The 60,991-nt window shown below is 43.4% G+C and overlaps 2 protein-coding genes across 2 annotated transcripts; both read right to left on the bottom strand.

Moving 5' to 3' along the window:
- Positions 1-575: 575 nt before the first annotated feature.
- Positions 576-17,333, bottom strand: LOC148665506 (antigen WC1.1-like). Its single transcript, XM_088630942.1, has 11 exons — positions 17,222-17,333; positions 16,732-17,064; positions 13,509-13,811; positions 12,280-12,615; positions 11,001-11,189; positions 10,547-10,645; positions 10,028-10,099; positions 3,950-4,036; positions 3,471-3,561; positions 3,228-3,295; positions 576-966 (listed from the first exon to the last, which is right to left on the bottom strand). The coding sequence occupies exons 1-11, from the start codon at positions 17,331-17,333 to the stop codon at positions 791-793; spliced, it is 1,866 nt and encodes a 621-aa protein (XP_088487068.1). The 3' UTR covers positions 576-790.
- Positions 17,334-18,334: 1,001 nt separating this feature from the next.
- LOC148665505 (scavenger receptor cysteine-rich type 1 protein M130-like) lies at positions 18,335-21,181 on the bottom strand. Its single transcript, XM_088630941.1, has 3 exons — positions 21,172-21,181; positions 19,633-19,944; positions 18,335-18,789 (listed from the first exon to the last, which is right to left on the bottom strand). The coding sequence occupies exons 1-3, from the start codon at positions 21,179-21,181 to the stop codon at positions 18,464-18,466; spliced, it is 648 nt and encodes a 215-aa protein (XP_088487067.1). The 3' UTR covers positions 18,335-18,463.
- Between the last annotated feature and the right edge of the window lie 39,810 nt (positions 21,182-60,991).

Below are 60,991 nucleotides of genomic sequence, written 5' to 3'. Positions count from 1 at the left end.
ACCGGAAACCGAACTGTTGTTTCCCAGTTATGGTGCTGAAAACCATTGTAATTTCAGGGCTAAAAACTCAAATCTCTCTACTCTGAGGTACAGGATAAAGTGAATGTTAATATGTCTCTAATGCTCTCTACTGGTCAGTCTAGGTGTTATAGAATCTATGTCACTTTTAGTTTGAGGGATGCTGTGTTTTACATGGAGCAGTTCCTGATTGCAGGACAAGGAGTCTTTTGATTTGTAGGGAAATGTAAATAACAGCCAGGTTGTCTCTTTGATGATGTTGTATCTGGCTTTATCTACAGTGTCCTTTTGTTCCTTGTGTGGATTAAGTCATATGTATGAATTTATGATTAAAGTATTCTCTTCTTCTGAGGTTTATTTTTATCATCGTGATGTACAAATACTCTCTTAATCTCACACATAAGAAATTACAACTGAATGGTTTTAAAAAGTTTATTTTTAAAAACAAAACTTTAAGAAAATGCATACAAATTTCTCCCCAACAGAAATGTTAGATTCAGAATTCTACATCAGTGAATAGTTTTATTTCTGAAACATATCAAATTGTAGGAAAACAGAGACCTTGAAGATACCATATCTGCTCAGTCTGTGTTATAAAACCTAAACTGCACTTCCTGTAGACAAAGTCATTGAGGACAGTGAAATGCAGGCTACAGACATCATCAGTATATAGAAAGAGTGGAGTGAAGTGGCCTCAGGTCACAGACAGTCTCAGACAGTCTCAGTGCTCAGAGCTGCTTTAAGACTGTGACTTGGTGAAGCTCTTCTGTGTCTAGACCTGGAGGAGGAGCTTCTCCCAGACAGCCCTGTTAGTCTCACAGCACCCATCCTCTCCCTGAGACTCGTCCCCAACATCATCATAGTCAGTCCCATCGGGGGCAGCTGCTCCTTCATCAGTGGGCAGTGTGGGCAGGACCTTGTCCAATCCAGGGCCAGTGTGGGGGACACCTGACAGAGAGACACAGACTCAGGGACAGGCAGTGGACAGGAATAACTCTCCAAGCTGATATTTTTGGTTTAGGAATTCATTAAGATAGGAGCCATGAATTTTTAATCATGTGTATAGTATGCAATTTTAAAATTGTATGTTATTTTAAAATGTATAAGAATTGTTTATAAACAATGGTAGAAATATATAGTATCACAAAATTAATGTTTTAATTAAGAAGATCACTTTATTAGCCAAGTACAATTTCTTGAGACACACAAATATGGAGAGAAGCATGGGATCAGAGCACAGGATCAGCCATTTATATGGTGCTTCTAGAGTAGCTGGGGTTAAGGGCCTTGCTCAAGGACCCTAGTAAAGTAGGATTCCTCTGGTAGCTATGGGATTTGAACCAGCAACCTTCCAACCAAAGGCACAGATCCTTAGCCACAGCCCCACTGCTCTATCCAAAAAAATGGTCCTTGACAAATATGGTTTATCAAATGAGTCAGTTATTAAAATAATATTGTTACAAACAAGGGTTATGAAAATGGTTAATATCAGAAATGTCTGAGTAGATAAATTAATAATTAAAGTAGTCTTTACAAGCCCCCAACTTGTAAAAAGTTTGCCAAGAATATACCCAAACGTTTGGTATAGATAGAGGCAGATGAGTTCTTTATTCTATGGCACAACTTTGGAAAAAAATATTTCAGGCACAATGAGTTAAATATTTGTTACAAATGACAAAACACACTAAACAACACGCAGCGTAAACATACAGCACACATGCACAGATGTACAAGGTGTTTTAGAGATCTACGTTCTAACCACCCAGAAAAATACCAAACTACAACGAAGTATTCAATTTTGTGAACACCTACACACACCAAAAGAAGAGATACAGCTGCTTTTTTATACCACACAAAATGCGACCTATAGTTTATGGTCTCTCTTTGTGAACTATTATTATTATTATTATTATTATTATTATTATTATTATTATTATTATTTTTATTATTATTATCATTGAAGGTTCCAGTCTTTCTGTCTCTCAGATTCCCATTGTTGCTGTAGTCTCTCCTCTTCTCCCTCAGTGATTTTCTAACAGTCTTGATGCGGGAGCTTTTACTATTTTGTTGATATTGGGTTAACACTGGGTTCCCTGGCAGGGAGAGGCTGTTTTAACCCAGGGAATCTCAAAACAATCAATTAAAGTTTCTAGAAACCACAGAATGGCAAGCTCTCTTAATGAGGTTCAAATCCTAAACTCCAATCTAGATTTTCCGGCTGATCTGGACAAGGATTTCTTGCCTTCTGTTTTTCCTGTACTATTGATTGACACTAACCTGGAACATAATTAACTAAGGTAAACCAAGGTGAACTGATCACTGAATCTTGCACCCCTTCATCTCAGTAAAGATATCCTTGCTTTGAAGCCCCTGAGAATGGCAAATGTTGACACTAGCCAGGTGTATCTAGATTTTTAAAAACACTTCCATAGTCACATCAGTATAATGAATTAACATTTTAATTTGTTGTAACAATCGGAAACTGTAACAGTAAATTGCAAGAGTACTTGCTGACTTTTATGAACCAATCTAAATAAAAAATATACAATTTACTGATAGAACCATGACATGCAGAACAAACAACAAGCATATAGAACATATCTGAGGAGTGATCTGCTGTGATAGAAATGGCTGTTAGTGGAGTAAGGGTTTGAATATACAGAATAGTTGTTACAATATTGTAGTCAAAAGCCTAGAATAGGAATTTCTTCAAATAAAATTGTATCTTTTTAAGAAGAATTAATGATTCAGTGCAGATTTCACCTATGCTTATGACGTTCCAATGCTCTAAAACCACAGTGAGGAAATCCTTTGACAGTATATTCTGGACTTATTAATTCTCCCTGAAGTCAGAGAGCACAATTCCTGGTCTTGGGGAATCCGAAGCTTAGTTCTGTTCAGAGCTCAATCTCTCAGAATTGATCAGCTACTGATCAATTTAAATCATCTGATTGGCTGGGTGTGACAGAAGTTGGGTTTCAATGAGACTCTGATCTATGAGGTGTAACCTTGCACCAGTAAAGTCTCTCAGCCTGTATTGGCTAATATTGATCCCTGCAGTACAGAGCAGTGTACCCATTGCTACTGCAAAACATCTGAAGCCCCCTTGTCTTGGATGAGAGTGGCACAGAGATGGATTACTGGGGGTTATCTTCCCATCCTTGAACTACCTCACCCACACTGAGCCCCCTGGCTGTAGCCCCTTTTACCTGAAGTGGGGTCTCCCTCACTGTCCCCCACATCACTATATCCAGAGGGTGTCTCATCAGAGAGGAGTCTCCCATTGAACAGAAGAGCAGGTCAGTAATGGCTCTGTCATTGTGACACAGACTGGCCTGTCAGATACCTCTTCTCTTCCAGTTAGTGTTTATTTGCAGATATAAAATTAGGTAACTAGAGTAATTTCTAAAGACAAAGTCTACTGCGGGCTCAGGATTATTATTTATAATAACTCACCTAACACAGTGTCTGGACTCTGGGGCGCAGTGATGGCATCATCATAGTATTCTGAAGCCTCTTCTTTCACAGAGGACATCAGCTCTCCTGAAGCACACACAGAGCCCAGCTTCACTGTCACTCATCAGAACATTGACTCATCTAAAGCAGAGGACTGCTGAAGCTCATCAAAACACACTGACTAACTAAACATCATGTTACAATGAAAACACCAGACTGTTAAGTATAGGATATTGGGGAACCTGATTTCATCTCCTATTCATTTCTGTCATAAATTTTAAAATTAATCCTAGATTTTGAACTAAAATGTTGATGGACAACAGGAAACTGCCATATGGATGTATTTGGACAGGGAGAGCAGTGATGTGAGCCCTATAATGCAGACTCAGTGTGATCTGCTATGCAGTGTACAGAGAGAGGGGAGAGAGTCAGAGTTGCTGGGTTTGGTGCAGGGGACTGGACTGAAATAACCCACCTGACAAGGAATCTGGACTCTGAGGTACAGTTACAGCATTATCATAGTACTCTGGGGCCTCTTCTGTCACAGGGGACATCAGCTCTCCTGAACCACAAAGAGCACAGCTTCACTGTCACACAGCAGAGCACTGATTCTTCTATAGCACAGGACTGCTGGGTCCCCTCAGAACACACTGATTAACTGAACATCACACTGGAACTATAACTCCAGGCTCTAAGTACAGGAGAACAGAGAACCTGACGTATAGTCCTATTCACTTCTGTAATAAATTTAAAACAGTTCCTAGATTTTCAACTAAGATGTTGAAGGACAACAGGGCAGAGAAAGGTTGGCTGTATTTGATCAGAGAGAGTAGTGATGTGGACACTATGAGAAACTGAAGAGGAGCTGGACTTGGCAGCACAGTGACCCAGACTGATTCACTGAAATTACACAGAGAGAGAGAGTCAGATCCATGTGACTGGTGCAGAATAAAACAGACTCTATTTGGAGGCTGAGATCAAAGAGAGGGTAGAGAGAGTCAGACTCACTGAGATCGGTGCAGGGTTTCCCCATGGGACTGGACTGAAATAACCCACCTGACAAGGCATCTGGGCTTTGAGGTACAGCATCATCATAGTCCTCTGAGATCTCATCTTTCTGAGAGGTTATCAAGCCCCCTAAACCACACAGAAAAACAGATAATGTACACTTCAGGATTCTGACTTTCTTTAACTTACTTTAAACACAGAGCTGCAAAGTTATTGTAAAATGTGACTTTGAATAGTTGGTGGTAAATAGTTAAGCCAAAACTCTATGGTTTCTGATTTAACATCTGACCTGAAAGGCAGCTTTTACAGCAAACTGTTTCCCAGTCATCATTCTGGACCTGAGCATTTCCTTTTCTATCAAAACCAATTAAAGCACCACCTTATCTACCACCCCAAAATTGACCAGGACTAGTTTTGCTCAGCCTCTGGGATCTGTCGAGATAAGGGTAGCGTGAGTCAACACTGAAGAGCAGACTTATAAGCTATCAAACATATACAGATGCAGCCATTCAAAATGGGTGAGGTATTTCGCGGCATACCCCGGTGGGCGTGTCACAGTATCACGCGGTATCACGCATTTCACGTGTGTCACGTGACTAACTATCCGGCGTCGCCTTGTAAAACCGCCAGGGGGAGCTTAACCTCTCATGTACAGCATTTGAGCCTTTAATTTTGAACTGTGTATTACAGCATGTTAATCATCAGTCATTAAAATGTTGGTATATATTATGAAAGCAAGATTGCTCAGTTGGACAGAAGTACACAACCTACCTTTATCAGAAATATTTATGCATCAAAGCCTTTACTGAAGATATTACTAATAGTATTAATAATGGATGACTTTGGACAAGCTGTATACTCAAAGTATAATTTCTTTAGCACATTTGTACAAGCACTTGGAATCTGTCCAAGCCATACTTTGTCAGGCATTTTGTTTTACTTCAACGGGGCATAAAAACTTCCTTGCTTTTAACAGGGCGTTTCATAATTTCTAGCTACGAAAATGATTTAAAATGCGACACCTATCATTCAACTAGAGCTTAAAATATCACAAGGAAAAATACACACCGGTATTCCATTTCTCCCTAAACATTGTAAGCTTCGAAGTCTTTAACTAACGTGATACCGGAGTCAACAAGCATACTTTTAGAATTTGATTAAAAGGGAATATAATATGGAATCGCGTATCTAAAGAATTTAATAACGGTATGATTATATCCGTGTACTGCGGCAGGACTGTGTAAGGCTGTTTCGCCTACCTGAACATGCGAGCTGTCTTGTAGCCTACTGGTCTAGGTGCGTGACTTCCAACTGGTAGGTTGTGTGTTCGAATCCAGCTGGTGCTGGACTTTTATTTTAACAAACATTTCTTCGAAAAAATAGGTAAGCGATATTATGGACAATCAATTGACTTTTATATTTCAAAATATCGCAACATGATCGATATTTGCGATATTTTGAATATATCTTCCCTTCTGACAGTGGTTCCTGCTTCTATTGTGTGTGTGTGTGCAACAGTAAATTGTTATAGAGAAATGGAGGCGGGACAGTATGCGTTACAATATAAACATTTATATTGATTTAAATCGTGTTCTGATTTAAATCGCAAACGCGTGTTTAATTATGTGTTTTTTAATCATGATCAGGCTAATGCATTTCTACATTTTCTGTATGAACCAGCTTAGAGGTTCATACAGAAAGACAGCTTGTGTTTAAATTGAGTGTAAGGTAATTTATGCTTCTAAAGTCATGGTCAGTATTGTTGTACTGTGCTGTACTGTGTCACATTATTTTATAGCGTTTTTATTGCGTTATTAAATCCGGTGGCGCTGTGTTAGTTTCCTGACTCACATTATTTAAACTGCGACACTGATCATTCATCTCTAAATAAACTTTATTTTATATAGCATTTTAAGCGAATAGGTAATTAGATTGCTCATAAACCTAATCACTTTTTCTTCATAAACACAGCGTGATTGCTCTTTGAAAATGCTTTTCCTTTATTTTTAAAGTAGGCTCAGATTTCAACTATAGATCGTATTATTATAAACTTTCTTGGAAAAATGTATTTTATGTAAACCATGTTTGCTATTAATTCATTTAGGGCTAAAATACGTTCATTGTCTTCTAATCGAGTCGAGTTGACATTGGAAGCCTGCCACACCCGGACCGTTAACGCATTAGCACGTCAAAGCCCATTGAGCCAGTATTGGCTTTAGTATCCCCCCCTTCTCCCCTCAATTCAATTCAATTCAAGGTGTTTTATTTACATGACAGATGGGTACAAGCAGTGTTGGGTACTGTATGTATATTGTAACGCTTACGGCAGACAGGCACTGTGTAGGAGCCGACGCACCAGAGCAGCGCCTGCAATTTTTATATTTATAACTTAGTTTTTAAAATTAGTCAAGCAATACGAAGCATCTCCTTTTACTTAGTGCCTGAGCATACTGCAACGCGTGTGAAGCCCATAAACGATATTAATTTTGGAACTTAAACATACAGTATATGGCTGGTCTCGGTACTTTAAAGAAAACATACACACCAGTATTCCATTTCTCCCTAAACATTTTAAGCATCGAAGTCTTTAACTAACGCGATACCGGAGTCAACAAGCATACTTTTAGAATTTGATTAAAAGGGAATATAATATGGAATCGCGTATCTACAGAATTTAAAGACCAGACAATCGCAAACTCGTTTTCAATAAAATTATTTTATTCATTCAGCAGTTTGTGAGAGGGACATCCAGCAGGGAGAGACACACACACCGGTTTTCATTGACAACATTGTTTTTTTTTCAATTCCTCTTGTCTAACAGGAATGTTTTGTTTGTGGACAGACTGTTAGACAAGAGGAAAAGACTGCCTCCTCCTACGAAGCATTTCGTTGATCCGATCACGAATTCTTTTCCAGTCGTACGCAGCAAGGGTTGAGAATCTCCGATTCACCATCGTACTAATGGTTTCCCGGAGATTGGGTTAAAAAAAACAAAAAACATACTAACAACTGTGCCATCCTACTCCTTAGTTAATACATTTTATTATTCATAAACAGTTAACATTGTTAGCAAAATATTTTGAATTATATTTAACCCTATTTTTTCTTTAGTTTTGTATTTAACTTATTATATGATAGTCAGACTTAATGTATATTTGAACAATGAAAATATATTTTTACAAGATTTTACATTAAGCACTTAAAATTAATATGGTTAATAATAGTAAACTGTAACATGCTGTAACAAGATCGGTTACAAGAAGAAAATGCTTTCAGAGAAAATGTTTCAACCAAACTTATTCCCACACACCCCGCCCCCACTACCATTAGAATATACACAAACATTTTAGCGTTTCATTCTGAGCAGAAGACTCTCACACCTGAAGAGTGCTGGCTGTGACGAATTAAACCGGTTTTACAGGTTTCAATCACAGACCATGTGACATGGGACTCAGTAAACTACAGTAACACCGTATTTGATAACGCTTTAAAAACGCTATAAAATAATGTGACTTGGCACAGAACAAGTTTACAACACAGTACAAAGATAAATGCTGACCATGACTTTAGAAGCATAAATTGCCTTACACTCAATTTAAACACAAGCTGTCTTTAGCCCTCTAAGCTGGTTCATACAGAAATGTAGAGATCTAGGCTCAGAACACACAGCTTCATTAGCGAATACATATGCAGGACAACTGGAGAAGACGTTTTACAGAGGATGGATTTTTAGAAACATCCCATCAGACATCCCATCATATTCACAACGTGAAATCTAGAAAATAATATTACGTAACCAAAATCCGCAATATGGAAACAGAACCTGTGTAATTGTTGATAGATGATGTACTCGTAACATTTTTTCAAGACGAACTACAACATTTAAAAAATGACTTGTATGTACTTGATATCTCTAATCAATCCACGGGTCCCAGCACAAAACGAAAGTAAAACGCATACCGTTTCTCGCTTCTTATTGCTCAAAAGTAATTTGACCGTATGAAATGCATAATATAAACCTAGAAACATATACGTGAGCAGTACTTAAGCACTGTAGTATCGGTGTTAAGACATACCTCTCAAATACTGTAAATCAAGTTAAAAATATCTCAAGACCGATTCTGGTCGTAATGAAACCATGCAAGGGAGTTTTTATGTCCGTTGCAGTTCTTTTGCAACATGAATATAATTATATCGTTATTAATTTCTTGAGATACGCGATTCCATATTATATTCCCTTTTAATCAAATTCTAAAAGTATGCTTGTTGACTCCGGTATCACGTTAGTTAAAGACTTCGAAGCTTACAATGTTTAGGGAGAAATGGAATACCGGTGTGTATTTTTTTCTTTAAAGTACCGAGACCAGCCATATACTGTATGTTTATGTTAAGATTTCCCTTCAGTGGTAAAATTAGATATGAATATTCAATACTTAAACGGGCACAGTTAAGACATTAAATATACATGTACATATTGTATACAGTACAGTTTGCATACGGTAATATGTTTATGTTACGCGATTAAAAAATAAATAAATAAAACTGGAAGGTCCAGCACCACCATTATGTTTATATGGTTGTTTTTGTTGGTTGGTTGTTATTATGGTTATTAATAATTCGATCTATAGTTGTAATCTGAGCCTAAATAAAAAGAAAAAGCAAGTGATTAGGTTTATGAGCAATCTAATTACTTATTCGTTTAAAACGCTATATAAAATAAAGTTTATTATTAATTTGCTGGACAGAGCGGTGAACATTATTATGCATAAGACAAAGATAACGATCCTGATCAGTTTAGAAATCTGTGTACGCTGTAAGGTTTTTACTTCTTAAACTTTTAAAATACACGTTTTGAATGGAAAGAATCCTCTTCCTGGTATAGCACGCCAGCACGTCTTTTTTCTCCAATCAGAGGGGTGTCAGATGGTGTCAGCCAATCACCATTCTGCGTTGGGTAGCAACGGGTGACTGTTCTCAGGCGGAAGATGTAAACAGCTTAATGTTCGTGTTAAATATTTTTTTTTAATTAAAATTCATTCTATACAGCAATCGCATATTTGGGTACCGTTTCATAAAACTTTCATGCTTAAAATGTTTAGGGAGAAATGGAAGACTGGTGTGTATTTTTTCTTTAAACTACCAAGACCAGCCATACACAGTACAGTTTACATACATACAGTAATGTTTTAAATTAATATCGTTTATGACCTTCAGATGCGTTATGCTCCTCTTCTTTTTATGCTCAGCTACTAAAATTTCCCTTTAGTGGTAAAATCCATATAAATATTCAAAACTAAGCGGATTAAAATGTGCACAGTAAAGACATTAAATGATTCAATCTTTGCACTACCAACCAATGCACCACGAGTGCCCCTGTCGGTCATTTTGGCCAGCCAATCACTTGCCCTGCGGTATGCTCCGGTGCCCCGCGGTGGCTTGTGGGTAGGTTACCGTACCGCGGGTTTTTACCGCGCATTTTGAATGGCTGCATCTGTATGGTTACATTTTTAAGATTCAGGAGTCTCCTTGCTCCATCTTCCCTCACCTGGTACTGGGTCTCCCTCACTGTCCTCCACATCATCGTATCCAGAGGGCAACTCATCCAAGAGGAATCTCCCTGTGAACAGGAGGACAGATCAATAATACCTGCAGTCAGTCAGCAGCCTCATTGTCCTCTACTGGAAGAGAAGCCACAGTGTGTGTTTGTGTAAAGAAAACTCTACAAGTTTAAAAGTAAAACATACTTTTTTTATAAGACAGCACAGGGACAGGGATGTGATGATTTTCTTAACCTAACTTAACACACATCTTGAGAAAGAAAACTACTGTCTGAAACCAGTTGAGTGGGATTTTCTACTGGGAGAGAATCCAGGGTATTAACAGTAACACATAGTTTATGTTTATAAGGTAGATCTGGAACTGAGCTGTGTTGATTTTCTTCATTTTGACACAAGTTGAGAAAGAAAACTCTACAGGTGTAAAACCTATTTGGTGAGATTTCCTACACATGTAAGTCTTCAGATCTTCCTCAGAGGGTGGAGACTAATCACTTATGAAGACTCACTTCTCCTGGAGGCGCTGTAGGTTCCATCTCTGGACAGTTTGCACTCTATTTCCTCGTAGACGGCATCATGACAGGGGGCCAGTGCTCCCTTAGATAGGGCTATGTGAAGAAACAGACACTCAGGGCTATTATGCAGGGAGAGGCGCACAATAAATCAGTTCCCTTCTGAAGTATTTTATATTTGACCTTTTGCGCATTTAAAGGTTTTAAACAAATCAGCAAAGTTGCATCTGTTTTTGAGGAGAATCTGTTCTAAAATTCTACTAGATTTCTTTACCCAGTTAAAACTGGTTCTATCCAATACTGTATACCAAGAAGGAACTTCTACTTTGAAACACCTTGGCTCATCACCATCAGTTTTGTCTTTGAAGTTCCATATAGAAATCTCAGCTCTGTGTGATTGACAGTAATGACCACTAGAGGTCACTATGTGGATGGTGAGTTTCCTCCCTACCTTTCCTAAGCTTCCTGTTCTGGATCAGCTGCCCCACTAACAGGGCCAGTGCCACGAAGAGCAGAGCTCCCAGCAGCAGGAGGACCAGAGGCGAGATGGACAGGCCTCCCAACGGCTGTGTCTGGGGTGTTGTCCTGGTGCTGCCTGAGAGAGAGGGAGACAGGGGGTGAACAGGGATCAGGAGATGTTCTCTAGAGCTCATACAGGCTTTGACACATAAAATGTCCTTCTCCCTGCGTTTCCCTTCAGGAGGTGGAAGGGAACCCAATGTTAACCCAATATCAACAAAATAGTAAAAGCTCCCACATCAAGACTGTTAGAAAATCACTGAGGGAGAAGAGGAGAGACTACAGCAACAATGGGAATCTGAGAAAGACTGGAGCCTTCAATGATAGTAATAATAATAATAATAATAATTATAATAAACTTTATTTTATATAGCGCCTTTAAAGGTGGCTTCTCAAAGCGTTTAACAGAATGACAACAACAATAAATAAAAAGAATACACAAGATAAAACACAATTACAATATACAGAGGAGACCGTGGATGGTGGTACTAAGAAAAGCAGAGGGGTGAAGAATGGATCCCAGTTAAGTAAAGGCTTTTCTGAAGAAGGGGGTTTGAGTCTGGATTTAAAGGAGTTTAGAGAAGAGTTCCAGAGCTTGGGGGCATAACAGGAGAAGTAGTTCAGATGGGTGGCTGGGTCAGCATGCGTAGGCTGCAAAGGAACAAGAAACAAGTTTATTCCATGCTGAAAAAAAGAAGAAAGTAAACACAATGTTTTGACCGTGGAGCCTTCTTCAGGTGTGAGCAGGTGTGACACCTCACACCTGAAGAAGGCCGAAACGTTGTGTTTTCTTTCTTCTTTTTTCAGCATGGAATAAACCTATTACTTGTTCCATAACAAGAGAAGGCCCTGTCACCCAAACAATGTGACAATGATGAGGAGCATTCTTATTCTACTAGCGCTGTTGTCGGACTGGCTATAGAAACCCTCATCATCTTGCTTTTAGTTGCAAAGTAAGTCAAACCCACAGCTGTCTATAGCTGTCTGAATGAATAAAATACCTCTACTTGAATCCCTAGAGGGAAAATCATAATTTCAGAGGTAAAAGCCATCATGTCCTGATTCAGATACTAATGTTGTTTACACAAACCAAAAACCTGTGACTGATGATCTTCGCTTATTCAGTCAGAGTGTAACTAGTGATGGAAGATATATACAGTAAAATCAGTGTATCTTCTCCAGGGATCTGATATCTTCTTTATCTACAGTACTAAGACTCCTCTCACCTGTACAGATAACCCCTGCATCCTCCTTGTGCACACAGTCGCTCTGATTCAGTCCAGAGTGACAGCAGTCCCACAGGTGGAGCTCACTGCTTGTACAGTTCACCTCATCCAGCCAGATGGTGCCGTTCCCTCTTCCAAATGAGGAGTTTCCTATTGCACTCACTGCATCCCCACAGCCCAGCTGTCTGCAGATCACCTGGGCATCCTGCAGGTCCCAGGAGTCATCACAGACTGTCCCCCAGGAGCCCTCGTACCGCAGCTCCACCCTGCCTGAGCAGTTTGTGTCTCCTGCCAGTCGTAGAGCCAGGGGGACTGAAAGAGAACAGGGAGGTTAGAGGATCGGTTCGGCTCAGAGGTTCTGGATGAGAAGTTAGTGGCAGATTTGGAGTGCATGACATCACCAGTTCATATTACTGAAAACAAATGAGACCTTAAATAATGTCTGTTATTGTTGAGTGTCCTCAACTGTCCTCAACTCAGTGACTAGATGAGAGAAGTGAAGGTACTGAGTGTCCTTAGCTTAGTGACTCTAGAAGAGAGCAGTGAGGTTACTGAGTGTCCTCAGCTCAGTGACTAGAAGAGAGAAGTGAGGTTCTGAGTGTCCTCAGGCTACTGACTCTGTGTGACTGGCAGTTGTACACAGTGAGCTCACCTGGACAGTACTGTTGAGGTTTCTCTTCCTGTGGTGATGGCTTGAGAGCATTGTCTCTCTTTGGACCTATCAAGAAATGTTCATTTTTCAAAAAGTCTCATATAATTAATGATGCCCTAAAATTGACCGAATTGAGGAAATGTATCCTAATTAAGGTAAATTATTTTGTCTGCTGTTTTACAACATGGTTGTGACGATATTCTGGTCAGTATCCAGAGGTCAACTCATCCTGCAATATCCTGCAGATGTGACTCAGCTCCAGTGTCCACTGTGTGCAGTGATTAAAGAGAACATTATTGACACTGTAGTTCAGGTGGGTAGCTGTGTCAGCATGCGTAGGCAGCATGCCCACACCTGAAGAAGGCTCCACGGCCGAAACGTTGTGTTTTCTCTTTTCTTTTTTTCAGGATGGAATAAACCTATTACTTGTTCCATTATTGATACAGTTGTTGCACTCATTATTTCCTGTAGGTGTCTCTCAGGAATAGAGACATACTGTATGTAATTTATAGAATCTGATTTCCATTGCTTCTACTGCTAATAATAATGAAGTGAACCTTACCAGAACAGGTGATCTCAGTGCCTTCAGTGCTCCAGCACTCATTCTGACCCCAGGGTGAAGAGGGACACTGCCACAGTGTGGAATCGTGCTTTCGACAGTGAATGTTATCCAGCCACCGGGGGGCAGCATTCAGCCTGGACACTGTCTCTTTAAAGTTACCCTGGTCTCCACAGCCCAACTGAGTACAGATTACTTTAGCTGTGGTGTCTGTCATGTTGTTGGCACAGATGCTGCCCCAGGTGCCATTGTAGTAAACCTCTGCCTGTCCTGAACAGCCTGCAGATAGCCTCAGCTGCTTGTGCTCTGCGAATGAAACAGGAAACTGTCAGAGCAACTGAACTATTATGTATGAAAGACTGTTGCCCATTCACAGAACACTTAGAGCACAGCACAGACTGAATATAAGAAAGATTACAGATTCAGCTATCCTGATACCTGAATGCTCAAAAACTAAATTTTCCATTAGCGTCCTCATGACTTTGAGTTGTTAATTTTAACTTTGACCCTTTAGAACAGTGGTTCTCAAACTATGGTATGCGGAGTGCCGCTAAGTGGTATGCAATATGACCCTGGAACTTTGTTGTGTGCCCTGAAAAAATGGGACGTGTTTTTCTATTTTAATAAAATAAGTTTGTGTCAAATACGCAACCTACGTACTACTATTCAGTGCACGCTAATACTTGAGTGGACACAAGAGCTACAATGTAATTCTATGCCATTCTATGGTAATGCATGCTACTAATGTAAGTGACCAATTGTATTTAAAAAAGTTATCTCCAGCAACTACCGAGGTAGGAGAATGTGCATGATTTTGGAATAATGCCAATGTTGTAAGCACAGGAAAGCATAGAAATTCATTCTACGAACGCTGACAATCTTGTGAGCACAGGAAAGCATGATAGATAACAGAAAAAGATTTAAGAACTGTATGAAAGATAGTTGTTTAACATCCTTTCATGGAACACTGACAGCACAGCACAGACTAAATATGAGAAAGGTTACGAATTCAGCTATTCCTGATCCCTGAATGCTCATAAACGTATTTTCCATTAGTGTGCTCAGGACCTTGAGTTGTTTTGACAGCTCAGCATATTCAATGTATGAATCAAGCCTCCATGCATATTAATACAGTGCAGAGAAAAAAAGCTTGTGATTATGGGAATTAACAATGTCTTACCATTATATTTTTTTTATTTGAAACTGTTCATTGCTATTTTTTCTACAACCATAATGTTTAGATTTATCAGTTGATTTCTTTTAGATAAAATGGTGCAAAACATAGAAAACAGTGAATAATTAAGCATCATCACCTGTGAAATTAGTGATCCATCAGTTTAGTTTATTTTAATTAAAGGAATAATTAGATTGTTAAATAATTCGGTAACAAGTAAACAAGCATTTATATTGGACAGGACTGTCCAAACTGCTGGAGAAGAGTAGTTGCTTATCAGTCTGAACATGGTTGCAAAACCATTTCTAATCATATGGGGCAAATATTTATGTCAATGGAGACTCTACCCAGGAGCTAACAAGATAACCCCAAGAGCATCCCAGAATATCACCCAGGATGTTTTTTACTCAAAGAACTCTAGAGAAGTATTTGAGAATCTGTGGTCCTCACTCTCCGTGTGTTAGTTGCTTGACCTTCAAGAAAATTCCTAACAGCAATGGTTTTCATGCAAGTATAGCCAGGAAGAAAACATCCATCCATCCATTTTCCAGATGTTTCAAACTCAGGGTTGCAGGGTGCTGGATTCTTACTGCAAGACAAAGTAAACCCGGAATGGGACACCAGTCCATCCCAGGTCAAGGCAAAAAACCTTTCTCTCCCAAAATAATGGTGCCTCTCATCTCAAGTTCACCAATGAGCACCTGGATGATCCACAAGACTCCTGGAAGTATATTGTCTGCAGAGATAGGTCAAAAGCTGAACTTTATGGACACATTGATAAATGTTCTGTGGTTTTCATTTGTGTCAAGAATGTCAGGCCATGTTGACTGACTGAAGCTGAGTAGAAATGGGTCATGCACTAGGACAGGTATGCTAAACATACAAGCAGATCTACAACAGAGTGGCTAAAGAAAAACTGCCATGTTTCAGATTGGTCAAGTCAAAGTCTGGATGTAAATCTTTTTGAAATGCTATGGCAGGACCTGTATTGAGCTATTCAAGCAAGACAACTCTCATATGTCACCAGTTTGCCTAACAGTCAATGAAAGAGACTGATATAGACAGACCATGTCACTCTGCAACTCACAACTAGCAACCCACTGAAGCTAAGCAGCTGTGAGCCTGGTCAGTACCTGGATCGGAGACCTCCTGGGAAAAACTAAGGTTACTGCTTAAAGAGGTGTTAGTGGGGCCAGCAGGGGGTGCTCACTCTGTGGCCCATGTGGGCCGTAATGCCCCAGTGTAGTGATGGGGACACTATACTGTAAAACAGGTGCCATCCTTTGGATGAGATGTAAAACTGAGGTCCTGACTCTCTGTGGTCAATAAAAATCCCAGGGTGTTTCTTGAAAAGAGTAGGGGTGTAGCCCTGGTGTCCTGGACAAATTTCCTGTTGGCCCTTACCAATCATGGCCTCCTAATAATCCCCATCTATGAATTGGTTTCATTACTCTGCTTTCCTCCCCACTAAAAGGTGATGTGTGGCGAGCGTTCTGGTGCACTATGGCTGCCGTTGCATCAACCAGGTGGGGCTGCACATTGGTGGTGGTGGTGGGGAGTCCCCATTACCTGTAAAGCATTTTGAGTGGAGTGTCCAGAAAAGTGCTATATACTGTAAGTGAAATGAATTATTATTATATTGGGAAAACTAGGAAATCAGGAAATATGCAATCACAAATGTCTTCACATTCGGATCTTTACTATTGGATCATTTTGTTAAATAATTCAGTTATTTTATATGTCTATGTTAACTTTTTGTTAACATTTTTATCTGTACGCCTCCAGCCATTTTCATTTTTCATTACATAGAGAAATCAGTATCTTTGCTTATAAGTCCTTACAATAAGACTATGGATTTAATCTGATGTCTATCAGACACCTCCAACCTCCCAGGGTCACACAGTCACAAACCAGAATCCCAGGCTGCAACAACACTCGTGAGTGATTTTGGGAAAATTGAGAGCTACATTACTATCTGGCAAGTTATATTGGACCCTTATGTCATCAGAATCTCATCTCCTTGTTGGAATAAACCAATTAGGTATTATGTACCTGAGCACAGGACTGTCACATCTTCTTTGTGACCACAGTCATGCTGTCCCCACCCTGCTGATGGACACTCCCACAAAGACGACTCGTTCCCCAGACAGTCCATCTTGTCCAGCCAGATGGGTCCAGTTCCCTGGCTGACGGAGGCTGGTACTGGGGCACTGAGGGCCGTCCCACACTGGAGCTGCCTGCACACCACCTGAGAGTCTGCCAGGTCCCAAGAGTCGTCGCAGACTGTCCCCCAGGAGCCATTGTGATAAACCTCCAGCCTCCCAGCACAATCATCTCCTCCCTCAACCAGCCTGAGGGAGTGCTGAGCTAGGAGAGAGATGGTATCTAGTGATACAGACACATATTTGTAAACATGACTGACACATATGTTTCCTGTTTTCACAATATGTACCAAAGGATCACACACAACTAAACACTTGCTCTCCAATAACTTAATAAGAACTAATGAAAAAAAAAATCAAACAGATTCAATTGCTCTTACCTGAGCAGAGCAGGGCCACATCCTGTCCAATGTTGCAGCTGACTGTCTGTGGAGAATTGCAGTTCACCAGGTGAGACTCGGCCCCAGAACAATGAATACCTGTCGGACACATAGCACTGTCACTGCCCCATACAGAGAGGAGTTATAGTCTTGTACTGCAAAGCACCAAATACCTGTCAGACACAGAGCACTGTCACTGTCCCATACAGAGAGGAGTTATAGACTTGAACTTCACAACACTGTCGCTGTCCCATACAGAGAGGAGTTATAGGCTTGTCCTACAGAGCACTGAATACCTGTCAGACACACAGCACTGTTGCCTGTCTCATACACAGAGGAGTTGTATATTTGCACCACTGAGCCACAGCCCAGCTGTCTGCAGACCACAGAGGCCTCTCTGTAGCCCCAGGAGTGCTGGAGGAGTCTCCCCCAGGTGCTGTTGTAGTAAACCTCCACCTGGCCATCACAGTGACTCTCTCCTCCTGACAGCCGGACTCCACCGTCTAGAGCTGACAGGGATGAATCTAAAAAAATGATTAATTATCACATTTTATTGTCAGTTAGACATCAGTACCATACCATAAAAGGGTTATCAGGAACAACATTGTTTTTTGTAAATTTATCATGACAATCTTTTATTTACAAGAATATATTGTTTTACACATATTTATAATAATGTTCAAAATGGTTTAAGGTGTTTGGTAGGATATCAAATTCTAATTTCACACTTTCTTTATTTTTAGTATAAATACTGGCTGGCTGCCTTCTTCATTTCTAGCTCCACGCCCCCCATTCACCTCGACTGCAACCTTGCGGCAGCTCCCTGGCTCATTCCTTGTGAATAAGTATTGTGGCAGGCACCCACAGAACAGCATGTAGCAGTGAATAGGGCAAGGCATGGAGACAACAGATGAATAGGGAAGGAATGGATAGAATGGAGGGCAGGATGGAGAGTGGTCTTAGGAACATGGTTGTGGTGGACCTCTTTGGAGATGAGAGAGGACTATGGGAATAGAGGCTGATTGAGAGGTGATCATGGTGGTGTTGGAGCTCTGTGGATGCCAGGGCAGTTTGAAAAGGGAGGGATGCTTGGTGATTCCAGTGGGAGGACTGCTTTCAATGGCTGACTTGGGAACTGTAAATGGCTTAGGCTGCCTCATGAAAATGTGGGAGGGATTCAGATTTGACCACCTACCAATCTTTTATTTAAAGCTTTAATTATTCTGAAAATGTAAAAATGTGTTAGTTCTTACTAGAACAAATTACTCCAACATCCTGCTTGTGAGAGCAACCAGCTCTGCCCCATGAAGAGACAGCACACTGAGAGAGATGGGTTTCATTGCCCTGGCAATCAAACACATCAACCCCCGTTGATCCATTGCCCTGTCCAAACCAGGCCTGTCCTGGTGCTGCTACAGCCTCCCCACAGCCCAGCTGCTGGCAGAGAACAGTGGCATCTCTCAGGTCCCAGTACTGGTCACACACTGTCCTGTCTTCACCGTGGTACTGCAGCTCCACCCGGCCGGAACAGGAGTCAGGGCCGCCCACCAGCCTGTAGCCACTGTATTCTGAAGAGAGGACAGGTAAGTCAGGAGCCGTAGAGCATTAACACCACTCTAGTATTTATATAAAGGACAGGGGAATCAGCTGTACAGCATTAACATCACTATAGTCTTTATACAAGGGACAGAGGAGTCAGGAACTGTACAGTATGAACACCCTCTTCTCTTTATACAGAGAGTCAGGGGAGTACTGTATGAATGCAGTGTTATAATGGTTGATTTTACAGTGTGTTCATTGTACAATAACTGTTCATAGTTACACTGATTAATTGAATATTTAACTTCAGTACACAAGAGTAATTATCAGTCATATTGTGAGAAACAAAGATGAATTATGTTATGTGGAAATCACATGACCACAAGACCACTGCTTGCTGAAGCTCACTGACTGATCCAAAGATATTAGTTTGGGGTGCTATATATGGTGTTCCGAAATGCAAAAGACAAGCAGACAGGGAAGTCAGGAGCCATAAGCATTAATCACTCTAGTCTTTATACAAAGGACATGGGAGTCAGGAGCTGTACAGCATGAACACACTGTTAAAATGGTTGATTTTAAAATGTGTTCCTTGTACAATACCTTGCCACACTTTTACATACTTTGAATATTTAACATCAATACATAAGAGTAATCATCTTTCTCACTGTGACAAACAAAAACAAATCAAGCAATGATTCAGGGAGGCTCTGAGTGAGATACTGAAGTGTTTATACAGCTGGGGATCAGTACAGACAGTAATGCTCTCACCTGTACAGACCAGGCTGATGTCATTGCTGTGAGTGCAGCTCAGAGTGAGATACAGAAGTATTTACACAGCTCGGGATCAGTACAGACAGCAGTGCTCTCACCTGTACAAACCAGGCTGATGTCATTGCTGTGAGTGCAGCTCTGGTGCTCCCTGGTTGAGGTGGGACAATCATGGATTCTAGTCTCATTTCCCTGACACTGGATCTCCTCTGTCCTGATCACCCCCTGCCCCTTTCCGAATTGAGCCCCTCTCAGTAGCTCTGCTGGAAATCCGCAGTCTAGTTGGTGGCACACGACCTCCGCGTCCTTCGTGTCAAAGTCGGCCTCACAGATCGTACCCCAGGATGAGCCATGTAGAACCTCGACTCTGCCAGAGCAGAGACTCCTGCCCCCTGCTAACCGCACTCCTGTACCTGAAGAGAAGTTGACACTTCATTTTCATGAACTGAGGTTCTTATGAGCTCCCTTTCTTTCTAGTCTTTACTGAATTGAAAGCACCAGAGTGAACTCTTTGTGTGTTTAATGTGTCTGCCCTGGCATAACTGTGTTGCCTGCTAGTTGTCACCTCAGTCTAGATTTACAGTCCCACATCCATCTTATCTGTGTCCCGTACAATAGACTTGGCACAGGTATACACAACGCATCTGGCAGTTTGTAGCGGTATTAGAGCACATTAACAGTGTGTTTAACATCATACTGTAAATGTAAAGAGATAACTATGTGTAGAGTTTCTATAGCACTTCTAAATGCTCGGACACATAAACTGTTAAATTCAACTCAGTTTTTAATTTTAGATAATTTTATATAAGCAGGTCAGTATAGTCAATATATAAGTATAAAAATGTTTATTATTAGATTCATTATATTAATTGTTTATAAGTGTAATAGAGAGAGGGAGTTGTAACACTAGAGAACAAGACTTATTGAAAAATGAAAGGGATTGGTCATTTACATGGTTTGGTAGACAGACTGGATATTTAATACACTTCTCTGAAACCTTTGACATACAGATCCAGGGTCTGGGATTCTGAAGTGTTCAGTTCAGATTGGTTCGTGTGGTTCATTTTTCTGTCTTATGATTTGAAATTCTGGGCTATCTCATGTCTGAAAGTTGAGTGTAAAACTGTCACCTGCCTCCTGACAGACAGCACACAGCAGACAGGAGGGGTTTGTCCTCCCATTGCTCTCAGACAGATTCTCCTGTCTGTATTTGTACCTCTGATCTCCACACAGGTAGAAAGATATTCAGTGACAGGGAGGAGTGATGTCACAGCTCTAGGCAGGACAGGAGCAGTGGGAATGGGAAGATGGACAGATGGATCATGATGATGGACTCTAGATCAGTGGAGTTTTAATTCTCCTCAGTGCTGCAGACTGGAGAGACTCTGTGTCTCCTACCTGAACAGATCACTCCAGCATCATAGACATGAAAGTAGCCATATTGTTTCACTTCACGTTTTGTACAGTCCCTCAGCACAGACTCTGACCCTCTGCACTCGACCCAGCTCAGCAGGACTGATCCAGCCCCTGGTCCAAAGTGAGTATCTCCTGGTGCTGAAACAGCAGATCCACAGCCCAGCTGCCTGAACACCACTGCAGCATCATCAAGACCCCAGCCAAGGTCATAAACTGTCCCCCACTCTCCACCATGATACACCTCCACTGTCCCCTCACAGGGACTGGCACCATTCACCAGCCTCACATCAGCGCTGCCTGTAGAGAGTGGAGAAAGATAATACTTATTACCTTGTATACAGCATACTTTTATATTTATACATATAAAGAAATACACCAGATATTTATATTTTCTTACAAGTCTGTCTGGATTGCTAATCCCTCCCACGGGGAAGTAGAAGCACTGAATGCTACAATAAGTCCATTATTAGTCATCTTACCTCTCGCTCCACACACCTGTGTTCACATACTGACTGTGTGTGAGATACTGGAAAGTCTAGCAGCAGATTGACTGTGTGTGAGATATTGGAGAGTCTACCAACACAGTGACTGTGTGTAAGATATTGGAGAGTCTAACAGCACAGCGACTGTGTGTGAGATACTGGAAAGTCTAGCAGCAGATTGACTGTATGTGAGATATTGGAGAGTCTACCAGTGTAACGAACAGTTCTTTCCGGACCCTATGCGGACGACACAGTCCGACGGAGTGGGGAAACACTAGGGAAACGTCATGCAGGAAAACGGGGCTAAAGACAGGGGGGCGTGTCCAAGGTGCGCTGGTGCACGGGGGAGGCGTGGCCGAGGCGAACAATCCCAGAGAGTAATCCTTAGAGTAATCCAAAAACACATGAGTAAGTCCAAAACCAGGAGATCCATCAAAAGAAGGGAATTAAAACCACGAAGGCCGGGTCGGAACCGGCAGACAAGGAACAGGAACAAGGGTTAAAACCTTAACGGGACCAGGCGCTTCCAGGTCCCGGACTCGCATGATATGGAAATCAGATGCAGAGCCTGGAATAGCGTCAGCGCCTGGCTTTTAAGGTGGGCTGGGAATAGCGAGCAGGTGCATAGAATAAAGTCTTGAGTGATAGGGCTGGAGCACCCTTAAGGAGGGGGAACTAATATTGTGACAGTACGCCCCTCCTTTACAGGGCGGCTCCGAAGCCCTAAGAAAAAAAAAAGGGGAGAGAAAAAAAAAAACGATGGAATCCGGGCTGCCAGGGTGCCGTCCGCGGGGTCCAGGTGTAGGCTCTGCATTCTGTAATGAACAGTTCTTTCTGGACCCTATGCGGACGACACAGTCCGACGGAGTGGGGGAACACTGGGGAAACGTCATGCAGGAATACGGGGCTGAAGACAGGGGGGCGTGTCCAAGGTGCGCTGGTGCACGGGGGAGGTGTGGCCGAGGCGAACAATCCAAAAGAGTAGTCCTTAGGGAATATCCAAAATGCAAGAGTAAGTCCAAAACCAGGAGATCCATCAGAACAAAGAATTAAAAACCACGAAGGCCAGGTCGGAACCGGAGGACAGGGAACAGGAACGGGAACCGAGGTTAAAACCTTAACGGGACCAGGCGCTTCCAGGTCCCGGACTCGCACGATATGGAAATCAGATGAAGAGCCCGGAAGAGCGTCAGCGCCTGGCCCCCAAGGTGGGCCGGGAATAGGGAACAGGTGCACAGAACAAAGTCCCACGTAAAAGGGCCGGAGCACCCCCAAGGAGGGGGGACCAATATCGTGACAGTACGCCCCTCCTTTTCAGGGCGGCTCCGAAGCCCTAAGAAAAAAAGGGGAGAGAAAAAAAAAAACGATGGAATCCAGGCTGCCAGGGTGCCGTCCGCGGGGTCCAGGTGTAGGCTCTGCATTCTGTAACGAACAGTTCTTTCCGGACCCTATGCGGACGACACAGTCCGACGGAGTGGGGAAACACTAGGGAAACGTCATGCAGGAAAACGGGGCTAAAGACAGGGGGGTGTGTCCAAGGTGCGCTGGTGCACGGGGGAGGCGTGGCCGAGGCGAACAATCCCAGAGAGTAATCCTTAGAGTATCCAAAAACACATGAGTAAGTCCAAAACCAGGAGATCCATCAAAAGAAGGGAATTAAAACCACGAAGGCCGGGTCGGAACCGGCGGAGAGGGAACGGGAACAGAGGTTAAAACCTTAACGGGACCAGGCGCTTCCAGGTCCCGGACTCGCACGATATGGAAATCAGATGCAGAGCCCGGAAGAGCGTCAGCGCCTGGCCCCCAAGGTGGGCTGGGAATAGGGAACAGGTGCACAGAACAAAGTCCCACGTGAAAGGGCCGGAGCACCCCTAAGGAGGGGGGACCAATATCGTGACAACCAGCATAGCGACTGTATGTGAGATATTGGAGAGTCTACCAACACAGTGACTGTGTGTGAGACTGTGTAACTTCTGAGGGCTGGGACTTGTTTTCTTGTGTTTCTTGGAGCAGCAGTCAGTATAGTGGTCAGTCTCTGTGGTGTGAGAAAGCTGAATCACTGATAGGCGGTCTGTTGTTTCTGTACATCAGGACCCCGTATGTAAAATGTTTACATAAGTGTTTACAACTGCATAAGAGTGTTTCTGACTGGTAGTCCATATCAGGTAAGAGATTTAAACATTGATGAGCCACCTTACTCTGAGTGTTTTTTTGAGAAAATAAAATAAAAAATTGTAACAGTTCAAACAGCCTATCACAAGTGCTTCACAGATGCCGAGTAATCATTCACCTTCAGTTTGGAATATATAATATTGCTTCCATTATAGATCACAACTCATTTTTATACTGATTGTGTTTTTACATTTATACATTTATATTTCTGTTGAAATATTATGTTTTTAATTTATTTTTTGCTGTTACCTATCAGAATCTTAATATTAAATTCACAACTGAATTATATTTCACACACTGCACATTCAGTTACGTTTCAAATTTTCTGCTTATCCACTGTGTTGTGAAGTTGTTCTGACACATTCTGATAAGCAATTACGAATGAAAACCCTAGAAAAATTAGTAGGATACGTTTATACACCCCTCATTAATGGTTTGTGCTGATTTAACCATTTCCCTTCCAAATGACACAATAAGTTAACTGTTCAGTTAATTGTCAATTGATAATTGATGATTTCAAAATAAAATTCACTGTCCCCCTGCTTCTCAAAGCACAGACTCAGTCATTTCAGGTTTTGTTTAATTCTACCTGGCTTTAGTTTCGCTTTTGTCTGTTTGCTCAGTCTGCTTTATTCAGATCTACTAGATCAGTGCAACAGGTGCAACAATATTCAATTCAACTTCAATTTGTCATTATATTTACATGAGTGTATAGATTAGAAAAAAGTGTTTCTCATTAGTCACTCAGGTGCAATATATGAATAGAACAGAAGAGAAGACAATAAACAGTAACTCAATAACAATAACAGTGTGATAAAAGCAGCCATATCAACCCACTGAAGCTAAGCAGGTGTGAGCCTGGTCAGTACCTGAATGAGAGACCTCCTAGGGAAAAGTGGGGCCAGCAGGGGGAACACACCTTTTGGTCTGTGTGGGTCCTAATGCCCCAGTATAGTGATGGGGATACTATACTCTGAAGAAAGATGTGAAGACGGGGGTTTGAATTTAATCCTTTCTGTAGGGGGTTTAGACTTCTAAGTCACAAGCTGGGGTTTATGGCAGGAAAGGGGGTTGACTGATAAGGATTGCAGATGCCAGCTAGGAACCCCCCTGGGTGTAATGTTAAACTGACCATTTGCCCAGAACATCGTAAACTGGCCAAATACCATGAACCCCCCTCTTTACCATCATACCGAGTGACGTCAGAAACGGAGAAGAAAACACTATATAACCCAAAAGTTTGTAACAGTACGTTGAACAATACTTCGGTTTTGTTGTTTCTTGCGGGAAACAAGACTTCGGCTTTATTGTTCCTTGCATGCAATAAACTCATCTGTTTTACTTCATCTCGGGATCAAGAACCTTATTTCTTCTGTTACAACACTCTAAACAAGCGCCGTCTTTCAGATGAGATGTAAAACTGAGGTCCTGACTCATTGTCTTTAAAAATCCCAGGGTGTTTCATGAAAAGAGTAGGGGTGTAACCTCGGTGTCCTGGCCAAATTTCCTATTGGCCCTTACCAATCATGGCCTCCTAATAATCCCCATCTATGAATTGGCTTCATTATTCTGCTCTCCTCCCCACTGAAAGCTGATGTGTGGGGAGCGTTCTGGTGCACTATGGCTGCAGTCGCATCATCCAGGTGAATGCTGCACATTGGTGGTGGTGGAGGGGAGTACCCATTACCTGTAAAGCGCTTTGAGTGGAGTGTCCAGAAAAGCGCTATATACAGATGCAGCCATTCAAAACAAGCGGGGAATACTGCATTATTTTGTGGTGCGCTTGTCGCGGTGTAATGCAAGTTACTGTATCAATACCGTATATTCTCACATAGTATCGCATGATACCGCTTGATACCGCAAGTAAAATAATAGTATCTGGAATTCCCGCAAGGTGGAGCTAATAAAGCTCAACCTCTCATGTTTGAGCTGTCGCCATCAAAGTCTTTACCGAAGATGATACTAATAGTATTTATAATGAATGACCTTGGAGAAGCTGTAAACTCAAAGTATTGCCCTGGTCCACATTCATTTTTTAATTGACTGTCTTTGTAAAACTAACACCACAGCATTTCATTGATCCAATCACACATTTGTTTCCAATCATGCAAAGTACAGTAATTCCGATTCAATCTCCAATTCACCATGCCTTTCACATGCTCATAAAAGATATTGATTTAGGAACATAAACATATTACTGTATGCAACCTGTACTGTATACGTTATATATATGTATATTTAATGTCTTTACTGTGCCCTTTAAAGTATTGAATATTTATATGGATTTTTACCCCTGAAGGGAAATCTAAGTAGCTGAGCATAAAAAGAATAGGAGCATAACGCGTGTGAAGGCCATAAACAATATTAATTTTGGAACATAAACATGTTATGTAAACTGTATACTGTATGGCTGGTCTCGGTACTTTAAAGAAAAAATACACACCAGTATTCCATTTCTCCCTAAACATAATTCTCTTTGTTATATTTGAGGAAAAAAATGTATTTATTTAGCTGGAATTAGCAAGCTAATTCCAACAAAGCAAGCTCTCATAATGAGAATAAACAGCCATCTGAGGATAGTAAATTAAATGCATGTGTTATATAAAAAAATGTAATCTATCTACTTCCTTTTCTTGTCAAAATGGAATATTTCCACCCTTTAGTAACGGATAAGAGCTGTTACAACTGCTGTTAAAAGCCACACCTTCATACATATTGAGAGCAGAATATCTTTCCCTGAACTGATAATAGCGTTGATTGATGTGGTATAGATGGATATCCATAAATATTGAGAACAAGTGACCATGCCAATTTTACCAAGCAAAGCGAATTATACTGTAGGCTATTCTGGCGAGTTCTGGGCGAGTAGCTCCTGGAGCCGCTGCCGCTGGTCCTGATCGAGTCCCTCGCAGCTCCGCTGGCAGAGGTCCTCAACGGCGTGCCTTGCTTCCACGCAACGCTCGGCCCCCGCCGCCACCGCCTCGTCTGGCCCCCCGGCCGACTCGGGGGCAGGATCCGGCACACTCGCTCCCCGGTTCGCGGGCCGGTCTGCCCCGGTGACTGCTGCCGCCGCCGCCGCCGCCGCCGCCGCCGCCACTGCCTCTTTTTCCCCCGGCTCTAGCAAGCCAGCGTCCCTCGGCCTTCACCGGACCTGCCCTCCACCAGGTGAAGTCGCTCCCCCTGCCACACCAACTCCTGCCGGTCCAAGTCCAAACTGGCCCCCACTCGCTGCAGTAGGTCCAGCCCCAGAATGGAGTCCTCCTGAATGGGTGCGAGGTAGCAGGGGTGGTGCACCGTCGCTGTACCCAGATGGAAGGCAAGCACCTGTTTCCCCCGGACTGCAGCTGTCTGTCCCGTCACAGTCCTCATCCACAGGCTGGAGGCCTCCCATCCTGGAGGGTTGGTGCCTTCAGTGTCGGGGAGGACGCCCGGCCGGAGTAGGGTTACCGATGAACTGGTGTCGAGTAGGGCCAGGCAGGGCTGGTCCTCGATTTGGCAGTGGAGGTACAGGCCCCGGCTACAGCCGACTCACCCCACGGTGGCGTGAGGGGCGCCGGTTTTTACAGCACTCTCTGGGGGTTGAGGTGTTCAAGGGCGGCCTTCCCCGCGCTGAACCCCCCCATTCCCGTTTCCCGACGCCGATCGAGGAGTGCGAGGTTCGGGTGCCCGGCAGAACCGGGCTCGGTGTCCTCTCTTCCCGCAGCGGTTGCAAACCCCGAACACGGCCTCAACCTGTGTAGCAAGGGCGCACGTGGCGCCGCAGCTCTTCGGGTGAGAGGGCTGTAGCGGCGAGGCTTAATAATAAGGCAGAATTAAGTGTTTCTGAGCTTTCCCAAATTAGGCCTCATTTCTCTGTTCATCTCTGTGGTGCAGCCACAGAGAAACCATTCATGCAAGGTGATTTAAGGTCCAAGGACAGCTCCCAAAGGGGGATGCACTTAGCTAAGCCTGGCTATCATGATCAATGGTCACCCATTGGTGCCTATCTGTCTAGGGAGTGCGAGTTGGACATCTGGATTGCATTCCTAAGTGTCAGGACTAAGTGACTCATATCTCACCTTGATCAACCAATCAGGGACCGGTAGGGCCGAGTAACCCACGTGGGACTCTGATGCCCATGGAACTTTCAGCCAATCAATGAGCTGAAGTTCCTCCAGGTAAAAACAGGCAACACAGAGAGCCTGAGAGATTCAACAAGATTCAGACAAGATTCAGAAGGAATTCAAAGGAGAATCCCAAGGGCAGGACATTCTCGCAGCGCGCCTCCTGACCATCCTGAGACTCAGCCCGGACAACCACGGAACGGCCAGTGTGTCCGAGTGCCAGAACTTTCCTTTGTTCTAAGAGTCTAGAGTGGAGGTTGCCATAGAGTAACCAGCAGCAGGCCTCGTGAACAGGTCGGAACTGTGGAAAGCTGAATCACTATTCAGAACTAGCTCTTCATCAGGAACGAACCGGTCCTCTTCCTGACTTGCTGGGACCCACAGTCATCTTTTCTCCTGTGCACAAACTTTGCTAGTTAAAGCCAACAATGAGCATCAGCAGCGCACCGTCGCAAGCCGCACAGCACAGCCTGGCACCGAGCCAGAGAGCGCGGATTGGACAGCAACAGCCTGCAACTGTTTCTTTGTGCCCGCAGGAGATCTGAATCCCCAGAGATTGGATGAGTATTCAACTTCAATGCATTACAGCTCGAGAATTCAATTGTTATCCCAACCAGTTGATATCAATTTAATTCCTAAGAGTTATGTACTTGTTTGAGTATCTAATGTAGAAGTTGTAACCAAGTCCACTTTACGAAACGGTCTTAATGAATGATATACTGAACGTATGTCCTCTTGATGTGTAACTCTTTGTAACTGATTGAATATATATCTTTTGTATTCTGATAACCCTCTCGATAAGATCTGTTAGGTTTATATGCATATTCTATGTATTAATAAATGTATCCTCGTGTATTAGTACCTGTGTGTGCGCGTTGTTTGAGTTATGTCGCATGGTTGGATTCTAAAGCCATCAAAAGAATCAACTTTGTGATTTACTGCTACAATTAATAATTGTCTCAGTAAATGCCCAAACCCTACAGAACTGGTGCCTTCAGAGAGCCACTATGATTACATATTTGGCGTCCCTGAACCGGTTTTCTCTACATTATTTGGCGTCCCTGGCAAGGGCGTGGCAAGACTGAAATGAGTCAACCAAGCGGAATAATTCAATATAAAACGCCGCGGGTTTCATACACGACAATACAGTGTGCTGAAAGCCGAAAGAAAAAGTTCCCCTTGCTCTTTAAGCAGTGCTTGATTGTTTTGTGATCTTTTGCGATCTACCAGGTTGATTGCATACTTGATCTTGTGGTTTTCTGTGGTAAAACTGTGATTTCGTACTTAAAAGTAATACTCTTTAAGTTTAACGATGGTTGCTAAAAGGTCTGAATTCGAGTCGCTATTAAGCACTCTCTCTAGCAGCGACAGGTCTGACCACGATCTCTTCCATATCTCCGTCAGCGGAGAAGCTAGGAGAATAGATCTCCATTCTCTGAGAGAGCTAGCGAAGGACATAGAGAGATTTGACCCCGCAGTGTCAGAGAATAATATCGAGAGTTATATTCAGGACCTCAGGTATAACCTGCAGTACCTGCCAAACGCCACAGAACAGGAGAAAGTGTTTCTGGTTAGAAAAACTACCAGCAGAGCTGTACATGAGTGGATGGCTAGGCAGATGAAAGAAGTCTGTAATGACTTTGAGCAGCTATGTCAAGCACTTATCAAGAATACAGTGCGTTTATTGACCCGACTGTCGCGATAGCCGCCGCTCTTAACATTAAGCACGAGAGAGCAGAGTCCCCTCGCGAATATTACGAGAGAGTTAGACGAACTTATTTTGCAGGGCGAAATGATGAGGGTTGTGAAGAGAACACACATTTCAAGGGTTTATTCATTGCGAATCTCCACCCGTCAGTCAGAAAGATGATCTTAATGCATACAGATGCACAGACCATGAAAATGACTGACATTAAGAGATTCGTGCAGAAAGCCTGGGAGTATGATGTCCAAAGTCGCTCTGAGCAAAAAGCTGTTAAAGCGACTGTGTTCGCCGTCAGAGCCAGCAGGGTTAATTCCCCCCTGCTCGAAGGAGCACAGGCTCCTGAGCTGGCTAAGCCCCGTTCCAAAGCACTCACACAGGACCGCACCCAGCGTCCTAAGTGCCATGAGAACACCGGGGGAGGGAAAGGGCTAGAAAAAGCTGAACAAAAGGATTCAGTAGCCGCCCGCCTGGCCAGGCTTGAACAAGCTTTATTAGGACAGGGACAACCGCTCCCCAAGGCTGCCGGAAGCGTGAATGACCTGATACTCTCCAATGGAGGAGGCGGAGACCCGCCCCCTCTCCCTCCCTCAGTCTATCTGATTGAGCGGAAGAGTTCCTGCCTGGATGAGGTCAGCCACTCCCAAGCGAGTGCTGACTCCACCCCTGAAGTCACAGAGCAGGCAGTAAAACGCAGAGGAAAAGCAAGAAGCTTTTACTTCAAGGCTGCCATGGGAGATGTCTTACCCAGTGAGACACTGATTGACACTGAGGTTGAAAGGTGTTTGATGTCACACGGCAAGCTCAAACGGGTAGAAAAAGGAAAGGGCATGCGACTCAGAGAGGAACCTTTGGTGAATCACCAGAAAGGCAAGGTGTGGAAACAGGTCAAGGCTCCTAAGCCTTCTGTACAGAAGGAAAGGGGGGCCAAGAGGCAGACTGTGCTCACACAGTGCCCACCGAACACAGAAGCCTATGCGGAGATTCCTTCTGTTCCCTCTGGACAAGAAATACAAATATTTCCTTGTTCCCCAGATATACAGGGAAGTCCTGTCCCGGCTGAGGTCCCAACAGCCTCCCTGCCACAGGAGCGCTGCTCCGAGCAGCCGCCTGATCCACCAGGTAAAGCACACACCTTTTACATCCCTAAAGAGGAGCAGATCTCCCCACCTGGCGATGAAAAGGAGCTTTCCCTGTACACCCTGGCACCCAAGAGGGGTCAGGACCACCACCCTGCAGTGGTGGAAGGGATCCAGATGGCAGGAGAGCAGGTTGGTGATGTAGCCCTCACCCTTAGCCCTGAGAGGTCCTCTATTAGTGAGGATCTGCTTGAGCAGCTGTCGCAGGGCCACCGCCAGGTGCCCCTGGTGCAACATTCACAGGTTAGACAGGAGGTCCAGCTGGACGCTGAGACTACTGCGCTGTGGACACACCTGATCCCAGATGCCGATTCCCTCTGCTGTGACCCAGGGAACCTGCAGTCAGGTAACATTATTTCTCACAACTACCAGGTAGTGAGTGAGACTGACCTGATTGTTCCTGCCTCAACGGCAGGGTTGCCTACACACCCAGTCCCCCAGAAGGGACAGGGAATGAAAGCCGAGCCGGTTTTCTTACAGCCACCAGCTCAGTCTGTCAGTCTGAGTCTGACCAACAGTGGTTCAGCCAGACTGGAGCTGGATGGTAAAGTCACCCGCCTGCCAGTGCAGGACATCGCAAAGAGAGGTGTCAGAATCCCCGCCTGCACTGACATGGGCCTGGTGAGTGATAGTAAGTTCAGAGACAGTGAACTAGCTATCTCACTGCTGGGGCAGCTCCCTGAAGCCCTAGCGAGGGAAGGGGGGAGCGAGCAGGTGTCCTACACCTACCCCCAGCGAACGATTGTAAACATGCCGATAGAGGGATTCCTCAATCAGGAAGTGTGCAGGGTGGACCTGAACAGTGAGAATGGGATAACAATCCCAGATCACTCAGGTGCTCCAGATGACCACTCAGCCGAGGGTCAGGCATGCTCCACCGCTGCACCGCCCCCTGCAGGGTTACTAGAGCACAGGCATGAACAAATCGAAAAAACAGATGCCCTGGAAAAGGAGGAACAGCATCAGCAGCTGCGTCAGATCTCCACAGATTTCCAGGATGTTGGTGCCCAAGATGCCACATGGCATACTGAGAAAGACACCATGTACACGCTGCGCCAGCTTAGAAAGGCAACAGTCACTCAGAAGGAGATGACTGGGATCAGCCACCCGAAAAGACTTTTGGGAGGACTGATTGCTGCCACCACTGTTGTGCATTTGCTATTTCTGGTGGGTTTGTGTGCTACTGGCACTCTCACCCTGACTGCCCCAAGAAGGCAGGTGTCAGAGATGCCAGAGGGTAGTGACAGACTGTATCGACAGCAGCAAAAGTTGGAAAGCTTAGGGAATACCCTACAGGCAATTTCCTATGCAACAGGGTTAAATCTTATTCCCCAACCAGTGGACATGATTGTTGGTGTTATACAGTGGGTTTATGCTTGTGTGCAACAGGCCAGAATGTTGACACAAGACCTGTTAAGGGAGTTTAGTGCCACTGTAGCCAGTCTAACCACGGCACAAATCCCAACCCACTTGATTCCACTCTTCTCAGTAGAGGAGTGTGTGACATTAACCCCATCGCTCATAGCTCACCCAGAAGGCAATCCAAGATTGAATTCGGTTCCAAATCTTGAGATGGGTATGGCTACCAAAGCTATCCATTGGCTGTGTCTAAACGATTCACCAATGAAGGGTGTAAAGCTACTAACGAGCAGAGGGAGGTTAATGAACCCCATGAAGAGCAGGTGGGAAGTAAATGGCTGGTCAGCACACCACATTTAACTGACACTATGACTTGTGACGGGCATGATACAGCTACCACAATGCAGCTATCTAACCAATAGTTTTCCTGTAAGTTCCCGAGGAGGCCATAGTACAGCATGGTAACTTAACACTGTACGGTCTGGAACCAGACAATATAAGACCAAACTTGAGGTCTAAGATGCCTTCAGGTGCCACACTATTCAATTGGATAGAAATCCAAGAAACAGTAAGCCCTGAAGAGGTACAGGTAGTTAGTTTGCTTTAATGGAACAAACCTCCAAACCACCCTAGCAGATACCCAACACAGGTGTTGTGGTTTATCGGGGGCTGGGAACAGGAACTGTTGTTATTGTAACACTACTGCCAGGTAGCTGGATCATGACTGACAGTGTACTCTGAATGATGTACTCTCACATCAAGATGTACTCTGGGTAGCATGAATGAGTCAAAGGTAGCATGTCAAAAGAAAGGAAGTGACTTCTCCCCAAATATCTACCACAGAGGTATCAGATATTTACAGTGAACTTCCTGATGTGTAATTCCTAGACTGAGATAATGTCTCCTACCGTGTTTATACATACCCAGATGTTATTCATCCTGTTTGTATCCAATGCTGGTTCCGGTATGAATTCTCGAGGAGTAATGTAGACATTTAAGATTAATGTTCTAATGGCAAGGGACATCACTTAACTCTGTTTTGTTTTGAAGGCAACAACGCCTCAGGACCTCGTGACCTTCAAAAAGGGGGGATATGTAGCGGCGAGGCTTAATAATAAGGCAGAATTAAGTGTTTCTGAGCTTTCCCAAATTAGGCCTCATTTCTCTGTTCATCTCTGTGGTGCAGCCACAGAGAAACCATTCATGCAAGGTGATTTAAGGTCCAAGGACAGCTCCCAAAGGGGGATGCACTTAGCTAAGCCTGGCTATCATGATCAATGGTCACCCATTGGCGCCTATCTGTCTAGGGAGTGCGAGTTGGACATCTGGATTGCATTCCTAAGTGTCAGGACTAAGTGACTCATATCTCACCTTGATCAACCAATCAGGGACCGGTAGGGCCGAGTAACCCACGTGGGACTCTGATGCCCATGGAACTTTCAGCCAATCAATGAGCTGAAGTTCCTCCAGGTAAAAACAGGCAACACAGAGAGCCTGAGAGATTCAACAAGATTCAGACAAGATTCAGAAGGAATTCTAAGGAGAATCCCAAGGGCAGGACATTCTCGCAGCGCGCCTCCTGACCATCCTGAGACTCAGCCCGGACAACCACGGAACGGCCAGTGTGTCCGAGTGCCAGAACTTTCCTTTGTTCTAAGAGTCTAGAGTGGAGGTTGCCATAGAGTAACCAGCAGCAGGCCTCGTGAACAGGTCGGAACTGTGGAAAGCTGAATCACTATTCAGAACTAGCTCTTCATCAGGAACGAACCGGTCCTCTTCCTGACTTGCTGGGACCCACAGTCATCTTTTCTCCTGTGCACAAACTTTGCTAGTTAAAGCCAACAATGAGCATCAGCAGCGCACCGTCGCAAGCCGCACAGCACAGCCTGGCACCGAGCCAGAGAGCGCGGATTGGACAGCAACAGCCTGCAACTGTTTCTTTGTGCCCGCAGGAGATCTGAATCCCCAGAGATTGGATGAGTATTCAACTTCAATGCATTACAGCTCGAGAATTCAATTGTTATCCCAACCAGTTGATATCAATTTAATTCCTAAGAGTTATGTACTTGTTTGAGTATCTAATGTAGAAGTTGTAACCAAGTCCACTTTACGAAACGGTCTTAATGAATGATATACTGAACGTATGTCCTCTTGATGTGTAACTCTTTGTAACTGATTGAATATATATCTTTTGTATTCTGATAACCCTCTCGATAAGATCTGTTAGGTTTATATGCATATTCTATGTATTAATAAATGTATCCTCGTGTATTAGTACCTGTGTGTGCGCGTTGTTTGAGTTATGTCGCATGGTTGGATTCTAAAGCCATCAAAAGAATCAACTTTGTGATTTACTGCTACAATTAATAATTGTCTCAGTAAATGCCCAAACCCTACAGAACTGGTGCCTTCAGAGAGCCACTATGATTACATATTTGGCGTCCCTGAACCGGTTTTCTCTACAGGGCCTTGAGAAAGGCCTGGAGAGGCATCTCCCGCTGCGCCTCCCGGGGGAAAGTTGGGTATCCTCGGCGGGGGAGGAACATGACATCCGCGGCAACCGGGCCCAGTCGCTCTCCTGGTCGGCGCCGCCGCAGGGCCAGCCTCTCCCGCATCAAGTCCGGCGCCTCCTCCACAACGAAGCACACCTGGAGAGCTGCTGCCAGCGCCGTGTAGTCGCCTCTGTCCTCCTCCAGGACATCCAGGAGCACCTGGCAGGCAGCTCCTTCCAGCGCCACCGCCAGGTGGCCGGCCATCTCCGCCCGGCTCCAGCCATTCGTCCGGGCCGCAAGCTGGAACTGCGCCTCGTAGGTTTCCCAAGGCGCTTCCCCATCATAGCGACCTGGTTGCACCCGCGCCGATGGGTGTGGGAATCGCTGATCGGCTTCGGTGGGGAGGGCATCCTCTCTGGGGCAGCCACATAGCCTACACCGGGAGTAGCGGCCAGTAGCCCCAATTCTACCGGCTGGACCACTACTGGTTAGCCCTGGTAAGGGCTGTGGCCACCTGTCGCACCCAGGAGTTGCTCAGGCTCCCTATGTGCGCTGCCGATGGGTTCTGTTTCTTTCAGCGTCAGCTGGCGCTTAACAGAATCGGGTAGTGTCTGCCACGATTTGTTCATCCTGCCCGCTTCTGACACCAATGTAGCGTTTACAAGTTCTTTTCAGAACAAAAGACCAGTGGAGACGCAATTAACAAACCAAGCGCTAGCTTTATTCATTAGCAACCACACAAAACCAAACACAGGATATACACGCACATGAGGAGACTGACAGAACACGTACACATCTTTAGGGTGGTAATTACTTAACAACACGCTATACTTTTACAAGACTACACAGGGCACTAGAACTACTAGGACATTATTTATACAGGTAGGGTCAGTCGCTGGTCATCGTGCTGACCCTCAGACTCTCCCCGGCTACCACTCCCAGCATGCCCAGCGGTACTACGAGCACCTAGGGGCGCTTCCTCCTCACCACCAGGCGAGGGCGTTACAATACACAAACAGCACCATTGTTTGAGAGCTAATGAAGCTGCTGCGTCCATGCGCGCCACCATCTTGTTGTCCAAGTCATGTGAAAAAGAAAGTAAACCCTCTTTCCATTCAATGGTTTTACGTGTCAGGGCATAAATAACAATTGTCTGGTCCTCACCAACTTCTAGAATTAGACAAATCTAGCCTCAGGTAACAGACAACACATAACAGATTTCACTTTTTCATTATTTATTTAACAAAATGCGGAAATCACATCACATCCACCAGCAACCGTAAATGACCTTTTGCTAAACCAACCACAGCTATGGGTAATTCCAGCAAGCGCCAGCACACCGATCAATTATCCAAACATGACACCACACTAATTTCCAAACCCTCCACCTCCCGGGATATTTAAATCCTCATTACCCTCAGGTCTGCGCTCGGTATTAGCCTCTATCCTTGGAACACCTACCTCGCTGTTGCTATTGAGACATTCTCTTTCGGATTGATACGCAGGTCTTTGAATATTCTACCTTTGTCCCTCAACTCCGACTTCAGCCCCGCGATTTGGATATCTAGCCTTAGACATCTTACCTTCGTCCCTTGACTCCGACTTCAGCCCAGCAATTTGGAAAAATAGCCAACGATCTACTGAAACTCTCAGAACAATGCACAGGGTCCTTTCTCTACCTCATGGACACAACATTTGTTCCACCATGTGGGAAAAATTAAGTACACCCATACCGCTTCCATATGAATCAAGAAGGTAGTTAGCAGCCAGGTGCTGCTAATCAAATGCACATGATTAGTTGATCATCAGTAAGTGTGACCACCTCTATAAAAGCAGAACTATTGGCAGTTTGGTGGTCTGGACCATTCGGTGTGTGTTAACAAAATGCCAAGGAGAAAAGACATCAACAATAAAACCAGATAAGCAATTGTTGCTGCTCATCAATTTGGAAAGGGTTACAAGGCCTTTTCCAAACAATTTGGTATCCATCATTCAACATTGAGAAGAATTATTTACAAATGGAGAACATTCAAGTCAGGTGTGGGCGTCCCAGCAAATTCACCCCAAGGTCAGATGATATATTGCTCAGAGAAATCGCAAAGAACCCAAGACCTACATCTAGGGATCTAGAGGCCTCGGTTTACATGTTAAATGTTAAAGTTCATGACAGTACGATCAGAAAAAGACTGAGCAAGTATGGCTTTCATGGAAGGGTAGCCAGGAGAAAGCCCCTTCTCTCCAAAAAGAACATGACAGCACGGCTTAGGTTTGCACAGCTGCATCTGAACAAACCACAAGATTTCTGGAACAATGTCATTTGGACAGATGAGACTAAAGTGGAGTTGTTTTGTCATTATTCACAATGCCATGTTTGGTGAAAACCAAACACAGCATATCACCATAACTTTCAAGCACGGTGGTGGAGGGGTGATGATTTGGGCTTGTTTTTCCACAGGATCAGGGCACCTTGCAGTCATCGAGTCGACCATGAACTCCTCTTTATACCAAAGTATTCTAGAGAGAAATGTGAGGCCATCTGTCCTACAGCTTAAGCTTGGCCAAAATTGAGTCAAGCAACAGGACAATGATACCAAGCACATTAGGAAATCTACAACTGAATGGCTGAAAATGAAAATTATCAAGGTATTCAAATGGCCAAGTCAAAGTCCAGACCTCAACCCCATTGAAGGACCTTAAGAGAGCTGTGCATAAACAAATGCCCTCAAACATAAAAAAACTAAAGTAATGTTGTCAAAAAGAGTGTGCACAAATTCCTCCAAAACGATGTGAGGGACTGATAAACTCATAGAAAATGATTATTTCATGTTATTGCTGCTAAAGGTGGTTCTACAAGCTACTTAATCATGAATCATGGGGTGTACTTATTTTTTCACACATAGTGGAATCTGTTATGTGTTGTTTGTCACCTGAGGTTAGATTTACCTAATTTTAGGACCTGGTAAGGACCAGATCATTTTTTATGTCCTGAAATATAAAACCATAGAATTGAAAGAGGGTGACTTTCTTTTTCACATGACTGTCTGTATTCGGTTAAACTAATGAACAAAACTTCAAGTAGACCAAATGGCTCCTACCTGAGCAGAGCAGGGACACTTCCCGTCCAGCACTACAGTTGACTGTCTGTGGAGAACTGCAGTTCACCAGGTGAGACTCATCCCCAGAGCACTGAATACCTGTCAGACACACAGCACTGTTACTGTCCCATACAGGGAGTAGTTATAGACTTGAACTACACAACACTGTCACTGTCCCATACAGAAAGGAGTTATAGACTTGTCCTACAGAGCACTGAATATCTGTTAGATACACAGCAGTGTCACTGTCCCATACAGGGAGGAGTTATAGACTTGTCTTACAGAGCACTGGATACCTGTTAGACACACAGCACTGTCACTGTCCCATACAGAGAGGAGTTATAGACTTGTACTGCAGAGCACTCAATACCTGTCAGACACATAGCACTGTCACCTGTCTCATACACAGAGGAGTTGTATATTTGCACCACTGAGCCACAGCCCAGCTGTCTGCAGACCACAGAGGCCTCTCTGTAGCCCCAGGAGTGCTGGAGGGGTCTCCTCCATGTGCTGTTGTAGTGAACTTCCACCCGGCCATCACAGTGACTCTCTCCTCCTGACAGCCGGACTCCACCATCTAGCGCTGACAGGGAGGAACCTATAAAAATTATTAAGTTTTGGTCAACTGCACACCATTACCAGAAATGGGTCCACAGACATGGATGTTTTGAATTTTGACCTGCATTCATAACTTAAGAGGATTCATCTTGAACAAAGACATGTTCACAGCTTATTGATTCTACTTGTTTTATTGAAGCTCACAAGAACAATTCAATCAGAAAATACTGTTTTTCAATATTAACAGTTATACATCACAAATTTACAATCTCAGCTACATACACTTTGGTTTCAATGCAATACTGAATAACTGAATACACTGATAGACACTGCCAGAGGATGTTTTTTAAATCATGTCAAGGCTATGCTAGCTAGAGACTCAGAACAAATGTTTGAACAAATATCTTATTTGAATGATTTGGGGGATTGTCTCATCACTCCAAATTGAATTCATAGAACCTTCTTCATACCTGCAGTTCATAACATTCTTGGTAGGATTTAACATCTTTAAAGATGTAAATACACTGAAATGCATTAAGAATATTATCTGTGCATCTCTGTCCTTTAACTGGTTGTGTGTAAAAGAGAAGTCCTTCAATCATGAAGACAGTGTGCTGCTGTGTGTAAGCAGAGTGGGTGTCACTGTGTTTTATCACATGATTCTCACCAGAGCAGATGACTCCTGCTTCCTGTCCATGAGAGCACCCTGCTATCCCCCATGAAAAGGCAGCACAGTGTGAGAGACTGGTCTCATTGTACTGGCAGTCAAAGACATCAGCCCTTACTGGTCCACTGCCCTGTCCAAACCAGGCCTGTCCTGGCGCTGCTACAGCCTCCCCACAGCCCAGCTGCTGGCAGAGAACAGTGGCATCTCTCAGGTCCCAGTAGAGATCACACACTGTCCCCCAGTCCCTGAAGAGCCACTGTAACTCCACTCGTCCAGAGCAGGAGTCTGAGCCGTTCTCCAGCCTGAACCCTGTGTATCCTGCAGACAGGACAGGGGAGAGAGCAGAGACACAGCGTCACAACACAACAACCAGCAATAACCCTCAACGGCACCTTCAAGTATATTACAAACTTGATCTTTAGTTAACTCACTAATATGTTACTGTTGATCAGGAGGCTGGTCTATTAAAATGTTGTTGTGTCCAACAAAGGAAACACAATCCGGGTGTGTATGAAGCAGCCATTACCTTTATTACATGTGCACACTGGAGCCAGAGCCGATGAAGCACTGACTCAATTCATATAAACAAAATGTATGCAAAATCACAAAGAGAAAACCCACCCAGAACAGTTCAAGTACAATTCCAAGTAATATGGTGTACAAATACAAGTATATGGTGTAAAGCCAAGGCTGCTAGCTTTGGTACGTGATAAACTGTAAGAATTTTACATAATGTTTTTGGGTCCTTTTAATCATTGTTTAAGCAGACATTATATACTTGGAGTTTTATTAATTATGGCTTAAGCAGATATCAGGCGCTCTCAGTTCTGGTCAGGCTGCCTGAAGCTGGCTCTGCCCTTCACTTTCAGGGCATGTAGCCAGTTCACACTTAAGTTGCAGTTAGTAATTTGTCATTATTCTAGCAGGATAGTTAGTAAAATGATGTTAGTAAATGATTTATACAGTAAAAGCAAACAAGTGAAATACAGTAAGAGAAATAAATCCTTGGCCCTTCAGTGTCATGGTTTGGCATTCACAGATACAGACACAGACAGAGTTATAGCAACACTCATCAATGGGAGCTGGGCCTGTTGATGTTTTCTCATTTTAATGTGAACGTCCTAGATATCATGTCTGTGTGGGACTATCCATGATCTCACACTTGGTTAACTGAGTCCTTTTAGCACCTCCCAGTGACACTGCTGCATAAGACTGTCCATGATCTCTCATATTCTGAACTGAGTCTTTGAATTTTTAAAAAGCTTTTGATTTTGGAATGCAGCACTAAGTACTGTACTAAGTCACCGCCACTCTGTTTAATGGGCTAATGACCCATTTATGGAGTTTGTAATGGAAGTTCAGTAGGGATGACAGCAACCATGTTCAATCAGCCTTGGGTGTCAGTAATTAGCAATCACTCCCAATGTCATTTCCTCTCCTAAAACACTATAAATATTGTACACAATCCCCTTTTTTCCCCTGTCTACATCTTTAGTATCTCCACCTCTGCAGCTGCCCCTTGGTCACTCCTCACTCATCACTCTGCAAGGGGTGTCCCAGCCCAGGTGTCCTCTGACTAGGAGGTCAGCCCCCAGCCAAGTGGATTAAGCCAAAGTTTCACTAAACACTCCATTATCAGGACATTAATTCTTGGGTGTGTTTATTCCTAGTGAAGTGAGTTTTCTGATCTTTTCTCTTCAAGGATCTCACAGAGGTGTGCAAGATTTTGCACTATTTTAGATCTGAACTCAGGTCACACTGAAGTCTCATCACTGACCTATGACCTTGAGCCAGAGAGGAGAGGGGGCAGAACTGCCCGGGTGTCACAGAGAGGGCTGGAGGGAATGCCAAAGTGAGCTCTGTGCCCTCAAGAACAAAATGATGGCTCAGCAGCAATTACACAGGTGCAGAAACGATGGATTGTTTTGATAGTGCTCCCACAAACCAACAATTATATGTATAGCTCAAAACATGAACAGACTAAGCAAACATTGCATTAAAGAATTTCCAGATAGTTGTAAAATAAGGTCCTATAAGCTGACTCCCCCTAATAGCTAAAGCTCTGCCCCCCCTCAGAACCTACCATTGTCCCATTAAAATTATCCAGCTCCATATTTCACAAGAAATGTCCCCATAACAATCTATTTATAATTAATAAACAAGAAAATATACATACAATGTCAGAAGAAACTTCTAATTTTCTTAAAAAAAACATTTCCTTTCCAATAGCATTGACCACAAAGTGCTTCCTTTCCCTGGAGAAGTGCACATGCTTTATATGCACGAGGGGCCCTAGAGCAAAGACTGCTGAGAAGAATGGGCTGCAGGTTTGTACCCTAGTGAGCAGGTGACTGGTTGGAGCTGAGGATGGTCTCTCTCAAAATACTGTATTTTAAACTCAGGGCTACATTAATAAAATTCCTGCTCTTACCAAAACACTTCAGTCCCACGCCATTCTCATGGGTGCAGTTCTGTGATTTTGTGGTTGAGTTTGGACAGGAGAAAATCCGAGATTCGTTGCCCTGGCACTGCAGCTCCTCTGTCCAGACCTGTCCCTCTGCCCTCCCGAAATGAGCCCCTTTCAGAAACAGTGAGGGAACCCCACAGTCCAGCTCTCGACAGACAACTTCTGCGTCCTGCCAGTCGAAGTCAGAGTCACACACTGAGCCCCAGGTGTCTCCATGCTGAACTTCCACTCTCCCAGAGCAGAGTCCAATGCCTCCAACCAGCCTGACCCCTCGATGAGCTGAAATATCAGAACAGACTTATAGATCATTGTCCCTGACCACTCAATATGCTTGAATATCAAAACAGAGAGAAAGAGAGAGAAGTAGTAGTGAGTATTCATTATTTGATCACAATTCTGAGTAATCTGAGCAAAAACTAATTTGCAAATTATCAAGAACACATTCACTGCAGATCAAGTCACCTTCATAGATATTGAGAGATCTAGAAAAATAATTAAAATGACAAGAACCTCTGGACAGCCCACTGTGTGACACAAACTGACACCACAGAACTCTGGGTTTCAAAGTGGGAATTTGGACACGAACAGTAGGGCTGGGCAACATTTAAACCCAATACCTCCTGAAGAAAACCTGGAATCTGAATACTGTCCTTCAATATCAAGCAGAAATGAACACTTAAATATAAAAAGTACTGAGAATTGGATAAAAAAATGAAATGAGTTCCATTTAGTTGTTTTAGACTAGCACTGTTCCTTGGTGCAGCACCAACACACTAACAGCTATGTTCTTCTAGGGTGCTCTTTGACTTTGTGTTAACATACAGCAGTCAGCACCTCTACCCTGTGACAGCGGACCGAGTCTCACACAAGTATCAAAGGCTACGACTCACTCTAGCAGTGCCTGACTCTCACTTGTAGAAGCTGCCAACACTCATAGACCTCCCATCACTGTAAAGCCGCTGATGTCTCTACGTCGCGTGACCTGGCTGTGTTAACTAGCAGCTGCCAGAACCTCCCTTTAAATTGCTGTCCTTTAAAGCCACTTGCTCTCTGGTCTTCACTTACACGAGATAGAGGATCCACCCCCCCTCTATCCAGGTTAAAGTGCACCCCTTCTGGGGCACAGCCTGCTGTCTTTGTTTGTCAGAACCAAATACAAGTGACAGAAGCTGCTATATTAGTCATAATTATAGCTCTTTACTCTAAAGGTAGTAGGAGTCTGATACAAGCTACTATTTTTTTAAGCTGAAGCCCTGGCTTAATTTAACAAATCAACAAGAAAGAAAGAAAAATAAAATGCTAGATAAGATTAATTAACTCCTTGCATTTATAAATATTATCATGTTATGTCATTGTTTTTTATGTGTTATTCTTTAATTCAGTTTTATATGTCTTTGTATATGTTAATACTTATTGTTGATGGCAGGTTGTTACCTGAACAGATTACCCCAACATCATATTCATGGGAGTAAACAACTGAACTTGATCCACACTCCCTCAGTGCCGACTCAGTCCCTTTGCAGGAAATTTCTCCCATCAGGACTGATCCAGACCCTGGTCCAAAGTGAGCCCCACTTGGTGCTGATACAGCAGATCCACAGCCCAACTGCCTGCATACCACTGCAGCATCATCCAGATCCCAGTCAGTGTCATCAATAGTCCCCCACTGTCCCTCATGATATATCTCCACTGTCCCCTCGCAAGGACTGGTACCATTCACCAGCCTCACATCAGCACTGCCTGGAGAGAGAGGAGAGACAGAAGGATTAATAAACACATTGACAGTATCCAATAACCCAGTCATGGAGAGAGAGAGACACATACTGATTAATGCACACACTGACAGTACCTAATAACCCAGTGTCTGGAGAGAGACACCGACTGATTGATACACAATATTTAGTAACCCAGTGTCATAGAGTCATGAATATTCGTGACACTAGGGTCAAAGGCTGAATAATAAATATGAACACAGGTAAATATTACTATATGGTTTTGTATTCTATAAGCTGTTGTCCTGACAGTGGAAAGTGACAATAATGACTTTCTGACATCAGAGGGCATGTGTTTTGGGAGCTATGGTCATTCCACTGGTCTGTGGCTGTAATGACCACATGTCACAGATGACTGAGACTTGTGAGAATTTTGTTTTCTGGGAAATGGACAGTGGTTATGATGGCCGTATGACTTCAGAGGGCTGGAATGTTTCTTTGTGTTTAATAATCTTTGGTCACTACTGTGGTTGTAATGACTGTGTTCCTGGGTTTCTGGAAGCTCTAGTCACTATGGTGGCCACTGGGTGTGAAAACTACATGATTTCAGAGGGCTTGGACTTGTGAGAGTGTTTTTAAACTATGGTCTGGCTACAATGAGTCTGTTTCTGGGTTTCAAGACGCTGTGGTCACTATAATGGATGGTGGCTGTAATGACTGTGTTTGTGTGAGCGGAGGTCTCTACAGTGGGATGTATTAACAGTTTTCCTGGGATTTGTGATCACTACATAGTAGACAGCAATTGTAATGACTGTGTTTCTGTTATCTGTGGTCTATAAGGTGAACAGAAGTATGTATGTAATGGCTGTGTTCCTATGGTTTTTGGAGCTGTCGGTACTAAAAAGGACAGTGGCTATATTTCTGTTTTTCTAGGTCACTACAGTGGACAGTGACTTTAATAATTGTATAACTTCAGAGTTCTGGGACTTTTGTGTGTATCTGAGAGCTGGGTCAATGTAGTGGTCAGTGGTTTTTGTTGGATCTGTGGTCACTGCAGTGAACCGTGGTTTTAAAGACTGTGGGACTTCGTTTTTTGTGTTTCTGTGAGCTTTGGTCACAGTGGACAGCGGCTGTAAAGACGGTGTTCCTGTGTTTCTGGAAGCTGTGGTCAGTACAGTGGACAGTAGCTGTAATGACTGTGTTCCTGGGTTTTTGGGAGCTGTGCTCGGTACAGTATACAGTGGCTGTAATGACTATATTCCTGCGTATCTGGGTGCTGGGGTCAGTACAGTGGACAGTGATTGAAATGGGCGTGTTCGTGGGATTTTATGCTTGTACATAAATACTTAAATACTTGCATTTGACACTAATTTCTGATTTCCAATGAATACAGAACAAACAAAAAATAATTCTTATTAAAACTTCGCAATATACAGACAATAATCCATATCATTATGTAACTGAGACAAAACCAAAAAACACAAATTAAATTATTTAAAGTTGTGAAATAGCAGACGAGTCCTTTATAACCATAAGCACAATTGCCTGTAGCTTTTAAATTCTTGGTGTAATGTCATGATATCCTTAAATTAATGCAGTTACTCTCAGTTAATAAGAACAAGTTACTAATAATAAATCACCGATACTAATTATTTTTGCAATTCATGTTAAAATCTGTATTTTCTAACACAACAGTACAGCTTGTCCTTTTCAATATCATAATACAGCAATCCTGGTCTACATGAACCAGAAAATACTAATATCAATTTTATTTTAAAGCTTTAAAAACTACAAGGGACAGTTATCTTACAATTCCAGTGTTTTACATTTTCAAAACATAACTGTATTTCTTTAAATGAAATATTTCACACAAATAACTTCCTATCATAATGGAACACCTGTTCTCTTGACACCCTAAACACACTAAACAAGTGTGAAATGACTTTGAACTGAATCGCAGAAAGCTGGAAATTAAGAGGAATAATGGCAGCATTAATACTATAGTCCTAATACTCCAGCATCAATACTGCAGTCATTAATAACACACTTATCTCTTAATACATCAGTCTGAAATAAAATTACAGGGTCTCCATAATACTCTAGTCTTTAAAACACTGAGTTTTATTAATACATCAGTCTGTAATCATTTATGAGTTTTAATGTATTAATAAAATGTTTGTAATAATAAATAAAAATAAAATAACACATTAAAATAAAAATCCCAGCGTAAATACGACAATTATTTGTGATTCACCCAAATATTACACTATTATATAATACTTTTTTCTACATTTCTTATACTTCTCAATTTCCATGAGAAACCGTATATATTTTTTTTATTTTTATGGTGACAGATTAGGAGTTTTACCTACTTTATATAGAAGTTTTATACATGAAATATGTTTAGAAAGTATCAGTAGAGGGTGATAATAACTAGCCTCTGCTGTAGATTGCTTACCTGAAAATTCCAAATCCCGATATAGTTCATTAATGTTTATGGACTGAAACATGGACTGAAGATAAAATGCTTCCTCTAGCAATGTATAACTGCTGAAGTTGGTGTACAAAGGTAGAGGAAGAATTTTATCAATGCTGTGTTTTTTTTATCTGATCCACACATGCAGAAATAGACAGAAGTCAATTGGTTATGATTTTTATTAATACCTTTAAAGCTGAATTTAAAACAGAATATTAACATTTTTCAATTACTTTTTGTTCTTTTCCATGTACAATTTTGATTACAATTTTATAGAAGAAAACTGAGAGATCTTAAATTATTATCTGTTAATAAGCCATTAAAAAATACAATTGTTTAAAGCAACTATTTTTTCTGTCTCACAGACTCCCCTAAAATCATTTGCAATAATTTAGGATAAAACCAGACAGAATTGAATTTAAAATACAACATTAAAACCTTTCAACCCAAACTATTGCAAAAATACTTTTTCACTCCTTTTTCATTTAATTGCAGTTGTTGTTTTCTGTCTGGACAGGAGAAGACTTTACACTTACTGGCTGAGCTGTGCAGCACCAGGACAGCGAGAGAGAAGATGGACAGGCAGCTCTCCATTGTTGTTAGGACAGAGCACAGCTGAGACCCCTGTCTTCACACCTGAGCCCGCAGGGCAACTGAACTTCTGCTCCGTACCCCGGACGCCTAGTAACAACAAAGCCCCCTGACCCGCCAATCACACACAGCACTGCCTTTTCAGATTAACAGCAGGAAACTCTCAAACAGGAGGGATGGCCAATCGGACAGGGCCTTTTCAGTCTTCACCATATATATCAGAGCCACATCACTGTTTCCTCTCCCTGAAGACACTCCCAGCAATGCGGAGGAGAGGAGAGACAGAAGCAGCTCTGTGTCTCATGGGACGAAACACACAGATACAGACAGCAGGGCTTGCAGGTTCTACAGGGGCAGGAAGAGATCAGATATTAAACTAAAAAAATCTCTGTAGTACTAAATAAGTAATATAATTGTAAATCCATGTGAAGTTAATCTATTAGTGAAATAAAAAGTTCGGGCAGTGTGTCCTGAATATGGTCTTGTGTGTCTCTTACTGTCTGTAGTAGTTCAGGTGGGTAGCTGCGTCAGCATGCGTAGTCTGCAAAGGAACAAGTAATAGGTTTATTCCATGCTGAAAGGAGAAGAAAGGAAACACAGCATCTTGGCCGTGAGGAGCCTTCTTCAGGTGTCATCCTTATTATTATTGTTATTAGTAGTAGTAGTTGTTGTAGTAGCAGTAGCTTTAGTAGCATTAGTAGTAGCAGTAGCTGCTGTAGCAGTAGTAGCTTTTGCTGTCTGTGTCAGGCAGTGTCCAGTGACTGGTGTCCTGCAGTGAGTCACAGAGACAGCAGTGTATTCTAGTCCTGGTCAGGGACAGTGTGAGGACAGCCTGTCCTCAAGGGGGTAGTGAGAACACTGAGGTCAGCACAGAAATACAGAGACAAGATGGACTGAATAAGAACTAGCTGTCCTGTGGCTGTGATCACAGATCAAGAATTTAAATGAGAGAAAAGCCCAGCAGTGACTGTCCCCTCTGTACTGAGCCTGGTGGACATCGGCTCTTCCACTTGAGTCCCTCAGACCCTGAGTCTGTCCCTGTGGAGCTCCACTCTATACAGTTTTTCCAGCCCCTCCAGCTGTGGACCCAGTGTCTCTCTGTGTAGAGCTGCCTGTGTGACTGAGACCATTTAACAGCACATTAAAGCTAAACTGATACTGATACACTGATACGCCCCCAGGCTGAACAGAGTGAGAACACAGCTCACCTCCTCCTCATCATCATCCTTATTATTATTGTTATTACTAGTTGTTGTAGAAGCAGTAGCTTTAGTAGCATTAGTAGTAACAGTAGCTGCAATAGCAGTACTACCTCAACTAATAGTAGCAGTATTAGCAGCAGTGGTTAGTAGTTACGCTGTATTTGAATTCTTACATTCAACAATATAGCAGAGCTACTGCGTAAAGCTATAAAGCTTCACCAAAATAATTGCAGCACAAGGATCAGAAGAGTTGGATTCAAACTTGAAAAAACAACAAAATGATTAATTAGAAACAATCAGTCCTATCAGCCTATCAGTCCTATCAGCAGAGATTTAAGACAACAATCCCTGGCCAGGGTGGAAAATATTTGTTTGGTAACATGGCAATATAATTTTACAGAGGGACATATTATTTTCAGTAAAACTGCAGTTTCTCTTCACCCCTTTGTCTTTAGGAAATGGGTCTGTTTCCTCAGAGTTGTACTGGAGCTGCAAGTCAGACTGCAGTGAGTCTATGGTTTGTGCTCCTCTGAGATCTTCCAGCACAGGAAGCCAGGCTGTTCTGTGAGGCTGTGGGTGTCAGTAAGATGAGGCAGCTGAGAGCTGAGCTGTACAGGGAGACACACAGGGGAGCCCAGTGTTTAGTGCTGTACAGGGTGGCATGTCCTCTCCACACACAGCTTAGTGTGTATCTCAGGGCTGAACAGGACGGGCTGTTGCTGTCAGAATGGAGACTGACTCTCAGAGCTCAAGTGTCAGTATGAGGAGAAGCTCTCAGACCTGACTGCTGCCAGAGCCTCTGAGCCTGAGTGGCCATGAGCCCTGAGCTCCTCAGCAGCTGAGGAAAGCCTCCTGTCTCCTGTGGTCACAGTGTGGTTGAACATCTTCACTGTCTTCCTGCTCCTTCTCCTCTCTCTCCCACTTCCTGTCTCTTTCGCTGCGTGTGCTCTTATCTGTCAATCTCTCTCTCTGCTCTTTTTTTACCCTGACAGTCTGTGTGAGGTATCTAGAAGGGATGTAACATCACTTGGCAAAAGACAAGGTAAAATAAACAAAAATCTCTTCTCAGTCAGATTCACAACTCTGACTCACAGACAGACTTTTCACTCTTGACAATCCAGAACCAGACGACATTCAGACAATCAGTGTTGCACCATGAATAATATCAGACAGAAAAGCCTGGACTCACGTCACATGTCCCCTTTATCTTCTTCCTCCCAGCCTCTTAGAGACTGAGAAGAGCTCCTGGTTCTCCTCTCTGTGAACTGGGCTCAGGGGTCACTGAGCTGGCAGCTGTGGGCTCTGTTCCAGGTCTTGATTCATCATCTTTACCGTAAGTCTGCCTCCAAAGATCTTTCAGAAATATTTTAACTGACTCATGCCTTCTCCCGTAAGCACCCTGGCATTCCCACACATACTAAATTCCATACACTGTCATCCAGGAACTACTTATCCAACCACGTCTCTCTCTTCAATATTTAAGCACTCTTCATCGGCTTACCTACGCTCACTATTGAGAACTCCTCCACAGCTTTCTCTTGTGCGTTCTACTATTCTCGACCTGTCTCCTTTCATTACCCAACCTGGTTCTCCTACTTTTGACATTGCTCTTGCCTAACGACTTGGATTTGGAATCTTGGAATCTTGGATTTACTTTTGCTCGAACTCCCTTCCTCACGACTTTGCACAGGGGTCCAACAACTCCCCCCCCTTCAGAAATCCTGACACACCAGCCCTGGGATTCAGCTGCTCTCACACGTCTCTCACAGAGAGTCTATAAATATACAGTTAAAGTGTCTTAAAACAGTTTACAGTTAATGAAAATATCAGACCAGCTGTGAGACTGAAAGCTTAGCTGGAAATAAAACTAGCAGACGCAGTCCACTAATAATTGCTTACACTTATATAGCACTTTTCTGGACACTCCACTCAAAGCACTTTACAGGTAATAGGGGTCTCCCCTCCACCACCACCAATGTGCTACATCCATCTGGATGATGCAATGGCAGCCATAGTGCGCCAGAACGCTCACCACACATCAGCTATCAGTGGGGGAGAGCAGAGTAATGAAGCCAATTCATAGATGGGGATTATTAGGAGGCCGTAATTGGTAGGGGCCAATGGGAAATTTGGCAACGACGCCGGGGTTACACTCCTACTCTTTTCAAGAAATGCCCTGGGATTTTTAATGACCACAGGGAGTCACAACCTCGGCTTTATGTCTTATCCACCTTTTTACAGTATAGCATCCCCATCACTATACTTGGGCATTAGGACCAACTTGGACCACAGGGTGAGCGCCCCCTGCTGGCCCCACTAACACCTCTTCCAGCAGCAACCTTAGTTTTTCCCAGGAAGTCTCTTATCCAGGTACTGACCAGGGTCACACCTACTGACCTTTAGTGGGTTGCTAGCTGTAAGTTGAATGGTGATATGGCTGCTGACATAATGCCTAATATATATTATGACATGTCATTTACCAAATTGCTTTATACCATATGGTGTCACAGGAAGCCTGAAGCCTACATGGCAAGCAACGAGCACAAGGCAGGGTACACCCCGGATGGGACACCAGTCCATCGCAGGGCAAGTGCAAGCTAAACATACATGGGGACAATTTAGAGGCCACAGTAAAGGCTGAGGGGGGGAATCTGGCCTGCACACTGGGCTATCTCCCTACTCTTATCGAGAAATGCCTAGTGATCTTTAATTACCACTGAGAGTCAGGGTATGTCTAATATATTCTTTATATAATTAAAATCTTGAAAAAAACTCATTAATAATAATAAAATAGTTCATATGCATACTATATTGAAAACAATTAATAATTTATATATCACAGTATGTTAAATATAAACTTTACATTCACAATTTCCTAAAATCCCTGTGGGCTTATCTGGTGTGATTGACTCTTTACAACCTCAATATATTGTGGTGTCTCCGGGGGAGAGTTTATGTAAACGAAGGTAGTACTTACACCACACTTTTCTTTTCCTCAGATCCGTGGCGTTTCTTCCAATAACTGTCTTCCTAATACAGTCCGTAATCCGTTCCCTTAGTCCTGATCCGTTCCGAGTTCCAAAAGTCCGTAATAAAGCCAATCCGCGATGTATCCTTAACCAGTGTCCGTAATCCAAAACCATAAATCTTTTCTCCTTGCAGGAGTCCGTTATTTCTTAGCCCGATCCTTAACATGCACCACTTTCCACTCTTTTCCTCCGAAACGCATTCACTTACCGGCTTCCGCCCTGTTCACTGCCTCCGGGCACTTATATTCTGGTTCCTGATGCGTCTCACCTGTGTCTCATTGATTCTTAAAGTAGACCCTTTCCATCTACTGGTCAGCTGATTCTTTTTGTCCGCCATCTTGCTAAGGTCCATCTCTAGCATTTTCAGTGTTTCGTTTCGGAAATACCTGTTAGAGATGACCCTTCCCCGGGTCCTCTTACAATATATAAAAAAAAACACCTGCTGGGCATACCATGATACAATACGATACGAATACGATAGGGGTTTAAAAGATTTCAGATTTTAAGTTTTTAAGTTTGTATTTCTTGTAACTGTTAATATAATGGCAAATGTAAATGCAATATTTATCACCTAATATTGTGAGTCTTAAAAATCTGCATGAGCTGTGTTCAAATTAGAGGTTTTGTAACAAATACAAATATACATATACACATATACATTTTAATAAGTATAGCATAATTTGTCTTACATATTGTTACATCACATTGTTAGACAGTTTCTCTTTCCAGGCTGATGTCACTGAGTTTGAATTCTCTGGACAATCAGGTCTGCCTAACCTCTCTGGTCTGTGTCCAGTTCCTAATATCAGTCTGTGGTCACCAAACCTTTCCTTTCTGGATAGTCAAGTCTGTCTGTGTCCAGTTTCTAAAAACAAGCACTTATCACTGAGCTTAAACTCTCTCTACAGTCAGGTCTGCCTGTGTCCATTTTCTATGTCCAGGCTGTTGTCACTGAGCTTGTCCTCTCTGCACAGCCAGGTCTGTCTGTGTCAACTTCTTGGACCAGGCTGTGGTCACTGAACCTGTAATCCCTGGTAGTGAGATCTGTCTGTGTCCAGTTTCTATACCCAGGCTGTGGTCACCAAGCCTGTCTTCTCTGCAAAGTTTGTGTCCTGGTTCTATGGCCTGGCTGTAGTCACTGAGCTTGTCCTCTTTGGACAGGCAGGTCTCTCTGTGTCCATTTTCTATGTCCAGACTGTGGTCACTGACCCTGTCTTCTCCGGACAGCTAGATCTGTCTGTTGCATTTCTATGACCAGGCTGTGGTCCCTGAATTATCTTCTCTAGACAGTGAGGTTCATCTGTGTCCAGTTTCTGTGGCCAGGCTGTGAACACTGAGCCTGTCCTTTCTCGGCAGTCAGGTCTCTCTGTGTCCATGCAGACATGCTGAACGGTCTGAATCTCTGTCTTAAGGAATATTGTTCACTGGCAGCCTAAAGACACTTAATCTCTTTTGTCTTGAACAAGTAGATCTTATACGAGTATATAAGAACTTCAAAACCAGAGAGATAGTCAACTCAGACAACTTTTTCACAACAAACAATGACACACAAACCAAGGGTTTGCAACACATGCAACACATTTAAAACTAAGATGAGGCAGTTTCTTAAAAAAATGACAAGAGTGGACACCATGATATCAATATCAAAATCTGACATGATCCTTTTTCCTCTTACTGCTTTTCTCTTGCTTACTTATCTTTAATGTTGAATAATTAATTGTGTGGTTAACCATGGTTAACGTAGTGCATTTCTACTGACATCCAACACTAGTCTTTCATTGGATTTTAACCTTTAAATCTGTAGTAAACTACAAGGTCTGGTTTTCTGAAACTGTGACCTTCACATGGAGATTTTACTTTTTAAATGTGAACAAAGGTATCCGTCTGCCTTTTCATACCACAGCTAGTTCTATCATCGAACGAATAGCTAAACTGAAATCATAATTAAATGCAAAAGCATGGTATAAATTGAATGGTATAAAGCGTAATGCATTTCTTGCATTTCATAATGAGGAGTGTTTGTCTTAACTGTTTTTAAACAGGGCTGTAATAGGAAAGAATGTTGAAATATTCTGTGTGAAAACACTTCCATTAATAAATTAGCTTTTTTTTTGCATTCCAGGAGTTAAATGCTCTGTTAACTGTTCTCTTGCATTTTAAGAAAAAAAAACTACATCTGGACAACTGATAAAAACAATGTTATAATTAATGATATACATTTAGTTCATTGCTAATTGTATATAATTAGTATTATCTGCAAAAGCTGCAAAATGCTGTGAAAAGAGCAAAGGGCTAGAACACAATAAAACAATGATGAATTATTATTTTATATATAACACATAAAGTCAAATGAAATACATTTGTCAATATAAAATGTGTAGTTGCATGTTGTGTAATGTTTTGATATCTTCCTATAAAGTTAAATCTGTGTTATCTTTAAGTAGTGCAGTTGGAATTTAACACCTGAGGTCTTGTAGAGGTTCAACACAAAAATCATTTCACAGACACTTTACACATTCAAATATACTAAATCATTATCTGCATTAATTTAAAACCAGACCTCTATTCAAAGATCAACTTCTGCATTATTTGTATTGGTATCCGTATTAATTGTATTAGTATCCGTAATTGAAAGAATAGTGAGTAAAAATTCCTAATACTAGAAATATTATATTATTATTTTGAGCTCTTCTGATTTTTTGTATTTGGTTTGTGTCTTTAAAATGACTTTTAGAAAATAGTCATACTCAGAAAATTTAAATTAGAATTAATAGCAAAGTAGATATGTCTTGGATCATATATAAAAAATATAAAAACAACATCTGTCTTATCTCCTCACATTGTCTGATATCATGGAAGCTTTCCTGCTGATTCTCTGTTAAATTAATTCAATAATTTAGAAAGTTTTACCCAAGTATACAGACAGTAATACATCAAATGTATCCTAAAAAAATGGAACACCAACCACCTATGACACAACCTCTGGAGCTCCTCATTCTGACTGTCTGTCTGAAACAGAATCAGTGCCTCCTTCTGACCAAGCTGGGAGGAGAAATAATAATGGGACACTTACTGGCAAGAGAGAAGATGGACAGGGAGCTCTCCATTGTCGTCAGCACAGAGCGCAGTCGAGACCCCTGTCTTCACCCCTAAGCCCACAGGGCAACTGAGCTGCTGCGCCGCACCACGGACCCCCAGTAACAACGCAGCCTCCCGCCCTGCCAATCACACACAGCACTGCCTTTACAGACTGAAAGCAGGAACCTCTCACACAGGCGGGACGGCCAATCCGACAGGGCCTTTTCAGTCTTCTCCATATATATAAGAACCACATCACTGTTTCCTCTCCCTGAAGACACTCCCAACAGTGAGAGCAGAGCAGGGAGAGCAGATACAGGAGCTGCTCTGTGTCTCACTGGAGGAAACACAGATACAGATACAGATATAGACAGCAGGGCTGCAGGTGCTGCAGGGGCAGGAAGAGCTCAGATGTTACTAAAAATATATCTTCCATTCTAGTTATGCAATATAACTGTAAATCTGTATGAAGTTAATCAATTATATACAATAAAAAACAAAACACAATTTTTATCTACTCAGAAGTTTCCAGTAACTGCTGTCCTGAATATGGTCCTGTGTGTCTGGCTCTCTATGTCAGGCAGTGTCCAGTGACTGGTGTCCTGCTGTGAGCAAAACTGAGGAGCTGATTGTTGATTTCAGGAAACTGCAAACCGGACATGCCCCTATCCACATCAACGGGACTGAAGTGGAAAGGGTCAGTAACTTTAAATTCCTTGGTGTCCATATCACCAAGGACCTCACATGGTCTCTCAACACCACCTGTCTGATCAAGAAAGTGCAACAGCGCCTGTACTTCCTAAGACGGTTGAAGAAAGCCAAGATATGTCCCCAGATCCTCACTACCTTTTACAGATGCACTACAGAAAGCACACTGACAGGCTGCATCACAGTGTGATATGGCAACTGCAGTGCTGCTGACCGCAAAGCCCTACAGCGGGTGTTGAAAACTGCCCAGTCCATCAATGGGGTTACCCTCCCATCTATCCAGGACATTTATGACAGACGGTGCTTGAGGAAAGCTCTAAGCATAATCAAAGACCCCACACACCCCAGCTACAGACTTTATGATCTGCTACCATCTGGAAAACGGTACCGGAGCATTCGGGCCCGGACTACCAGACTCAGAGACAGTTTTTACCCCCGCACTATCAAACTGTTAAATTCCCAGCCTCTCTCACTCTCACTCTCACCTCACCTCTCACCTATGATCTGAATCTCACAGTGCCTTCTTCCTTTCTTTCTTTCTTACCAAAAACCCAAACACACATTGAAAATCTACCTCTACCATACATGTCAAAAGCTCACTCCCCATAATTTCTATCCCTTTATTTTATTCTGTTGATGCATATTTTTGCACATAACCTGTTACCTTTTTGTTGTTTTGCACATTGCCTGTTGTTTTTTGCACATTGCCTGTTGTTGTTTTTTGCACATTGCCTGCTGTTGTTTTTTTTGCACATCATCTGTTGTTGTTTTTTGCACACTGCCTGTTGTCTCTGTCTTTCTTTTGCTACACAATTGTATTGTTGTTGTTGTTGTTGTTTTGTTGTTGTTTTTTTTCTCTTTGTACTACTTATGTCCGAGAGCTAGCTAAATAGCATTTCGTTATACCATATACCATGTATATGAGTGTAATGACAATAAACTTGAACTTGAACTTGAACTTGAGTCTTCTGGTCCTGGTCAAGGTCAGTGTGAGGAGAGATTGTGATTAAGGTGGCACTGAGGTCACTCAGGTCAGTACAGGAGCCAAATAATTTTAAAAAGAAAGAAAAGCCCAGCAGTGACTCTCCTCTCTGTACTGAGCCTGGTGGACAGCAGCTATTCCAGTTGAGTCCCTCAGACCCTGAGTCTGTCCCTGTGTACTGTATCTCCAGTCCACACAGATGCTCCAGCCCCTCCAGCTGTGGACCTAGTGCCTCTAAGTGTGGAGCTGACTGTGTGATTAAGACTCTCTAACAGCACAGTGGAGCTGAACTGATACTGACACACCCCCAGGCTGAACAGTCTTAGTGGTAGTCGTAACAGCAGTTAAATATTGGTAGTAGCAGTAGTGTCAGTGGCAGAAGTATTAAAAGAAGTAACGGTAGCTTTAGTATCATTAGTATTAGCAGCTGGATGGGTAGCTACAGTATAGTAGCTATTGTAGCAGTAGTAGCTGTATTTATAGTGCGAGTATTAGCAGTAGTAGTAACAGAAGTAGTACTAGTGGTAGCAGCAGTAGTAGTAGCTATAGTAACAGTAATAGCTGTACTAATAATAACAGTATTAGCAGTAGTAGTATTAGTAGTTATGCTTTATTTAAGCTCTTAAAGCTTAAAGCAGGAGTCAGAAGAGCAGGAGTCATTTTCAAAGTGGAAAAAAGAAACAAATAATTAACAAAATGAATTAACAATTTTTAATATAATGACATGACAACATGCTCAGTAAAACTGCAGACTCTCTTCATCCCTCTGTTATTAGAAAATGGCCTGTTGCCTCAGAGCTTTACTGAGCTGCAGGTCAGACTGCAGTGAGTCTGTGGTTTGTGCTCCTCTGAGCTCTTCCAGCAGGCTGTACTGTGAGGCTGTGGGTGTCAGTGTTAAGAGGCAGCTGAGAGCTGAGCTGTACAGGGAGACACATGGGGACGCCCAGTGTTTAGTGCTGTACAGGGTGGCAGGTCCTCTCCACACACAGCTCAGTGTGTCTCTCAGGGCTGAATAGGAACGGCTGTTCCTGTCAGAATGGACCTGACTCTCAGAGCTCCAGTGTCAGTATGAGGAGAAGCTCTCAGACCTGACTGCTGCCAGATCCTCTGAGCCTGAGTGGCCATGAGCCCTGAGCTCCTCAGCAGCTGAGAAAAGCCTCCTGTCTCCTGTGGACACAGTGTGGTCGAACACCTGCACTGTCTTCCTGCTCCTTCTCCTCTATCTCCCCCTTCCTATCTCTTTCGCTGTGTGTGGTCTTATCTGTCCATCTCTCTCTCTCCTCTCCTCTCGCTCTGACAGTCTGTGCAGAGTATCTGAAGGGGATGTAGTAACATCACTTTGCAAAAGAAAAAGACTTCTCAGAGGCAAACTAAAAAAAATGCTTTATTCTCTTCTCAGTGAGATTCAGACTCACACACAGAGCTCTGGGTCCCTCAGTACTTTACCCAGACTCCTACCTCCTGAACAGACAGAAGCTCATCTCCATCCTTCTCTTTATCCTGACAATCCTGAACCAGAGGACATTCAGACAATCAGTGCTACTACATGAATAATATCAGACAGAACAGCCTGGACTCAGGTCACATCTCCCCCTTTTCTCCTTCCTCTGTCAGGAACTGAGAATTGTCTGATTATTTCATCTCATTATTACTTATGTAATGATCACCAGAATTGATCAGTGCATTGATTCTCAGCAGCATCAGACCTATGTCTACAATAGTGACAGTTGACCCGACTGTAGCTCTGAGCTGTGGGAAGAAGACCTGTCTGTGTGTGATTTCACACCAGCTCTTGGATTCAGTGGACATATTCTCACACGTCTCTCACAGTCTTATAAATACACAGTTAAACAGAGCCTCATAACAATAGTACAGATAATTAACTCCTCAGACCAGCTGTGGAACCGAGAGCTCAGGTGGAAATATAACCAGGAGACGCACTGAATCAGCTTTGTAAAGCATTAGTCTGTGAAGTAAACTAATATTGGTCTGTTAAATGAATTTTATTAATCAGTTTGTCACTCTCCTTCTCCAGCTGTTATGAATCACCTATCTTCACAGCTGGTATGTTATTTGTGGAGGTGTTATATCTTCTAAAAAGAGGACATTTTTGGAATGATTTTGCTCAACATAGACCCAGCAAGCAACGCAGAAGTGGGTGAAAGACAGATTGCCGGACGATGGAGAAGAAGAGGTAGAGGAGTTCAAATGGTTGGTGGCATTCACCACAGAGGAAGACCACGAGCTATTGTGTCTGGTAAGATTAGAGCTACCATAATAGACCATATTATAAATCATGGTCTACCATTGAGAGAGGCTGGTGTTACGAACCCTGCCTCCCGGCAACGGAGGAGGCAGAAGTAGGCGTAGCCCCTATCTATCAGTTCACCTATCAGTTTTCCCATTCACCACCACACCCCCGTCTCATCCTACTTTAACACCTGTCCTTCCCTACCTCGTTGCTCAGTATTGGTTTTCCCTTTCGAGCTTCCTGGTTGCGCTTCTTCTACTCTGTGTTTGTCTTGGATTTCGGCTTACGGTTTTTCCCTTAGGACTTCGGCTTTTCGGATCTCGGCTTGGATTGGTACTTTCGCTCTGTTTTGGATTACTGGCTACCTCTGGATTCTCGGATTGCTCTACGGACTACGACTTCGGATTACTCTTCGGCTTCGGTACACGTTCCCTTAGGATATCTTGCTTCCCCTGGACTCTCGGCTCGTTCCTTCGATTACGGTTTGCTTTCGGATTACGACTTGGCTTAGTTCTCTCCTGCAAGTGGGTTCACTCACTCGTTCGGTCCCTATACCGAACTCGTAACAGAATACTGAGCCATTTAACATGGACCCAGCGGAGCAACAGGAGATCCGCTCGGCTTTGGATCAGCACGGACAAGCCTTACTCCAGCTCCAGGCTTCTGTCCAACAGATCTCTGCGCACCTGTCTGCAATGCCGCCCATCAGCAATCTAGGAAGCAATGCTGGAGCTGCCGCTTCGGCTCCGCCTCCGCCAGCTGCTACACCTGCCCCTCGACCTCTTCCACTAACTCCACCTGACAGGTTTGACGGCAACCCTACCAAATGTCGGGGCTTCTTAGCACAGTGTGCGCTGGTTTTCAGGCTCCATCCGGAAACTTTTTTTTCTCCTCAGGACAAGATCGCCTTCATAGTTTCACTGCTAACCGGCCGCGCTCTGGAATGGGCTACTGCTCTGCTTGATCGCGGGGCTCCTGAAATTCAGGATTATGATTTTTTTTTAGAAAAATTTAAGGGGGTTTTTTGTCGCCCCGTAGTTGGCCAAGACTCTGCATTCCGCCTCTCCTCCATCCACCAAGGCCGCCAGTCTGTACATGATTATGCTATTGATTTTCGAGTAGCGGCAGCAGAGACTCACTGGGACGATGAGGTCCTTATTTTTCTTTTCCGTCAAGGACTCAGTCAAGAAATTAAGGACCATCTGGTAAATATGCCACAATTGGGCAATACCTTGGAGGAAGTTATTTCACAGGTTTTGCAATTAGAACTCAGAATTCGTCATAGGAGTGCTGAGAGATCCCGGTCCTCTATACTAGAAGCTCCTCGGCTATCACCTTTCAGATCTGCTGACTCGGAACAACCTATGGAAATAGCCCGCACCCGGTTAACCCCTGAAGAACGTGAGAGGCGCCAACGAGAGGGTCGCTGCCTGTACTGTGGGAAACTTGGACACTTTAAAGCGGCCTGCCCTGCTGCATACTCGTCCTTGAGGCGCCGCCCACCTTCTCGGAATCCTAAGGTGAGTGAGACTACTCAATTCCCTCAGTTTTCCTCAGGATTTTTTATTTGTTCTACCCTATTCTGGGATAATGAAAGGAGACCTCTTGTTGCTTTTATTGACTCGGGGGCGGCAGGAAACTTTATAGACGCCTCTGTCGCTCGAGCTTGGAAATTACCCTTGACCCTGGTGTCCACCCCTCTTTGTGTCCAGTCTATTGATGGCTCCCCCGTATCTCCAGGACTTATTAGGTGGCAAACGAAAATTATAAGCCTGCAGATAGGCGCCACCCATGTCGAAGACATCTGGTTTTATCTCCTGGAGACTCCAACTCATCCTCTGGTACTAGGATTTCCTTGGCTACAGCAGCATGACCCACACATTTCTTGGTCCCGTAAAGAGATTGTAGCTTGGGGACCCAGATGTATTAGAAAATGCTGTCACCTACCAGTGAAGATAGCACTCATGGCGACGTCCCCTTCAGGGGTTCCTACCATACCCCCTCAATACTCTGATCTTCAGGAAGCCTTTAATGAGCAGGAGGCCTTGACCCTCCCCCCTCATCGACCATACGATTGCGCCATTGACCTTTTGCCTGGTACTATCCCTCCCAAAGGTCGTATTTTTCCACTCTCCAATTCTGAGTCTGAGGCCCTGAAAGTCTATATACAAGATTCTCTGAAGGCTGGGCTTATACGTCCATCCACTTCACCAGCATGTGCCAGTTTTTTTTTTGTGGAGAAGAAGGATGGTGGGCTCCGTCCCTGCATCGACTATCGTGGCCTCAATGAGATCACCATCAAGAATCGGTACCCTTTGCCTTTAATTCCAGCAGCACTTGAGTCGGTGCATGGAGCCAAGATCTTTACTAAACTGGATTTACGAGGGGCCTATAACCTAATCCGCATTCGGGAGGGGGATGAATGGAAGACGGCATTTATGACAACCCATGGACATTATGAATATTTGGTCATGCCCTTTGGTTTGGTTAATGCTCCAGCAGTGTTTCAATCTTTTATTAATGACATCTTTCGGGATCTCCTACAAAGATTTGTATTGGTTTATCTAGATGACATATTAATTTTTTCTGATTCCTTCCAGGATCATGTTCTCCATGTCAGAGAAGTACTCTCCCGGCTCATTAAGAATAAGCTATATGTCAAACTAGAGAAGTGTACCTTCCATGCTTCGAGGATTCACTTTTTAGGGTACGTCATCTCGCCGGAGGGGGTGGAAATGGATTCGAGTAAAGTCTCGGCGATTACTGATTGGCCCACTCCCAAGAATCTAAAACACATTCAACGATTTCTCGGCTTTGCTAACTTTTACAGGAAATTTATTTGAAATTTCAGCTCAGTGGTCACTCCCATAACCTCTTTGACCCGTAAAGGACCTAAACAAGGCAAATGGACCCCTCAAGCCGAAGAAGCATTTCAGCGTCTGAAACACCTGTTCACTACAGCCCCCATCCTAAAACACCCTGATCCAACTTTGCCCTTTGTGGTCGAAGTGGATGCTTCTGGCCATGGTGTGGGTGCTGTTCTCTCCCAACGTCATGGAGAAAAACAGATTCTTCATCCCTCTGCCTTCTTCTCTAAGAAGCTATCCCCTGCCCAAATGAACTACGACGTCGGTAACCGTGAGCTCTTGGCCATTAAGCTGGCATTGGAGGAATGGAGGCACTGGTTAGAGGGTGCTCATCACCCTTTTTTAATTTACACTGATCATAAAAACCTGGAGTATCTGCAGTCGGCCAAACGTCTTTGTCCTCGCCAGGCTAGGTGGTCCCTTTTTTTTTCCAGATTTAATTTCTTGATCACCTACACTCCAGGTTCCAAGAACGTCAAGGCAGACGCCCTTTCACGGATCCACGACCCCCCTGAGGCCGAATTGATTCCAGAACCCATCATCCCGTCTGGTTCCTGGCAGCTGTAAGGTGGGACATTGAGGTAATTGTTCGACGAGCCTTGGTAGGACAGACGGTACCTCCTCAGTGCCCTCAGGACAAGTTCTTTGTCTCTAATTCCGTCAGATCGGCAGTTTTACAATGGGGACACGACTCCCGCTTCGCCGGACACCCTGGATTCCACCGTACCTTGGATTTCATCTCCAGAGACTTCTGGTGGCCATCTATGGCCAAGGATGTCAAGGAATATGTCCAGGCCTGCTCTATCTGCTCCCAAATGAAGTCTTCCCGGATGAGGGCAGCGGGCCTTCTTCAACCCCTACCCATCCCGGACCCACCTCTCAGTAGATTTTATTACTGACCTTCCACCCAGC

Source organism: Lepisosteus platostomus, chromosome 5 (genome assembly GCF_059453375.1).
Source record: "Lepisosteus platostomus isolate fLepPlt1 chromosome 5, fLepPlt1.hap1, whole genome shotgun sequence".
Classification (NCBI taxonomy): domain Eukaryota; kingdom Metazoa; phylum Chordata; class Actinopteri; order Semionotiformes; family Lepisosteidae; genus Lepisosteus; species Lepisosteus platostomus.
Note: the sequence above shows the minus strand (reverse complement) of the source record. Positions and strands in the feature narration are given on the sequence as shown.

Bases quoted from the DNA above. Each gene is read 5' to 3' on its own strand.
- LOC148665506 (XM_088630942.1), bottom strand. From the start codon at position 17,333: ATGTGTCCGACAGGTATTCATTGTTCTGGGGCCGAGTCTCACCTGGTG. The intron at 11,190-12,279 runs GTACTGTAGATA...TGAGCTCTAGAG, and splicing joins TACAGGTGAGAGGAGTCTTA to AACATCTCCTGATCCCTGTT. The intron at 3,296-3,470 runs GTTATTATAAAT...GTTCAATGGGAG, and splicing joins CCAGACACTGTGTTAGGTGA to ACTCCTCTCTGATGAGACAC.
- LOC148665505 (XM_088630941.1), bottom strand. The intron at 18,790-19,632 runs GTGAGAGCACTG...TCCTCTCTTCAG, and splicing joins CATCAGCCTGGTTTGTACAG to AATACAGTGGCTACAGGCTG.